The sequence below is a fragment of the Citrus clementina genome, unplaced genomic scaffold (genome assembly GCF_000493195.1).
Source record: "Citrus clementina cultivar Clemenules unplaced genomic scaffold, Citrus_clementina_v1.0 scaffold_9, whole genome shotgun sequence".
Taxonomy (NCBI): domain Eukaryota; kingdom Viridiplantae; phylum Streptophyta; class Magnoliopsida; order Sapindales; family Rutaceae; genus Citrus; species Citrus x clementina.
In genome coordinates this window covers 13,417,110-13,489,198 of record NW_006261964.1, presented here as the reverse complement: position 1 = coordinate 13,489,198, position 72,089 = coordinate 13,417,110, and the positions used below count along the sequence as shown (strand labels likewise).

Here is a 72,089-nt window from a genome sequence, read left to right as displayed (position 1 = left end):
CCTCATGTCCTTTTTCTACTGCTAAATCTTCTTCATATAAAATGAGAGAACCAATTAAATCATCAATAGATAATACATTTAAATCTTTAGCTTTCTCAATGGCAGTCTTTTTTTGTCTCCATTCCTTAAGTAGTGACCTAATGATTTTCTTAACTTTTTCGCTATTTAAAAAGGTCTTTCCTAGGGCTCCTAGAGTGTTCACTATGTCCGTAAATCTAGTATACATAGAGTACACATTCTCATTTTGTTCCATTTAGAACAATTCATATTGTCGAGTGTACCTACTTATTTTAGATTCTTTCACTTGGTTCGTGCCTTCATAAACAACTTCAAGTTTGTGCCAAATCACATTAGCACTTTCGCAACTAGATACTCTATGAAACTCTTTCTTATCTAGTGCACAAAACAAAGCATTCATAGCCTTGGAATTTACAGAAGCTTTTTTCTTTTCGAATTCATTCCATTCCCGTGAAGGTTTTGGAATATCTTCCCCGACTTCACTTTTAGTTAAAGGCATGAAAGGACCATAATTAACGATTTCCCAAATTTTGTAATCTAAGGCTTGCAAGTAAATTCTCATCCTAGTTTTCCAATACAGGTAATCGTTTCCATCAAAGTAAGGTGGTCTAGTGGTGGACTGTCCTTCCCTAAATGTGGAATTATTTTGAGTTACCATTGATCTTTAGCTCTAGACAATTAAGTCTAAATAAGAGCACCTTGCTCTGATACCAAATGAAATATAAGTGTGCAACCCAAGAGTGAATTGGTATTTTAAAAATTATCCTAGTAAATCCACACAACAAACAATCTAACGTCTTAATAAAATTGAAAGCAATAAGTTCAATAAAAGCACAATAACAAATGAGTAAGGGAGAAGAGAAACAAACACACGAATTTTTACGTGGTTCGGCAATCCCCACCTACGTCCACGCCTCCAAGCGATCCAAGCTTGAGGATTTCACTATCCGAGCCTTTTCAATACTTCAACCGTTTACAATTGACTTCAAGGTGTCAATGAACCTTTACAACAAAGAGATTATCTCCCAATCTCTTCACTTAAGTGTCTCACACACTCAAACACTTACAATTAAGATGAAGAAATGAAAGTTACAACAAAACTTACTCAAAGAGTAGATATTCAAAAATGAAGAACAAGAGATGATTCAATGTTTTTGTGATTTGCGAATTGAGAGCTTAAGATATCTCGTGTGCTTTTTGTTTATGCTGGAGAGCTTGAAAATAAATTGGATTTGAGTTTATATAGTTTGAGCTCAAAAACTAGCCGTTATGCACATTTTGGTCATAACCGGCTTACCGTTTATGGAATTCGGTTAGCCGCTTTTATGTTACCGTTAAGGCAAAAATTTGAATTTCAAATTATCCGGTATGTCGTTTTTCATATCCGGTTAGCCGCTGTTGAAATCCAGATTGCCGCTTGCGAAATCCGGATAGCCGTTTATGCTCCAGAAGCTTATTGCCCAGAATTCAGATTGCCGTTTATCATATCCGGTTAGCCGCTTGCTATAGTAACTGCTACAGTGAAATATTTTCTAAATTTACAGTTTAACCCCAAAACTTTATAAAACTGTATTGTGGCCCAAAATGTTATGAAAGCTTTCAAATAGCTCCAATTTTAGAATTTTTAAATAATGCTTTGTCAATCCCAAAACTTTCTAAAATTATGATTTCACCCAAACTAGGTGAAATTATCGAATGACCCAAAATATTTAAATGGTTTCAAATAGGTCCAAATCTGAAATTTTAAAACAATATCAAATATTTTAAAATACTTTCATTTTAGTCCAAAACACTTTAATTCCATAACATCATTTTCTTAAAAAGCACAATTCATAAATCTTTGTTTAATCAATACATGTGGTTTGTTATCATCAAAATCAATATCTATAGCCATATAAGCTAACAGAATGAAGTACTTAAACTATTAGATATAGGAATCATCTATCTTATCTCTGATAGTAAATAGGTAAGTCCAACACAAGTAGTACCAAAGAAATCTAGAATAACCGTTGTAAAAAATGAAAAAGGTGAACCAATCCTAACACGAATTCCATCTAGTTGGCGCATGTGCATTGATTATAAAAAATTAAATGATGCCACTAGAAATGATTATTTTGCCCTTCCATTTCTAGACCAAATTCTCGAAAGAGTAGCTGAACATCCTTACTACTGCTTTCTTGATGGCTACTCTGGCTATTATCAAATCCCTATTGCCTTAGAAGACTAGGAAAAGACCACATTCACATGCCCATTTGGAACATTTGCATTTAGGAGAATGCCCTTTGGACTTTGTAATGCTCCTGCAACATTTCAAAGGTGCATGCTAAGCATTTTTAGTGACATGGTTGAAAATTGTCTAGAGGTTTTTATGGATGATTTAACTGTATTCGGTAATTCTTTTGATATATGTCTTGATAATCTAGAAAAAGTTTTGGAAAGGTGCAAAGAAAAATGACTAGTTTTAATTTGGGAGAAATGTCATTTCATGACCACTTCTGGAATTGTCTTGGGCCATGTTGTGTCTTTAAAAGAAATTGAAGTTGACAAAACCAAAGTTGAAGTCATTTCAAAATTACCCTCACCAAAGACAATTAGAGAAGTTCATTTCTTTTTAGGACACACAGGATTTTATAGGAGGTTTATAAAAGATTTTAGTGCCATATCTAGACCACTTTGTAACCTCCTAATAAAAGACACACCTTTTGAATGGACTAAAGATTGTCAACAAGCTTTTGAAAAAATAATTGTTCTTTTGACATCAGCCTCAATAATGCAACCCCCTGATTGGTCTTTACCTTTTAAGCTAATGTGTGATGCTAGTGATTATGCCATTGGCGCTGTTCTGGGTCAAAGAAAGAAAGATAAGCCCTTTGTCATCTATTATGCAAGTAGTGTTAGCCTATATGGCTACAAATGTTGATTTTGATGATAACAAACTACATGTTTTTGGTTGAACAAAAATTTATGTATTGTGCTTTTACAATAAGAAAATGATTTTATGGAGTTAAGTTGTTTTTCAAGTTGTTGACTAAAATAAAAGAATTTTACAATCTTTGATTTTAATAAATATTGTTTTCAATTTCGGATTTAGACCTATTTGAAAATATTTAAATATTTTGGGCCATTCTATAATTTCACATAGTTTGGGCGATATCATAATTTCAAAAAGTTTTGGGATTAACAAAGTATTACTTAGAAATTTCAAAATTGGACTTATCTAAAAAGATTCATAACATTTTGGGTCATAATACAGTTATATAAAGTTTTGGGGTCAAATTATAATTTTAGAAAAATAGTTTATTGTAGCAGTTACTGTAGCAAGCGGCTAACCGGATATGACAACCCGCTAACCAAATTTTGGGTAGTAAGCTTCTAGAGCATAAAAGGCTATCCGAATTTCGTAAGTGGCATATCGGATGTTCTGAAATTCAAATTTTTGCTGTAACGGTAACATAAAAGCGGCTAACTGGATTCCATAAACAGTAAGCCAATTATCAACAAAATGTGCATAATGGCTAGTTTTGAGCTCAAACTATATAAACTCAATCCAATTCATTTTCAATCTCTCTAGCAAGCAAAATCAAATAGGACACAACATATATTGAGCTCTCATATTCGCAAATAAAAAACATTGAATCATCTTTTGTTCTTCAATTTGTATATCTACTCTTTAAGAGAGTTTTTATTGTAATTTTCATTTCCTCATAACATTTGTGAGTGTTTAAGTGTGAGAGACACTTGAGTAAAGAGATTGTGAGATAATCTCTTTGTTGTAAAGGTTAATTGACACATTGGAAGTCAATTGTAAGCTTTTGAAGCCTTGGAAGGCTTGGATAGTGAAATCCTCAAGCTTGGATCACTTGGAGGTGTGGACGTAGGCTGTGATTGCCGAACCACATAAAAATTCGTGTTTATTTTTCTATTCCCTTACTCATTTATTATTATACTTTTATCAAACTTATTGATTTCGAATTTACTAAGGCATTAGATTGGATAGTTGTGTAGTTTTGTTAGGACAAGTTTTAAAATACCAATTCACCCCCCCTCTTGGGTTGCACAACTTATATTTCAATTAGTGTCAGAGCAAGGTGCTCTTGTTTAGACATAACCGTCTAGAGCTAAAGATCAATGGCAACTTAAAATGTTTCCACATTTAGGGAAGGACAGTCCACCATTAGACCAGCATATTTTGATGGGAACGATTACTCGTATTGGAAAACTAGGATGAGAATTTACTTGCAATATTTAGATTATGAAATTTAGGAAATCATTAATGATGGTCCTTTCATGCCTTTGACTAAAAATGAAGTTGGTATAGATATTCCAAAACCTTCACAAGAATGGAATGAATTGGAAAAGAGAAAAACTTCTCTAAATTCCAAAGCTATGAATGCCTTGTTTTGTGCACTAGATAAGAAAGAGTTTCATAAAGTGTCTAGTTGTGAAAGTACTAATGAAATTTGGCACAAACTTAAAGTTGTTTATGAAGGCATGAATCAAGTGAAATAGTCTAAAATAAGTAGGTACACTCAACAATATGAATTATTCCAAATGGAACAAAATAAGAGTGTGTATTCTGTTTACTAGATTTACGAACATAGTGAACACTCTAGGAGCCCTAGGAAAGACATTTTCAAATAGCGAGAAAGTTAAGAAAATCATTAGATCGCTACCTAAGGAATGGAGACAAAAAAGGATTGCCATTAAGGAAACCAAATATTTAAATATCCTACCTATTGATGATTTAATTGGCTCTTTCATTTCATATGAAGAAGATTTGGCAGCAGAAAAAAGGCAAGAGGAAAAGAAGAAAATCATTGCTCTCAAAGCTTCGAAACATGAGAGTGATGAAGAAAGCGACCTAGATAATATGGAGTTGGCAATGCTGGCTATAAGATTCAGAAAATTCTACAAGAAGACTAATGAAAAGGGAAAGTTCAGAAGTTACAAAAATAAAAATGAGAAGAAAGAGTCAATTACTTACTATGAATGCAAGAAGCCCGGACACATACGACCGGAATGTCCTCTCCTCAACAAACTCAAGAAGAAAGCTATGGTGGCCACGTGGGATGATAGTGATGAGGAAACAAGCGATGATAAAAAGTAACAAGAGATGACTAATTTATCTTTCATGGCTTTTGGGGAAGAATCACATGATGAACTTGATGAGCTAAATGATCTTCCTACATATGATGAGTTACATGATGCTTTCAAAGAATTGCATGATGAATGGATAAGAATTGGTAAAAAAAAATGTATGTCTTAAAAAAAATGGTAGAGTTTAAAGATGAAAATGAATCCCTAAGTGCAAAGATTATATGTCTAGAATTAGAGAATAAATCATTGCATAATAGAGTTCCTTTATCAAATGAGAAACCTAGCACTTCACATGAGCATCTAGAATCACACATAAATGACTTGAAAAATGAAAATGAAATGCTTAAGAAGAAGAGCAATGAGTTAAATGATATTTTTTAAAATTTACAAATGGGCAAAAGATGTTAGATAACTTGTTTAATTCACAAAAGTGTGTGTTTGACAGAGGTCTTGGCTATAAGCCTAATTTGAAGCAAAAGTATTATAAGAACTACTTTGTGAATAATACATCTATAAACAATCAAGTTGTATGTCATTATTGTAATCAAGATGGCCAAATAAAAAATAGATTTCCAGTGAAGAGAAATGCATATTATAGTGTGAAATGTGTTTGGGTTCCGAAAGGAACCATTGTTAACTCTCAAGGACCCAAAAAGGTTTGGGTACCTAAAACTTGAGATTTTCTCTACAGGGCTTGAAGAATAAGAAGAGTAAGTAGTACTTAGACAGTGGTTGTTCAAGACACATGACAGGGAATTATTCTTGGTTTTCAAGTTTTACCAAGATCGAAAATGGTGGAGATGTATCGTTTGGAGATAATTCAAAAGGAACAATCATTGGCATTGGCAATGTCGGTAATGTATCCTCTATTCTTATTGAAAATGTGTGCTTGGTTGAAAACTTAAAACGCAACTTGCTTAGCATTAGTCAATTATGCGATAAATGATATATAGTTATCCTTAATAAATCAAAAAGTGTTAATGAATCAAAAGGTTTTGTTTGTAGGAAATAGATGTGTTAATGTCTATACCATTAATATACATTGTGCATCTACAAATGATAAATGTTTCTCTACATTGCTTGATGATGGTTGGTTATGGCATAGAAGATTAGGTCATGCAAGTATGGATTTGATCTCAAAAATCTCAAAAAATGATTTGGTTAAAGGTCTTCCAAAAATCAGTTTTCAAAAAGATAAAATTTGTAAAGCTTGCTAATTTGGAAAACAAATCAATACTTCTTTTAAAAAAAAATCATATCTCTATTTTAAAATCACTTCAAATTCTTCACATAGATTTATTTGGACCTTCTAGATATGCTAGTTTAAGTGACAAATATTATGCATTTGTGATTGTGGATGATTACTCTAGATACACATGGGTATTGTTCTTAGCTAATAAGGATGATGCCTTTGATGCATTCAAAATTTTCTGTAAAAAGGTTCAAAATGAAAAAAATGTTATTCTATTACTTGTATTAGAAGTGACCGTGGTGGAGAATTTGAAAATCATGCATTTGAGAATTTTTGTAATGATTTTGGCATTGAGCATCAATATTCATCACCTAGGACTCCACAGCAAAATGGAGTTGTTAAAAGAAAGAATAGGTCTATTCAAGAAATGGCTAGGATCACGTTGAGAATGAAAATGCTTGAGCAAAATATTTTTAGGCCGAAGCCATCAACACCGTATGTTATGTTTTAAATTGGGTGTTGATTAGACCTCATCTCAATAAAACTCCCTATGAGCTTTGTTTTGGATACAAAAGATAATCTAGGTAAATTTGATCCAAAATCCTATGTTGGTATTTTTCTTGGTTATTCAAACACAAGCAAGGCTAATAGAGTGTATAATAAAAGAACATTGGTTGTGGAAGAATCTATGCATGTTACATTTGATGAGTCTAACCCTTCCTCTGCGGAGAAAGGAGTTGTTAATGATGATGCAGATGAAGAGTTACAAGAAGAACCATCAAAAGATAAACAAAAGAATGCTCCACAAGAAAATCAAGAGGATGGACAAGAAGAGCAAACAAATATGGAACAACAAGAAGATATTTCTCAAACACGCCCAAAGGAGTGGAGGTATGTTTTTTCTCATCCTAAAGATGTAATTTTAGGAGATCCCTCACGACGTGTTACAACTAGATCATCTCTTAGGAACCCATGTGAGCATGCTGCATTTATTTCTCAAATTGAACCACAATCCTTTGCGGATGTGGAAAATGATGAATCTTGGATTATGGCAATGCAAGAGGAATTGAATCAATTTGAGAGAAACAATGTATGTGAATTAGTTCTTAATCCAGAATATTAATCCATCATAGGCACTAAATGGGTATTTAGAAACAAAATGGATGAATCCGGTGTGGTTCTAAAAAATAAAGCTAGACTAGTGGCTCAAGGTTACAACCAATAAGAGGGAATTGATTTTAATGAAACATTTGCACTTGTAGCTAGACTAAAATCCATTAGAATGCTCTTAGTTTTTTGCATGTCATAAAGATTTTATTTTATATCAAATGGATGTCAAGAGTTCTTTCTTAAACGATTATATTATGGACGAAGTGTATGTAAAACAACCCCCTGGTTTTGAAAATGAATATTTTCCAGATCATGTGTATACGTTATCTAAGGCATTGTATGGACTAAAAAGAGCACCTAGAGCATGGTATGATAGGCTTAAAAATTTCTTGTTAGATAACGATTTTTCGATGGGAAAAGCGAACACAACTCTCTTTGTTAAGCATAAGAACCAAGATATACTTAGTGTTCAAATCTATGTTAATGACATTATCTTTGGTTCTACTAATGGTTGTTAATGATGATGCAGATGGAGAGTTACAAGAAGAATCATCAAAAGATAAATAAGAGAATGCTCCACAAGAAAATCAAGAGGATGGACAAGAAGAGCAAACACATGTGAGCATGCTGCATTTATTTCTCAAATTGAACCAAAATCCTTTGCGGATGCAGAAAATGATGAATCTTGGATTATGGCAATGCAAGAGGAATTGAATCAATTTGAGAGAAACAATGTATGTGAATTAGTTTCTAATCCAGAACATCAATCCATCATAGGCACTAAATGGGTATTTAGAAACAAAATGGATGAATCCAGTGTGGTTGTAAGAAATAAAGCTAGACTAGTGGCTCAATGTTACAACCAAGAAGAGGGAATTAATTTTGATGAAACATTTGCACCTGTTGCTAGACTAGAATTCATTATGCTCTTAGCTTTTTACATGTCATAATGATTTTATTTTATATCAAATGGATGTCAAGAGTTCTTTCTTAAACGGTTGTATTATGGATGAAGTGTATGTGAAACAACCCCCTGATTTTTAAAATGAAAATTTTCCAGATCATGTGTATAAGTTATCTAAGGCATTGTATGGACTAAAAAAAGCACCTAGAGCATGGTATGATAGGCTTAAAAACTTCTTGTTAGATAACAATTTTTTGATAGGAAAAGCGGACACAACTCTCTTTGTTAAGCATAAGAACCAAGATATACTTATTATTCAAATCTATGTTAATGACATTATCTTTGGTTCTACTAATGAATTGTTGTGTAAAGAATTTTCATCTTGTATGAGCAAAGAATTTGAGATGAGTATGATGAGAGAGTTAAAGTACTTCCTTGGACTCCAAATCAAACAAAACGAGGAAGGAATCTTCATAAATCAAGCCAAGTATGTGAGAGATCTACTAAAATGATTTGGCTATGATAATAGAACAGCAAAAAGCACTCCAATGAATACTACCATCAAGCTGGACAAAGATGAGAAAGATAAGGAAATTGATATCAAAACATATCGAGGTATGATCGGATCTTTACTCTACTTGATTGCTAGTAGGCCTGATATTATGTTTAGTGTATGCTTGTGTGCTAGATTTCAATCTTGTCCTAAAGAGTCACACTTGCTTGCCGTTAAACGAATTTTTTGATATTTGATTGGCACTATCAATCTTGGCCTTTGGTATCCTGAGGGAACTTATATTGACTTAAGTTGTTATTCGGATGCCGATTTTTTCAAATATAAGGTTAATAGAAAAAGTACTAGTGGGACGTGTCACTTCTTAGGTCATTCACTTGTCGTTTGGTTTAGAAGAAGCAAAACTCGGTTGCTCTTTCAACCACCGAGGTTGAATATATAGTTGCTGGTAGTTGTTGTGCACAAATCCTTTAGATGAAACAAACTCTTAGAGACTATGGTATTAATCTTGATCAAATACTTATCTTGTGCGACAACACTAGTACTATTAATCTATCCAAGAATCCCATTCAACATTTTAGAACTAAGCATATAGCAATTAGGCATCACTTCCTTAGAGATCATGTTCAAAAAGGAGATGTTGTAATTAAATTTGTTTCTACTGAAAATCAACTTACGGATATCTTTACAAAACCTCTTAGTGAAGAGCATTTTATAAAGATAAGACATGAGCTTAAAATGATGAATGTTGCATCTTGAATTATGATTTGTTGATTAAGTTAATATGTTTGTTCTTGTATGCATTTACGTTTCATTTAATTTTAAATGGCTTATTGAAAAGTTTTAAATCAAAAAATGATTTAAAATTGATCGCTTTTTAAGCCAAAAATAAAATGGTGTATAATACAAGTATAAGAGCTTGCCAAAATTCAATAAGAGGTAAAAAGATTTCCAAGTTTAAACCGGTATACCGCTTCCTCTCAACCGGAAAATCATTTTCTCATTGATTACTCTCAGGTCAAATTTCGAATAATCGGATTTATCAAACCGGAAAGCCAGATGTGTTTTGGAGCTTACTGGACAAAAACCGGTCATCCGGTTATGCAATTCGGAAAGTCAGATTTGCAAAGCTCATTTTCTGCCTCAAAATCGGATAGCCGGTTCTTCAAATCGGTAAGCTGGTTGCCGTTTGGAAACTCTCTAAAAATAATTCGGCCAACCAATTAGCGAAACCGGTAAGCCGGAGGCGTTTTTGTGCTCACTGTCCACTAACCGGCTAACTAGTTAGCCGGATTCACTTTATTCATCTTCTTTCTCTTCTTTGACAAACCGGTTGTTCTCTCTCTCTAAAAATCATTTATTCCTCTCCCTTTCTCCCTCGAAAATCCATCATCTTTCTTCTTTTCCCATCAAATTGAGTTATCAAACTCTTTCTCCATGACTTTGTATGCTTAAAATCATCCTTAAAATTCATTTTCTTCGCTTAACTCTCTAGATCCAAAATCCACCCTAGGTTTTCAAACAAATTTTCCCTCTCTAGATTTATTCATCTTAAGTCGTTTTTGAACCAAATTGCTATGAAAAATCCCTTTCAATCCTCATCATCTTCCTTCTCATTACTTCATTCAACCTCAAATCAAACAAAATCACCATGTCAAGCTCACGGCTGGTTCGTGGAAAATATTTAAATATTTTGGGTCATTCTATAATTTCACATAGTTTGGGTGATATCATAATTTCAGAAAATTTTGGGATTAACAAAGTATTACTTAGAAATTCTGAAATTGGACTTATCTGAAAAGATTCATAACGTTTTGGGCCATAATACAGTTATATAAAGTTTTAGGGCCAAACTATAATTTTAGAAAAATAGTTCACTGTAGCAGTTACTGTAACAAACGGCTAACCGGATTTTGGACAGTAAGCTTGTGGAACATAAATGGCTATCCGGATTTCATAAGCGGCATACCGGATGTTCTAAAATTCAAATTTTTACTGTAACGATAACATAAAAGCGACTAACTGGATTCCATAAACGGTAAGCCGGTTATCAATAAAATGTGCATAACAACTAGGTTTTGAGCTCAAACTATATAAACTCAAATCCAATTCATTTTCAATCTCGTTAGCAAGCAAAATCAAATAGCACACAACATATATTGAGCTCTCATATTCGCAAATCAAAAACATTGAATCATCTTTTGTTCTTCAATTTGTATATCTACTCTTTAAGAGAGTTTTTATTGTAATTTTCATTTCCTCATAAAATTTATGAGTGTTTAAGTGTGAGAGACACTTGAATGAAGAGATTATGAGATAATCTCTTTGTTGTAAAGGTTCATTGACACCTTGGAAGTCAATTGTAAGCTTTTGAAGCCTTGGAAGACTTGGATAGTGAAAACCTCAAGCTTGGATCACTTGGAGGCATGGACGTAGGTTGTGATTGCCGAACCACGTAAAATTTTGTGTGTTTTTTTTTCTATTCCCTTACTCATTTATTATTGTGCTTTTATCAAAATTATTACTTTCGAATTTACTAAGGCATTAAATTGGATAGTTGTGTGGTTTTATTAGGATAAGTTTCAAAATACCAATTCACCCCCCCTCTTGGGTTGCACAACTTATATTTCAAGTATAACTTTGAACAGTGCTCAAATGAATTACACTACAACTGAGAAAGAACTACTTGCTGTAATATTTGCATTGGATAAAGTTTGTTTGTATTTAATTGGTTCATCCACTATTGTTTATTTTGATCATGCTGTTGTGAGATATTTAATGCCAAAACAGGATGTCAGACCAAGGTTGATACGATGGATTTTGCTACTTCAAGAATTTAACTTGACAATCAAGGACAAAAAGGGCGCTAAAAATGTTGTTGCAGGATCATCTTTCAAGACTTACGAATGAGTCCTCAATTGAAACAACACCCATCAATGATTCTTTCCCTGATGAATTGTTATTTTTTATAAACAAAATACCTTGGTATGCTAATATTTTTAATTATCTTGCAACATGTGAAATGTCATGTGACTGGAGTTCCCAGGACAAGAAGAAATTCTTAACAGAAGTGAGAAGTTTTTACTGGGATGATCCATACCTATTCAAGTATTGCTCTGATCAAATTTTTCGAAGATGCATACCAGACGACGAGGTAAGTGTTTTGCAAATTTTAATGTACTCACAAGCGCACGAATCTATTGTAGTATAGACTAATGGTGACGAGTGTCGATCCCACGAGGAGGTGGATTTTAATTATGTGTAGAATTAGTTTTGTAAATGGGTGGTTGGATTTGTGGTGGAAATGATTTGGAATATGCTAAAACTTAAATTAAAATGGCGAGAATAAATTATAAAATTGGAATTGAAATGACAAGAATAAATTGAAGAGAATTCTATTCAGATGACGTACTTGGGTATCTGGATTCGTATCAACATGCATCATTGGCTAAATAATCCGTATTAATGCTAATTAAATCATGAGGGAGGAATCCACACCTCATGAACCACACTCTAATCAATATGGTGCTAAGGACATATCGTGCCAAATAATAATAACCATGTACTAGAGGGCCGGTGAAACCAAGGCGGTACTAGACAAGATTAGTATTATTTATCGACGAGAAGTCAAAACATCCACAAAAACTAAAGGGAAAGAGAAAATAAATTTACCAAATTAAGCCCATGACACATGTTGAGACTTCACCTTCAACCCAAGCTTGAAAGAAAATTAGCCACTCATAATTGAACTAGGGGCAAAATAGAAATTTATTAAAATACGAAGAAAATACAATATGGAGAAGGAATTACAGAAAATGAATCCCAAAAATGGATTCAGAGATATCAAATTAGAGGGGAGAGGCCCCCTTTTTATAGATACATGGAGTAAATCATGGCCATCGAATTAAAAACAGTTTGGACGCTCAGGATTGCGCCACGTTATCAGTCAACAGTACATAAGAATTTCAAACCAACAGGATCGTGACACCTCATCAGTCAATGCCACATCATCGGTCAATGTCACGTAACATCGTTCGTCTATGTGAACAATGTCGTGAACAGTAACGTATACAGTACCGTACACGTGAATAGTACCGTACATGTGAACAGTGCCATTTTTCCTTTTATGCTCCTCTTAAGGTTTTCGACCGTTCTGAGTTTAAAAGTGATGTCCGTTTTGCCATCTGATCTCTCGTTTATTGTGAAATGACTATGATGCCCCTAAAATACATAAAATACTTAATTAAAATAAAACAAACGGAATTAAATCAAAAGAAGGTTAAATTCATAAAAGTAAAGGTGTTAGTAAGACTTGAAATGTAAAATGACGGTTTTCTCCTTTATAAATATGCATTTTCTAACACTCAACACACCCCCCAACCAGCTTATTGTTAGTCCCTAGCAAATGAAGCGAAAATAAAATTTAAATTCAAAATGATTTTTTTTTTTAAATTTAGAAACACTCTTGTTTATTCAATCAGATTAATGATAGTAATCAAATAAAAGTATAAGCATTATCTCTAGTCTAAAGCAACATCACACTCACATCAACCATCCACATGAATTAGCCCAGTAGACTTTATTATATTTACTTTCAAGAATGACATGTCAAACCCCAAAATCTCACTGGAAGTAGTGACACTCTCACAAATAAATTAAACCCACTAAAAATAGTCACTCCAATGAATGGTAATTAAGAGAGAAAATAATAAAGAAGTGATATCACATGCTCTCACCAAGATGAAATAAATATGCCCTCAGTTTAGAAATAATACGATCTCAAGTCAAACAAAAATGCTAGTCAACCCACTTTATTTATCTTTTTTTTTATTATGCATCACTACATCTTTTTAGCCCATATAACTAGCTTCTACTTCAAACTATAGTTCCCTAAAATCAAGGACTTTTATTAGGACGTAACGTAGGCTAGGGACATGGCTAACAAAGAAGAGAAATAAGAAAAACAAAGTGTATGTTTGAGAAAAATACAGAGAATTTTTTTTTTTGGAAGTTGCAAGGTGGATTTCACTTATTATTTTTATTTTTATTCTTTTGAAACAACAACTTTTGTTTTTTTTTCTCTTTTTTTTTGGCATAACTTCACTAAAAAAAATAATTATTTACATTTTTCTCAAACATAAATAGGTGATGGAACTTATAAGACATCGGGTAATACTCCAAATCGGAGTGGGTCAAGATGATAAGTTGACAAAGAAAAGATTTTTTTTTTTAAAGGCTCAAAAGGGTTAACTATGGATATTTAATAAAAGGGATGGCTAGAAAGGTTCAAACGGATCAAAGATGGCCTTTCCATCGTCTTTTAGGGCTCTAAATAATCATCCATATCTCCTAGTTAGATGGGCCTCCCAATGTAACAACACACATTTTTTTATTTTCATTTTTTTTTATTTTACAATTTTTTTAAGGGTTAACTCAAAAGCAATTTAGAGATTGTGTGTAAAATAATAAACTGCTAAGCTGTATAAAGAGTGGGCAAATGAGTTATTCTCTAAGAAAAATAATAGGCTCAAAAACTCACTTGGTACTTATTATGACATGTTCATTCCTTCAAGCAACTCACATTTGTCTCCGACATCAACATGTAGAGTAGCAAACATAACGTAACATCACTTAAGACCAAAGATAATACAAATACTAAAATTTAAAATTAATCATGTCATCCAATGTTAAAACAAATCACACAATTTTTTTTTTCAAACAACATTCTACCCCCAACCTATTCTAAGCATGAAAGGAAAATATGCATACAGAAATGTGAAAATGATGCATAAAAACTAATTAGAAAAGTTACACGTAAAATGATAGAAAACGAAAATGGTTTTTTTTTTTTTAAGAAGATGCGTTTCTAGAGGCACTACACTCTATATTCAGCCATCTTCGACTCAAAAGTTGGAAAATGTATATTTATAAGGAGAAATTAAAAAGAAGAAGAAAAATGAACATCAAAACATAATAAAGAAAAAGAAAATGTCTGAATTTTTTTCTTAATTTTTTTTTTAACGATGAAGATGCGTTTCTAGAGTTACTACACTCTATATTCAGCCATCTTCAATACAAAGAGTTAGCAACAGTTAGTTTCTACAACAAAAAATTAGTAAAAACTTAACCAAGATTTCACAATTGTCGACTATTCCCTCCCCCCAACCAGAACGAAACATTGTCCTCAATGTTTGAAAGGAAAGAAGTAGAGTTTAGAAGACATCACCTGGGTAGTGCAACACAAAAAATAATATTTACAAGCGGAGAGTTAAATCTAATTTGTACTTCTTACTGCGACTACTATTACCATCATTATTTGGATGCTCCAACACAAAGGTCCAAGGGTCTGGCTCCGGTTTATAAGCTTGTAACATATCAAGTAGCTCATTAGCAGTGTGAGCACAAATAAAGAGTTTTTTCTCATTAGAGGGAATAAAATAGTTTTTTATTGCATGGTTAAGAAATGTGATAAAGCCATCATAAAAGTTATTGACATTTAACAAACCGATCGGTTTCTGGTGGATGTGCAGATGGGCCCAAGATGCTAGTGTGATAAGTGCCTCTAGTGATGCAAGATCTCCTAGAAGGAAAATAAAAGCATCAGCATGATTAAGCATTTCAGTTATTCTTTTTTATATACCTGAGACGACTAACTCTTCTCCAGTTGATGAGTCAGACGAACTGCCCAATGGTTTTAAGACTCTTGGAATGATGCCTAACACTTGACTTCCTCTGACAAAAGCTACTTCAGAGACCATTTTTGATAACCCTCGGTTACCTCCTCCATACACCAAGTGTAATTTTCTCTCTGCTATACTTCGATCAAGATCGATAGCTGCCTCAACGAACTCTTTATGTTTGCCATAGGTAAATCCAGAAAGCACACAAATGTTCTTGAATTGTCTATTTGGAGTAGCTGCCATTGTGATACTTCTCAAAAAATAATTTGTGAGCGCTTGACAAAAAAAATCACATTTAAGAGTCTTGGTGACAGTGGGACACAGTTGTATATGAGGTAACATGTCAGTGTCAAATAACGCGTAAAGCACGTGGCTCGCGAGTCAAAAAGAAAATAGTAAAAAGGAAAAAGCAAACAGTAATAAAATTATTAAAGACAATAATGCACACAATAAAACAATAGTGAAATAAAATAAAAGTAAAGTGAAAGGATATTTACAGGTAGTTGCGACTGTGGCTCACATCTTTCTCTAGTTTTACATCCAGAAACGGCTTGAACGCCCTCTATGGGTCGAGGATAGGCTTCCCATCCAGTTTTCTTATAAACTGGCAAACAGGGTCGTTTATAGTCAGATTCCCGAGACTATATCGTGCATGCTCTTTCTGAAATAATGGCTATAACTGGAGAATCGCTCCTTGCACATATCCACTGGGATGCGTTTCAAGAGACAAAAGGATATCATCCAATGACTCCTTATTCAAGCCATCCCTACTGAATTGAATCTTATCTTCCCTGTTATCAGACACCATTCCTAAAGAACATGGGTTTTTATTGCAACTCATTCTGGCACACTTATGACAAGCAACCGAAATTCTTCGAGCTCGTCGTTTTCTTGCATAATTTCCTTTACCACAACCAGGCATGTATGCAATAAATTTTGGAGGTAACTCACTTGCCGATCGTACTTTCGCCTCAATTAACCAATGAATATCAGCTGGTATGTTATTCCTCATGAGCAATCGCATGCGTTCGGACCGAGCTTTATAGATCGTAAAGAGGGCATTCTGAGGAAGTGAAGGGAATCGCTTGTGAAGCTTCGCTAGAATCTCGTTTCTGTCCATACTTTCGCCTCAGAATATCAGTTATTATGAGAAACTGAAGTAACCGACTTGATTGTCACGGAGTACCGTTATCCGCCACTTCACCGGGGTAACAAACTAAAGTACACAAACAGAAAAACAAATTAAAACACACAAAGAAAATTAAAATCGTCCTCTTATTGAATTTACCTCAAGCTCCAACTGGATGTCGTAAACACTTCTCTCAATATCTCTGAGTTGGCTTTCTAGACCCTCAACATAGGATACTAACTCTGGTGGTTGTAGAGCCCAAATGCGATGTGTTTTACAAAATTGAATCTGCCTTTTGAGATGAGTTTTGACACGTTGAAGTGGTTTAAGAATGTTTAGGAGGAACGGTCTAAGTAAGGTACTCATGATTAAAAATGATAAGAGAAAACTTAATAGTTAAACAAACACACTTATGCAAAAATAATTTCAATTAGCAAAAGAATAATATAAAGAAAGAAAAAAAAATCAAATCACCGAAAAGAAAAAAATCAATTCAAATTTGGTGGGTCACTCAAATTTATTTCGATGTCTTCTCCATGTGGTTGGTATTCTAGATATGGCTTTAATCTTTGACCATTAACTTTAAACGTGACACCATTCTTTGGGTCCTTAATTTCAATTGCCCTATATGGAAAAACAGTATGAACAATAAATGGGCCAGACCAACGAGAGCGTAACTTACCTGGGAATAGGTGCAAGCGAGAATTGAATAAAAGCACTTTCTGACCTGGAGTGAACGATTTTCTCATAATTTGCTTATCATGGAAGACTTTCATTCGTTGCTTGTAAATCTTGGCATTTTCGTATACATCATTGCGAATTTCTTCAAGTTCTGCCAGTTGTAATCTTCTTTCTGAGCTGGCTTGCTACATGTCAAAGTTGAATTTCTTGATGGCCCAATACGCACGATGCTCGAGTTCCACAAATAGGTGGCAAGCTTTTCCATACACTAGCCTATAGGGTGACATCCCAATTGGGGTCTTGAAAGCCGTTCTGTATGCCCATAATGCATCATCAAGTCTTAATGACCAATCTTTCTTGTCTGGCCTCAACGTTTTTTCTAATATGTGCTTTATTTCTCGATTGGATATCTCAACTTGGCCACTGGTTTGTGGATGATACGAAGTCGCCACTTTGTGTGTGATTGAATACTTTGTCAAAAGAGCTTTGAATGCTTTGTTACAAAAGTGGGCACCACCATCACTGATTATTGCTCGAGGGAATCCAAAGCGTGAAACAATGTTGCTTTTCAAAAATCCTATCACCACCTTGTGATCATTGGTTCTACATGAAATTGCTTTTACCCATTTCAATACATAGTCAACAGCAACCAATATGTATTGATGGCCAAAAGAAGGGGGAAAGGGTCCCATGAAGTCGATACCCCATACATCAAAAATCTCAACCACTAAAATTGGATTTAGTGGCATCATGTTCCTTCGTGTAATGCTCCCCATTCGTTGACACCTATCACATGAAGAACAAAAAGTGTAAGCATCTCAAAATATAGTTGGCTAATAAAAACCACATTGTAAAACTTTAGTTGCTGTTTTCTTAGCACTGAAATGGCCTCCACAAGCTTGTTCATGGCAGAATGAAATAATATTCTGAATTTCATTTTCTAGGACACATCGTCTAACAATTTGATCAGCACAATACTTGAACAAATATGGGTCATTCCAAAAGAAATTCTTTATCTCTGCAAAGAATTTAGCCTTGTCTTGCTTGGTCCAATGCTCTGGAAGTTGACCTGTAACAAGATAATTAACTATATCAGCATACCATGGTAATACTTCCAGTCTCATTAATTGTTCATCTGGAAATGACTCATTCAATATTAATGGCTCTATAATTGTGTCAAAATGGAGACGAGAGAGGTGGTCCGCCACAACATTTTCTGTTCCTTTCTTATCTTTAATTCCAAGTCAAATTCCTGCAAAAGTAACACCCAATGAATTAGTCTAGCTTTTGCATCTTTCTTTGTGAGAAGATATTTAAGAGCAGTATGATCTGTGAATATAATTATTTTACAACCAATGAGATAAGATCGAAATTTCTTAATGCAAACACTACTACCAACATTTCTTTTTCAGTAGTTGAATAATTCAATTGTGCATCATTCAATGTCATACTAGCATAGTAAATAACGTGGGGAATTCGATCAACTCTTTGTCCTAATACTGCTCCTACTGCATAATCAGATGCATCACACATGAGCTCAAATGGTAAGCTCCAGTTTGGGGGCTGAATGATGGGTGATGATGTCAACAACTGCTTTAGTTTTTCAAATGCCACAAGACATGAATCATCAAAGATAAAAGGTACATCCTTAGCAAGTAAATTGCATAAGGGTCTAGAAACTTTGCTAAAATCTTTAATGAAACGTCTATAAAAACCAGCATGCCCAAGGAAAGATCTTACTTCTCTGACTATTTTGGGTGGAGGAAAATTAGAAATAAGATCCACCTTGGCTTTGTCAACCTCAATACCTTTGCTCGAAATGATGTAACCGAGAACAATACCTTGTTTTACCATGAAATGGCATTTCTCCCAATTTAAGACCAAGTTCTTCTCGATACATCTCTGCAGAACTAGTGTTAGATGATGTAAACATTGATCAAACGAGTCACCAAAGACAGAAAAAAGATCCATAAAGACTTCAAGAAATTGTTCCACCATATCAGAAAAAATGCTCAACATGCATCGTTGAAATGTAGCAGGTGCATTACATAATCTAAATGGCATTCTCCTATATGCAAATGTACCAAAAGGGCAAGTGAAAGTAGTTTTCTCTTGATCTTTTGGTGCTATAGGAATCTGATTATATCCTGAGTAGCCATCTAGAAAGTAATAAAATTCATGGCCTGCTAATCTATCAAGCATTTGATCAATAAATGGTAAAGGAAAATGGTCTTTACGTGTGACAGAATTCAATTTCCTATAATCAATGCATACACGCCATCCTGTAGTCACTCTAGTGGGTATCAATTCATTATCGGCATTGGTAACTACAGTGACTCCTGACTTTTTGGGGACAACTTGCACAGGACTGACCCATGAATTATCAGAAATGGAGTAAATGATACATGTGTCTAATAGCTTAAGGACTTCTGTTCTAACAACTTCTTTCATGTTAGGATTTAACCAACGTTGCATCTCCCTAGTAGTTTTAGCATTTTCATCAAGGTGAATGTAATGCATGCAGTCTACTGGGTTTATACCTTTAATGTTTGCTATGGTTCATCCTAATGCCCCTTTGTGCTCTTTCAAAACATCCAACAACTTACCTTTTTGTTCGTCATTGAGGGATGCTGAGATGATTACCGGTAGAGTCTTTCTTCTCCCAAAAATGCATATTCCAATGTGTTAGGTAATGGTTTGAGCTCGAGTTTCGGTGGTGATTCTAATGATGTGATGAGTTTCTTCTCTGATGGTGCTAGTTGTTCAACTCTTGACTTCCATTTATTAGTATCCATGGATGGTGCTGAGTCAAGCAGGGCGTTGACCTCATCAACCGATCTGTCAATATCAAAATCCAAACCAAAGTGAGTTAAACATGTTTGTAAAGGATCATCACTAAGGTTTGAAAGAAAAGTGTTATCAACTATTATTTCTATTAAATCCACATCAACAATTCCATCATCTGCATTGTGAGGTTGTTTGGCAATGTTGAAGATGTTCAGCTCAATAGTCATGTTGCCGAAGGACAACTGCATATTTTCGGTCCTGCATTGAATGTGAGCATCCGCAGTTGCCAAGAAAGGTCGGCCTAGAATAATGGGGATGTGCTTCCTCGAAACCTGTATTGGTTGAGTGTCAATTACAATGAAATCAACAGGAAAATCAAACTTGTCTACCTGGATAAGCACGTCCTCCACAATACCACGAGGTATTTTCGTGGACCGATCTGCAAGCTGTAACACCACTGGAGTTGGGTGTAATTCTCTCAATCCAAGTTTCACAAATACTGAATAAGGCAACAAATTTACACTAGCTCCTAAATCCAACAAAGCATTCTCAATTGTGTGGTTCCCTATACTACATGAGATAGTGGGGGAACCTAGGTCTTTGCATTTTAAAGGAATTTTATGTTGGAGTATAGAACTAACGTTTTCTGTTAAAAATGCCTTATTTTGAATATGCATATTTCTCTTTTTAGTACAAAGGTCTTTAAGAAACTTGGCATAAGATGGAACTTGTTTAATAGCATCAAGCAAAGGAATGTTAATACTTACTTGTTTGAAGATTTCAAGAATCTCACCTGTGGATTTTCCCTTCTTTCCTTTAGCTAACCTTTGGGGAAATGGAGCTTTGGGAACATATTCTTGTGGGTTGGTTTCTTCTTTCTCCTCCGGTGATGAGTCCTCAACACTCATAGGTACAGATTGATTTTCTTTTGTCACCGGCATCTCCACTTTGTTGTCGACTTCTTTTCTTTTTCGCAAGGTCATGACGGCTTTGACTTCTCCATACTGCTGTGGTGAACTGGTACTTGCTTCATGCACTCCTTTAGGGTTAGGCACTGGTTGACTTGGAAATTTACCTTTCTCAACGGTCATTGCCAAGGTCTGAACTGAAGAAGCAAGTTGTCCCACCATCTTCTCGAGGCTTGAAACTGATTGGGCTTGTGAATTGAAGCCTGCTCTCAACTCATTTCGTAGTCCATCAATTGTGCGGTTCTGTTGCTCAATCGTGGAGTAAGTAACATTCTTGAAATTCTGGAATGCATCCTCCCATGGTCTGGGCTGAGAGGCTTGAGGAATTTGAGAAATTGGTTGCATTGGTGGAGCTGGAGCTGCTAGTCCATTCTGTTGGAGTCCTTGAGACCATTAAAAATTGGGGTGGTCTCTCCATCCAGGGTTATATGTGTTGGAGTATGGGTTGTAATTTGATGGCTTTCTCATTACACCTATGGCATTGGCTTGATCTGAGTATGAGTCATGGTCATGTGGTTCTGTTGATTTAGCAGTCGATAACGATGCTATTTGTCGAGCAAGACCTTCAACCATCTCTTTGACTTCTTTGATTCCCGAAGTTGACTTGCCAATGTGAACCTCATTCACTCCTTTAATTCTTCTAGTATTCCTGAGTGATCGACTCCGTTGTTGGGAATTATCCGCTTGTCACTGGAAGAATTCCCAAATCTCTGATGCACTTTTTGACATTAGCTCTCCTCCACTTGTTGCCATTAGCCATTCTTGCACATTCGGCAGTAATCTCTCTAAAAAGTATTGGCATTGGTGCCATTTCTCATACCCATGATGTGGACACTTCAAGAGTAGCCCATTGAATCGCTCCCATGTTTCGAAAAACTACTCGTCTTCTCTCTGAGTAAACTCTAAGATTTCCCTGCGAATAACATTGATTTTATGCACTGGGAAATATTTATTCAAAAATTTTGTTACAATTTGTTCCCATGATGAAATGCTATTAGCAGGTAAAGTATTTAACCATGAACGAGCTCTATCTTTTAAAGATTGACAAATGGCATGAAAATCATTCAGATGATTATATGGATCCTCATTTTCTAGGCCATAGAATGTTGGGAGACAATTTAGCACACTAGGTTTTAGGTCAAAACTCCTAGTAGCTAGATTTGGGTATCTTATGCATGATGTGCTCAAATTGGCTAAAGGACTGAAATAATCCTTAAATGGCCTCTCCTGTGGTGCTTGTAAATCCATTCCAAATTTATTTTTAATGTGCCTGTGTGTTGAAGTGTTTTTTTCTAATTCAAGGTCTATAGGTTCAAGATTAGGTAATAATGACCTACGACCATGCATGCAAAACAAATAAAATTAAATTAAAGATGGGAACAAAACAAATAAAAATAAAGAAGAGGGAGAAATTACGATACTAACCTTATTGCTCTATTAAAACCTTTCTATAAAAATACACAAAAACAAATACGTGAAATTAAATTAACTAAAAATAAATTAATAAGATAAACAAAAAAAATCAATTGAAAATTAAATTACAGAATTTTTAAGAAGAGAAAAAGAAAAGAAATACTAACCTTTAAATGTAGATTCACTTTTTTTTTCTTTTTTTTCTTTTTTTTTAATAAAAAAATACAAGAAAACAAATAAAAGAAATTATTCACAAAAATTAATTCTATGAATTAAAATTACTTACCTCCCCGGCAACGGCGCCAAAAACTTGTTGTGCAAATTTTAATGTACTCGCAAGCGCACGAATCAATTGTAGTATAGATTAATGGTGACGAGTGTCGATCCCACGAGGAGGTGGATTTTAATTATGTGTAGAATTAGTTTTATAAATGGGTGGTTGGATTTGTGGTGGAAATGATTTGGAATATGCTAAAACTTAAATTAAAATGGCGAGAATAAATTCTAAAATTGAAATTGAAATGACAAGAATAAATTGAAGAGAATTCTATTGAGATGACGTACTTGGGTATCTGGATCCGTATCAAGATGCATCATGGGCTAAATAATCTGTATTAATGCCAATTAAATCATGAGGGAGGAATCTACACCTCATGAACCACGCTCTAATCAATATGGTGCTAAGGGCTTATCGTGCCAAATAATAATAACCTTGTACTAGAGGGCCGGTGAAACCAAGGCGGTACTAAACAAGATTAGTATTATTTGTCGACGAGAAGTCAAAATATCCACAAAAACTAGAGGGGAAGAGAAAATAAATTTACCAAATTAAGCCCATGACACATGTTGAGACTTCAACTTCAACCCAAGCTTGAAAGAGAATTAGCCACTCATAATTGAACTAGGAGCAAAATAAGAATTTATTAAAATACGAAGAAAATATAATATGGAGAAGGAATTACAAAAAATGAATCCCAAAAATGGATTCAGAGATATCAAATTAGGGGGGAGAGGCCCCCTTTTTATAAATACATGGAGTAAATCATGGCTATCGGATTAAAAACAGTTTGGACGCTCAGGATTGCGCCACGTCATCAGTCAACAGTACATAAGAATTTTAGCCCAACAGGATCGTGACACCTCATCAGTCAATGCCACATCATCGGTCAATGCCACGTCATCGTCCGTCTATGTGAACAATGTCGTGAACAGTAACGTATACAGTACCGTGCACGTGAATAGTACCGTACATGTGAACAGTACCATTTTTCCTTTTATGCCACGTCATTTTTCCTTAGTTCAAAAGTGATGTCCGTTTTGCCATCTGATCTCTCGTTTATTGTGAAATGACTATGATGCCCCTAAAATACATAAAATACTTAATTAAAATAAAACAAACGGAATTAAATCAAAAGAAGGTTAAATTCATAAAAGTAAAGGTGTTAGTAAGACTTGAAATGTAAAATGACGGTTTTCTCCTTTATAAATATACATTTTCTAACACTCAACAGTAAGTAGGGTTATTCAATTTTGTCATTCTGAAGCATGAAGTGGCCATTTTTCTTAAAAAAAGACAGCTGCAAAAATATTGCAGTGTGAATCTTATTGGCCTACATTATTTAAAGATTCATATGCATTCTGTAAAGTATGTAAGAATTGTCAAATGGTAGGGTCTATTTCAAAGCGAAACATGATACCTTTAAACCCCATCCTTGTCATTGAAATATTTGATTGTTGGGGAATTGATTTTATGGGCCCTTTTCCATCATCATTTGGATTTGTATACATTTTGGTTGCTGTTGATTATGTTTCAAAATGGATCGAGGCGATTCCTTGTCGGCACAATGATCACAAGATTGTGATCTGCTTTTTAAAAGAAAATCTTTTGAGCAGATTTGGAATACCTCGAGCCATTATCAGTGATGGAGGTAAGTATTTTTGTAATAAGTCATTTGAGTCCTTAATGAAGAAATATGGAATTACACATAAAGTTGTTACCCCTTATCACCCTCAAACAAGTAGTCAAGTTGAATTAGCAAATAGGGAGATAAAACAAATTTTAGAAAAGACAGTTAATCCAAATCGTAAAAATTTGTCTCTTCGACTTACTGATGCACTTTGGGCATATCGTACTGCTTTTAAAACATCTTTAGAAATGTCGCCCTATCGGCTTGTTTATGGAAAATCTTGCCACTTACCAGTTGAACTTGAAAATAAATCGTTTTGGGCCATTAAAGCTTTTAATTCAAATATTGATGATGTTGGCAATGTGCGTAAATTATAATTAAATGAACTTGAGGAATTAAGGAATGATGCATATGAGAATTCCAGAATTATTAAGGCAAGAACCAAATTTTTTCATTACAAAAGAATTTTTCGGAAAACATTTGAAATTCGTCAAAAAGTGTTGCTTTATAATTCTCGTCTTCATTTATTTCTAGGGAAGTTAAAGTCAAAGTGGAATAGTCCATTTTTTGTAAAAAATGTGTATCTATATGGAGCCGTAGAAATTGAGAATCCAAAGGATGGTGTCATGTTTAAAGTTAATGGTCAAAGATTGAAACCATATCTGAAATACCAACCACTTGAAGCAGATATCGAAATCAATTTGAGTGACCCACCAAATTTTAATTAAGCCTTTTCATTTTAACTTTTTGTGAATTTGATTTACTGTTATTTTATCGTTTGAATTGTTTGATTATTTTTTCCTTTTCCCTATGTCTTTAATGGAGTGCATTGTATTGTTTTTAATTGTGAGTTGTTTGACAATTGTTCTTTAGCTCACCAAATTTTTATACTTGTCATGAGTACCTCCATGAGAAGTATCATTTTCGAACATCTTAAAGAACTTTTACATGTAAAATTTCACTTGAGGAAATTGCTCAGATTTTGTAAATCACATCCCATTTGGGATCTACAACCACCAGAGTTAGTATTCCATGTGAAAGATCTAGAAAGACAACTCAAGGAAATAGAGGATGGTATTTATAATCTGCAATTGAAACTTGAGGTAAATTCAATAAAAGGACTAAGCTGAGTTATATTCCTTGTGTGTTTTTATTTTATTTTGTTCTTCTTCTTCACTTTTGGATTTGATTTTGCAGATTTGATTCGTTTTGTTTTGATTCACTCTCCTGTATAAATGGCAGATAACGATACTCTGTAACTTTTTAAGTCGGTATTCTCAGTTTCCCACCATAGCTTAAACATCAATGTCAAGCATGGAAAAAATACAACGAAAATTGCCTCAATGTTTTCCTTCTCTCCCTCAAAATGCTCTTAAGAAGATTTACAAAGCTCGTTGTAAACGACTGTGTTTGTTAATGATCAATGGGATTCCTGCTGACATTCGCTGGTTAATTGAAGCAAAGGTCCGACTGGCAGGTGAGTTATCTGATCCATTCATTTCCTACATGCTTGGTTTTGGTAAAAGTACATTTGTTAAGAAAAGAAAAGCTAAGCGACTTGGCTCTAAATGCCCTAACTGTGTAAGACTTGTTTGTAGAAAACCACGTTGTAAAACTTTAGGAATGGTTTCTGTAAATCGTGAAGATAAAATCAAATTTGTTAAGGATGGCATGAGTAAAGAATCGTTGGATGATATCTTACGATCTCTTGAGACGCATCCGAGCGGATATGTTCAATGTAAAATTCAAATTTTGTGGAACCTGTTACAAAAGGAAAGTGCACAGTTTAGTCTTGAGAATCTGACTCTAAAAGACCATGTTTGCCAGTTTATAAGAAATTGGATGGGAAGCCTATCCTCGACCCATAAAGGGCGTTCAAGCCATTACTGGACATAAAAGGAAGATGTGAGCCACAATCACAACTACCAGTAAATATCCTTTTATTTTACTGTTCTTTTATCTTTTGCATTATTATTATTATTGTGTGTTTTTTTTATGTCTAATTACTATTCGCTTTTTCTTTTCACTGTTTGCCTTTAAATTATTAAGGTAAAAGCTTCATGCGTCATTTGACAAACACATCACCCCATTTACAGATGTATATCATTATGTCTATCACTAAGATCCTTAAATAGGAGCTCATTTTCAAGCATTCACAAATTGTTTCTTTTTAGAATTGTTCTAATGGCAAGCATAAACTTCAAGTAAACCACTAAAGAACATTTGTGTGTTTTCTAGATTTCGCTATGGAAAGTATAAGGAGTTCGTTCAGGCAGCCATAGATCTTGGTCGTACTATAACAGAGAGGAAACTACATCTTGTATATGAAGGAGGTGACTGAGGGCTATCAAAGCTTGTCTCTAAAGCTGCTTTCGTTCGAGGAAGCCAAGTGCTAGGCATCATTCCAAAAGCCTTAAAACCTTTAGGATGTCTACCAGACCCATAAACTGGAGAAGAGTTAGTTGTCTCAGGTATGCAAGAAAGAATATCTAAAATGTTAAATCATGCTGACGTTTTTATTTTCTTGCCTGGAGATCTTCAACTTTAGAGGCGCTAATTACATTTGCTTTTTGGGCCCATTTGAATATCCATAAAAAACTCATCGATTTGTTAAATGCAGTAACTCTCATAAAAAGTGTAAATTAGATTTAACTCTCCGTTTGTAAATATTTTCTACAGTGGTCAGGTGATATATTCTAAACTCTACTCCTTTCTGTAGACATTGAGGACAATGTCTCCTTCAGGTTGGGGGGAGGGAATAGTTGATAATTATGGAATGTCTCAATCCTGTTAATGTTTTTACTAATTTTTATTGTAAAGACTAACTTTGGATAAAAATTTGAGTCGAAGATGGCAGAATATAGAATATAGTGTCTCTAGAAACGCATCTTGTTAATTTTAGTGTTTTGTTCTTAAAAAAAATTGTTTTCTAACTTTTTATTTTTTGTCTTTTTCTCTTAATCATCTCCTTTAAGTTTCTGCAATCAGTCCCAATTTTTAATATTTCTTTAAAAAAAAAAGAGTTTTCTTTTTCGGTGTGATCTTTTAACATTGGATAACATAATGATTTTCAAATTTTGGTATTTGAATTATCTTTGGCCTTGAGTTATGTTACACTATGCTTTCCCTTTTGCATGTTGAAACGTAAATTGAGAAATTTGATGAGTAAAATTGATTAAGTCATTTGGAGGAATGTACATGATTTGAAAAGTCCAAGTGAGTTTTTGAGCCTATTATCCTTGGAGAGTAACCTTGTTTGCCTATACAGCTTTACAATTTATTGTACAAGATCTCAAATTTTCTTTAAAAAAAGAAAAAAAAAGTTTGCGCAGCCGCATCTAAAAATCTATTGAACTAGTGGATATGAAATATTATTTAGAGCCCTAAAAGATGACAGAAGGTCATCTTTGATCCGTTTGAACCTTTCTAGCAAACCCTATTATAAAGAATCCATAGTTAACCCCTTTGAGCCTTTGAAAAAAAAAAAACTTTTCCTTTGATAACCTATTATCTTATCCCACTCCAATGTGGATTATCACCTTATATTTTATGTTTTCCACCACCCAATTATGTTTGAAAATAGGGATGATTATGTATTCCTAATAATGGTGTTATGAAAAAAAGAAAAGGATATGTATATAAAAAAAAAAGAGAAAACAATTCCAAGAAAAAAAAGCACCTTGTAATCTCTAAAAAGTCTCCTATTTTTCAAACATATATTTTTGTTTTCCATATTACCTTTTTTATTAGTCGTGACCCTAACCTACGTTACGTCCTAATAAAAGTCCTTTTTATTTTTGGGAACTATAGTCTAAAGTAAAAGCTGGTAATATGGACTAAAATATGTGGTGATGCATAAAAATAAAAATAAATTTTGCCAGTAATTCCTTGGACTTGAGATCATTTTATTTATAAGCTGTGGGCATTATTTTTTTTTTATCTTGGTGAGAATGTGTAATATTGTTTTATTATTCTCTCAAATCTACTATTTTTAGAGTGACAATTTGATTTGGGGTATATTTTCTTTTGAGAGAGTCACTCTTAATCGTGAGGTTTTGAGGTTTGATGTGTCATTTTTAAAAGTGACTTGATTAATGTAGCTCTGATAATTGATCATTTTACATGATTTTACATAATTGTTTTGTGCGGGTGTGATTTTCTTTAGGCTGAAAATAATGTTTATACTTTTATTTGATTGTTATCATTAATGTGATGAAAGAAGTAAACACAATTTTTCAAAAAAAAAAAAAAGATTTTCAATTTGAGTTTGAAATTTTACTAAACTTTTATCGCTTAAATTGCTAGGGCCTAGTAATAAGCTCGTTGGGAGGTGTGATTGACACAAAAAAGTGTATATTTAATAAGGTTAAAATTATTAATTTTTCACTTATTGTGTCGATTAATGTGCTCATTATTTCTAAATTATTTTAATACTCCACAAATATATTTTATGTTAAATTAATTCCTATTATGTTAATTTTTAACTTGTAAATATTTTTCAGGAATAAAGATGGAATTGGAGTTGAAAGCGAGAACAAAGAAGAACAACTGGAGCAATTTAGAATTCATCAATCAAGGAGATGTTATTAAAAAAAGAAAAAAAGAAAAACAAAGATTGGCAAGCATGTTGGTGACGCCTCCTGACCATCACACATTTCAATTAATATATATATAATATAAAAATAAAATAAAATATTAATATTAATATTAATAAAAGAAAAAAAAGAAGATGCTTCCCTTGCCTATAAAAGGCAAGAGGATGCAAGTCATTGAGGAGGGAGCCAAGTTCTGAGAGAGAGTGATAGCCAAGGGTGTAGCTGAAGAATTTCTTTCTTTGTTTATTTCTTTTCTTTTCTTGTTTCCGTCTGTATCAATTTTCTTTGTAACATATTTCAAAAGTTTATCAAATAAAAAAAGTGTTGTGTTTTCTTTCAATATGAGTAGCTAATTTTATTAAGCTGAAGTGAAGGGTGAAGCTCAATGTTTCAAACTATTAAATTTATTATTTTCTCAAACGAGTTTTTAAGTTTATTATTATTTTCTAGTTATTTTTATGTCATGTTAATTTATAAATTTCTTTGGATCTGTATGGTATTTTGACATAATATCGACACATTAATATAGTATGGCACATTAGGTATTTTATTCTATATTTATCCACACACATAGAATTAAATGATATAATAATTAACTGGTAAAAGTGAGGCAAAATATAAATGAGAGTATTAAAATTATAGTTTAAATACTGAGAGTAGATCCCGTAACCTTAGCATATTTTTAAATTGTTTTGAAATAATTTATTTTCTCCATAATTAATTTTCTTTGTTTAACAAATTACCAACTAGATTTTAAAATTCCTTGTGGTTCGACCCCAGACTCACCGAGTTATATTATAACTAGACACTCTTATACTTGGGAGTAATACACTTTTGAGTTGTGTCAATGCATCAAGTGAAGTAACAAAATCTCTAAGTTGTAAAGAGTGAAAAATAGGAGTTGTAGTTGGTGAAGAGTGTTGTTGAAGAAATAAAATAGTGTGTTTTTTAAGTGTTTAATTTGTTAATTCTCCAACACAATGAGGTCCTAATTCTTTCCTTAACAACTGCTGCACCTGAAGTGCGTTAACTAGAGTCTCTCCAGTGCAATTATATAATTACTCATTACCTTTTTGTTCTTGATTTTCTAGTTCATTTTTTCTTAGCTAACTGGCTTATGTTATTCTAATATTTACTTAGTAATTTGGTAAAAGGAATTGAAAGGCACATCATCCTTGCCTACAACTTCTTTGATGGAGTAAAGGGGAAGAAGAATTTCAGAACCATCACTGTCCATGGCAAATGTATTAGAAAAGTAGTTTATTAAGAATAATGGAGCTTTCCAATACTCAGAAGGCTTTTTACTCGATTTTACTTTTTCTTTATTTTCTAGCTTTTATCTACACTAGGGATCGAAATTCGTACTATCCTTCTTATTAATGTCATGTCAAATTTAAGTAAATACAGATGCGATCCATTTATTAATCATGCTAACCAACTTAACACATTTAATAAAAAATAAAAAATTAGTTTAAAATAACAAGTCATATCAATCTATTTATTAATCATGCAATTTATACCAAAACGAATTTAAAAAATTGTGCCCTATCCATGTCGTATTATCGTGTTATGATCTATATTGCTACCTCTACTCTAGTTCTATTTGAATACTATTGCAGTGATGTTGGATTTAATTCGTGAGTTTAAGGAACTTTGGTACTTTACCACTTGGTTGGTGTCCAATAAGCTTTAAAATTTTCCCTCAACTGCTGCTGCACTTGAAGTGCATTAATTGGATTCCTTTAATGCAATTATGTAATTATTCATTACTTTTTTATTCTTGATTTTCTGTTCATTTTTTCTTGGCTGGCTGGCTTATTTTATTCTAATATTTACTATGATTTAGCAAAAGGAATCATCCTTGCCTAAAACTTCTTTGATGGAGTAAAGGCGAGGAGGAATTTCAGAACCATCACTGTCATTGGCAAATGTGTTGGAAAAGTACTCTCTTAAGAATATCGAAGCCTTCAAATACTCAGGGTTTTTTTTTTTTTACTGGACTTTACATTTTTATCTATTTTCTAGTTTTTATCTACACTAGAATTCGTAATTCTTAGTATCCTTCTTGTTAATGTCATGTTAAATTTAAGCAAATATGAATACGATCTATTTATTAATCGTGTTAATCCATTTATCATATTTAATAAAAAATTTAAAATTAATCTAAAATATAACAAGTCATATCAATCCAATAATGCAATTTATATCAACAAATATTTAAAAAGATTGTGTCATATCTATGTTGTGTAATCCCGTCATGATCTACATTACCACCTCTAATCTATTTGAATACTGTTGGCATCTCTGTTTTTAATATTTTTTGCAGTGACGTGGATTTAATTCGTGATTTTAAGAAACTTTGGTACTTTACGACTTGGTTGGTGTCCAATGAGGTTATAAATTTTTCCTCAACTGCTACTGCGCCTGAAATTGGAGTCCTCTAGTGCAATTACATAATTATTCATTACTTTTTTGTTCTTGATTTTCTAGTTCATTTTTTCTTGTTAGTTTGTTTATTTTCACTATTAGAAAGATAGCTTTTACTGATACATGTCTTGTGACACTTTTTTAAAAAGTATCAATAATTACATATGTTTGGGCCATTTTCCGTGTTTAACAACCAAGTGTCACTAATTACTGATTATGTGGTGTTTGTAGATTAAACATCAGAGATCGTCGACACTAAGGTATCAGAAACAACAAAAGAAAATCTATTTTTGTTTTAGTTGCGACTCAAACCTAGGACCCAAAACTAAAGTGTTTTATGTTCAACCAACAAACCACCAGGCCAAATTCATAAATTAGTTTGTGTTGAACATGTTGAAATTATCAAATTAAATTAATATAGAAAACAACAATATAAAAGCAAAAGCAAAACACCCGAAATCAACATAAACATAAAATTTCCTAACTCCTAAATCCATGGCCAGCCGCCTCATCTCTCTGGCGATATCCTTCTTCTTCTTCATACCTCTAAAAATTCTCTTCTTCGAGCCCTAAAATTCAAGGGTCCATGCCATAAGAAATCCTAACACCACTGCTCATATTCTAAGACCCATACCATACGAAACCCTAACGATCTACATTATGTAAAACATCCACCATGCCGCTATGCCACAAGCTCACAAGACCCACTTTAGATCTCCACATTTTGTTCACCCTACTCGAGTGCACACCGCCCCTCTCGCTTCGACTTCTCGGGATTTCTTGTTAGATGAAGTTTTGTTTTCTTCCGCTAATTCAATCTTCGACTGCCGTAAATTCACCAAATAAAAGAGATTATGGTTAGATCAGTTCGTGTGAACTCCATCACGATGGACAAATCATGTGCGAGGTCCAGATGCTATCGTTAAAGGTCAAATCGCTATTTTAGCCTCAACTGAGATTTTAATTTTGTTTTTTGAATTGGAAAATTAATGCTTTGAATTGTATTGTGTTAATCTCCTTGGATTCGCTTAACTGAATTATTACGTAAACTAAATGAAAGGTCAGATCATCATTTCTTAGTAAAATCTGTAGTTTTATTTATTAAGTTTTGGGTGGTAGTCTGTCGATGTGTTAACTTTATACTTGGATGAAGGTAAACAGAGTTACAGTGGCTAGGACTCACAGCACATGTAATGAATCATTGTAAATTGATTCTTAAGTTTCCTAAAGGCACTAACAATGGGTAAAGGTTTTTCATGTTTAGATAATTTCGTTCTAATTGGATTAACATACCTTAGCGTAGCTAATTCCTATGTGACTTATTGACACAAATGGACACTTTTAATTTGAAGTGAACTAATTAAGCAAGCTTTTCTTTTTCATTTAGGTTAATACGATCAAGTTGAGGTTATCATCTATTTATGAATATCATTTCTTCCAGATGATTATTTCCTTATTCCTCTAAAATGTTCAGTTGGTTACTACTTCTTTCACAATGAATTATAAAAGATTGCTTTGAAAGCGAAGACTCTGGTAGTGTGATTGTTGTCAATATTAGGAAAATCGATTATGCCTTTGTGAAACTTGTGGAGCTTTGATTACAGCTTCTGTTGTTTCTCTTGTCTTGTAGGAACTATGATCATGCAATCTCATCTTTACAAACTCTTTCCATTTGCTATTGTACCATTGAGGCTTATATAAAGGTATAGAAGCCACTTGACACAGCTTAAAAACTTTTAAAATAGTGGAGAAGATCAACTTTTTGTTTTATAATAACATAATTTTTCATTTGCTCTCATCAGAGGTGAGAAACGTTGCAGATGATGCTTCAATGGCTCCAAGTTTCATTATGACATTATTTCATTTCAGTTATTTATTTTCTTTACATTATGTCATTGCAAGCTGCTGGTCTAATAAATAAAAAATGAGAAATTCCCTTCTTTCTTCAATGCCTTCCCAGCTTTACTACTTTGGCAATGGTACTTTCCATTAGTTTTCTATGAAGCTTGAGTATAGCCTAATACAAAATATTTATTTTTGCTTGGAGTTAATTTTTTACTGGGTTTTTAATTTAATGGATAGACACATTGTGTGTTGTGATGATATTTAATTTTGTTCTTTTTTTATTTTTTCTTTTTAAATTTTCAGGAAACGATGGAGTTCAGATGCCATATTTGGCCAATTCCATGCAAGCTGATAGCCCAGTGTATGCTTTCTTTCTATCCTTCAAACATTAATACACCATTTTAAGTACTTAAAATGAATACAAGATATTTAAAGATGCTGCAGAGTGCAGGGAAATGGCAAAAGCAAATTTTTTTTTTTTTTTAGTGATTATGGACTATGGTGTTTGCTGGAATAATCAAAAGCTTTTTTTTTTTTCAAAGATTAGAGAAGTACTTGCTCGTTTGATCAAATTCAACCAGCCATTTATCAACATCAACACTTAAAAAGAAGGAAAAAAAAATTATCGTGCCCTCTACTTTTGTCTTGGCTTTTTATCAAACATCACAGCATGTCTTGTTTGCGGTGGTCTTGGCTTGCATTTTATGTTCTTTTCTAACTTTATTGGTTGTCTCTTATGGACACGTGTGTAGTAGTGTGTGTGTGTGTGAGTGAGTGAGTGAGTGTATATATGATCATCAATTTCAATAAAACATGCATGATATATGATAATTTTTCAGCTTATTGAATAATTATTTCTTAGTCTTGACTTCCTTTCCCTATTTTTTGTTCCTTTTTCTTCTCAAGAAAACATACACATTATCGTAGATTCCTCTGCCATGTGAAAACTAAGACAGCCCAACATGAGGTTAAAGCGTTAACTTGTGATTTTTATTTATGAATATAGTGATTTTTTGGTAAAAAGGTATTAAGATTAATGATATAAAGCCTTTGTTTGTAAAGTCTTGGTTTGTGAATTCAAAGGGGGTGGAACTATATGAATTAAAGATTGCCTTAGAAACATAGAGAATATGCATAGCTTTAAGAGGTACATCTCTTAATTGCCTTGAACTCTATATTTATTATGAATATTCTGGACTAGTAGCTCCATCAATACAATGGCTGAAATGTTTCATTATTCTAGTAGAGTAATTTGGAATGAGTTGACACTAATTGCATTATGTTGTATTAGATATTAAATTTTATTATGAATTTTTTTAGCTGGAAAATCATTGTCTTTTATATAATGAGAAATAAACACACTTTCTTGATACTAGATGTTATACTGAAAACTTGAATGCTATAATTTGCTATCTCACTCTCTCTTATTCATATATATATAAGAGAATGAATTCATCATCACTTTTTTAAAAAAATTTATATCAATAGTTAAATATATTCTACCTTATTTCTAATCAAATGAGTTACAACATTCTTATTCTCTAATTTTCCTTTAAGATAATTGAGTTGATCTATTCACAGCTTATGAATTTTTTTTTTCGACCAAAATATGTTTATTTCTATTAAATTTTGTCTTTGTATTGCTTGTTAATTTATTTTGCAACTGTTGGAATTTGGCAACCAATTTCTTTTCCTTTTTCTTTTATTTGTTTGCAGATATGATTAATATGTTTAAAGTGTTTCTTCTTCAACTTATATCCCTAACCCATCAAATTCATTGAATGAAGAAGCTGTCCGTGATAATGCATGATCGTAGTACTTATGTTCATGGAGTGAAAAATAATAATCCTTCTAAATTTGGTAAATTTAGCTCTTAAATTCAGCTACGAGTAGAAGGAATTTGATTGGATAATAGCAGTTAAGATTATTCAATTATAAGAATAAAATATCTTGTAATAAGACGTCTTTGTGTATTGAAGTATTTGGATTGTGTAATATATATTGATAATATTTAAATGTTATGAAAGGTTTTGATATATAAATTGATTTTTGTTCTTATTTCTCACAGCCTTTTAATTCTATCAACAAATCAATGGGCAACATGTCATTTTATATAATTATTTTTTTAAATAATAAATAAAGTAGTGATACTATAGTAATAGTAATAACAAATACTAATATAGTATTGTAATATTTTGATACCATGGTGTTATGATTTTAGTGATACTATAGTAATAGTAATCACTGACACCACTTACAAGTGTCACTATTTTTCTTACTCCCAGATTACTGACACAATTAACAAGTGTCAGTGAAAGTAATTTCTGACACTATTCTAAAGTCAATAAAGACCATTTTTCTAGTAATGTTTATTGTAATGTTTACTTATGATTTAGTAAAAGGAATTAATAGGTATATTATCCTTGCCTACAAACTTCTTTGATGGAGTAAAGGGGAGGAGGAATTTCAGAACCATCGCCGTCCATGGCAAATGTATTAGGAAAAGTATCAAATTGTTGCATAAAAGGAAATAAGTTTGCCATTTTATGAGCAAATTAGATGTTATACCATTACACTGGGTTAGTCTTATATTCTTCTTCATTTTTTTTTTTAGCTCCTAAATGTAACTTTTAACTTTGTATTTTTTCTTCTCTTACAAAAATAGAAGGAAAAAAATGTGAGGATTGGCTGGGCTGATGCAGTGATGATCTTTTGAAGCTTTATTGTTGTAATATCCCATATCGCTAGCGAGTGAATTTTAAAACTAGTTCATAAACCTTAAGTTATCCTAACTAACACATTTTGCTTGCAAAATCCAAAAACAAATCTACGATGAGCTGTGTTCCCTAAACAAACAATGTCTATTTTGTTGTTGGTCCCAAACTTTTACAATTAGTATAAGAGCCAACTAGTGACCCAATGTGTGGATGGATATATTATGTTATTGATCGCTATACACTTAGCTGAGCTTTGTTGATTGCTTCTTCAATAGAACCGGCAGAGGTGAAAAAAAATTAATGAAATAAGATTTAAGCACCATCTCAATCTCATCAAGGTCTTCTACCCAATGGTTGTTATCATTTAAAATGCCATTTATAAAATTTCTTCCTTGTTGTGGCTTAGGCATGGAAAAATTTGTGCTTTTATCCGTAATTCTTAGCTGACTTTAGACCTCTAATGCCAATATTTTTTCAAAAAATATTTGTATAACAGCTGCTTCACCTGCTTCATCTCACAAGGATTGATGTTTTCGATAGGGCCTCTTTTGAGATCTTCCAATTTGCCTAGAAGTCTTTTAATTTCTTTCTTCGGTTACCAAAACAATTACAACTCCAGGCTTTCAAATTCACTTGGACGCCAGAATTTTTGACAAGAATGTAGAAGCTGGATCAGTGGAGATGTAAGCATTGTTAGCACTCATATGTCTTGGATTATGTTCCTGCACTCATCGTATTGACTCTAAAACTCTTCATAGTGAAATCTTATTGACCTATGCATACTTCTCCTTCCCGAATGATGCTTTATTCTATAGTTCACATTAATTATTATTGGGCAGTGATCAGATCCTATTGTGTTTATGTGAGTGACAAAAGAGCCTTTGAAGAGATTATTCAATTGGTAAGTGTATACAAGTTGTTCCAGCCTTTCTTCCATCAGGGCCATAAAGTCCATTACAGTCTGCATCAATCAGCACACAATCCTCTATAGTTCCCTTAAAATCATTAACTGCTTCTGCACTCTAGACAATCCTTCTCTTTTTTCCTGTGACTTTAAAATTTCATTAAAATCACCACCATATCACCAAGGGATGAAAAACTAGAATAGAGGCTTCTTCTAAATTGCCATATAAACAAACAAAAAAAATTCCATGTTAAACCATCATCGTTCACAAAAAATGTGTCAATATGGTGTATACTAAAAGGTGAAGCTTGTCTTTCAACAACAAAATAATTGGAAAATTATGACTTCACTTGAACTTTCTATATTTGTTGCTTTATCATTTTAGTTTCACATAAGAAAATTATTTCTGGCTTCTGTGAATGGAGAACATTATACAAAGCATTGAATGTTCGAGTATTCCCCAGGCTCTAGATGTTCCAACAAAGCGGCTTCATTTTTCTCAGTGACACGCTGTCGTTGAGACAAGTTTGTGAGATTCCTCAACAAAGGAGCCATAAAAAAAATCTAAACAAGAAAAAGTATTACCAACGAAACATTCTACTATTGAAGTTTCAGAGAATGGGTCCGTGAGTTTACACATTTTTTAACTGAACTGATCTGCTTTTATTGTGTTTATAAGACGTTTGCGGCTTGCAGCATTATGTAAAGAACAAACATTTGAAAGCCCTTAAATTCTCGCCATTTTTTCCGCCTTTTTTTACTGCAAGCTGCTGTGTCTAAATTAGGCTAGTAATTTAGCAGGGGCTCTCCTGGCTAAGTTGGTTGATCTGATAGCCTATGTGAAAAGGAGATATTCTCTATAGTAGATGGCCGGGCTGCTCCCCTCCCGATGAGTAAACAAGCGTCCACCAGAAAGCAATAAGAAAGACACCAATAAGGCCCACAAATCGCTTAGAACGGGTTATGAAGGCGCAATAATGTTTGCATTTGAAATGATGACATCTGGTGCTGCCAACTCAATGAAGAGCGAGGCTACGTTTGTTATTCTCGTGGATTGCCCTATTTCTTTACCCCAATTAATACTAATGGTTTTTACTTTGTTTCCGCCGTTCCTTCACCTTTGCTTTCAAGCTATTTATTTACCCCAATTTGTCGCTGTCCTTCATTAAATGTAGTCTCTGAAATACCTCTCACTTGCGTTGCTTGTTGTGCATCAATCGGCATGTTATCATCATTTCTTCCAGAGACATCTTCCATATTTCTAGAACAAAATTTTTCATCAGTTGAGGATTTTTAAGTGTTGCCTTTTGCTCAAAAGTTGGAATAAAGATAGGCCTTGAATTTTTCTTTTTGCTTCTTACTTGTTTTAATTTTTTCGCTGGTGTGATGATCCTCAACCATGGCCCGTATTTATCATTATGTGTTGGATGGGGGATATTTTGAGTAACAAGGACAAACGCATTCTCTCTACACATGACCAATTCTGCCACTGAGAAAACAGAAAATTAGTACTCTTTCAAAAGATAGTAGTATTTGGATACTTTATCATGATCTTCTAATCACACTTTTAGGCCTCTTTTTAAAGGCTTAATAATGTCTAATTTCACCCAGTTGCGCATGAACCTCTTCAAACATAAGTCTGACATTCCCATATTTATTTCTTCAACATCACCTCATCATTTGCCCTAGAAATAACCACATCTTTATTTATACAGTACACAAGCTAATTATGGATCTCAACCCAGATGGATGCATGCGTGAAATCCTGCTGAGTTAAATACGCAATACCTAATGGTTCTATTAAAATAATGAGAGAATGATCAAAGCTCTAGGGGCCAGTACAATACACCTTTCTACAATCAACCTCTGATGAAAATTCAAAAATGAACTTATTACTGCCCAAACTCTCAACTCTACGACTACCGATTGGTGTCAACTCACCTGTAGTATAGAGTGAAGTGCTTCTTTATATACCGTCTTAGTAGATAAGACTTTTCTAAGCAAGCATTTTTCTACTTCTCTCTTTCATTTCTCTTTGAGATCTCCACTGATGGTTATAATCTCACCATCTTCGTTTGTTAGAGTGTGGGAGAACAGAGTTTTGTAATTTCATCTTTTGCCATTATATTATTGTGTGGTGAAAGATAATGTAACACTTGAAATTTTGTTTAATTTTTGTTTTTGAAAAAAAAATTATGAGAGGAGAAGAATTCTTGCGTGTAGACACTTTCTTTCCTTATTAATAAGGATTGTTACACTTAATTAGGGCTCATGAGATCATTTTGGAAAATATTTAATTTTTTTCCAAAGTTAATATGTTTCTTATGGCTCCCTATAAATTCATACTTATTGTTACCTCTTTTATAATCTTAAACTTACAGCGGCATTTTTTTTCTCTCAACTGCTCATCACTCTTTTGTCATACCCTAAAATTTGAACTCTTTATGAGGAGAGAGTCTTAACGGTTGGTAAGTCTTACGTTTCCTATACTCTACTAGATTACCTATAGTTGTGTTCTACTAAGAGTCTTATCTTGTATGATTTTAGATTGTTATAGACAAAGCATGATTTAGGATGTGTTTAAGTTGTGTTTAGTGTGTTAATTTATTGTTGAGTCATGTTAGTTAATCTTTAATGCAATAAACACACTGAACAATTTTGGACAGTATGAACATCTCAAAATAAAACATAATTGTATGAATGATCCTTTGGAAGAACCGTATCTTTTTGCAAACTAGACATATAGACTTATCAAATGAATTTTATTTAGTAAGATTTGACATTGTTTTCGATTTTATATGGATTTTTGAAACCGACACTATTGCATTGGAAAACTGTGATTTTGGCAAATCAACCAAATTTACAAAATTATTTGTAGTGCTAAACAAACTCAAAAAATTCTGAAACTTTAAATAGAGACTAATATATGTGTCTAGTATTTCCAGTTTTAGTTTCATAATTTTTTATTAATATATAATTTTATAAAAATATTGGAACCCAAACTATTTTGTTAAGGCACTGTGAGACAATTTTTAACTTGTTAAGAAACAAATAATTTTGAAAATATGCTTGGTTTCATATGGGAGATACCCATGGATGTTCAGAATAGTTCTGTATAATATTATGTCGTTCTAATTATTATATTAAGAGTTAAAAGTCAGATAATCAGACTTGTACAGGCATGAATTAGAAAATCAGATTCTTGGAATAAATTTTTAATAGTTATATCTTGCATTTGTTTAAAGTATTTGAGGTGCTTGAGCCTGTTAGAAGTTTAGAGATATGTTAAAATCATTGCTTTTATCGAGGTAAGTAACTTCATTCCTAATATACTAGATATATTTGATTATTTTGATATTATTATAAGTACGTGCGTTATTATAGTTCTTAAAAAATTAATTGATTTTCATAACAAAATTAGTTTATGTAAATGTTTTCAAATCTAAATTTTTTTTGTGATTTTAAAAAATATTATAAATGCCTTTAAATGTATAATTTATTTTAATAAATGATTATCTGTTATGAAATTATCCATAAAATGCTTGCAAACCTAAATACTTGTTATGATCTTTTACGAATCCGATATGAATATTTTGTTCACATATTCGATTAAGATTATCTACGAAAATTTATATGGGGGCCACCTCTTGAGGTTGTATGAGGGCCACCTCTCGAAGGCTAAAGTGACACGAAGTGCCACATGAAATTTGCTACACATGAAAAATGAATTTAAATATTTTGACTCATTGTCCGTAATCATTCTGATTTTGATTCTAATCGTATTATACAACACATATGTTCTGTACCAGTACTGAGTTTTTGTTCTAAGTGTGCACATGATATTATGATTATGATTCTACTTATGGCCTTGTCATTGGGAGTATAAGTGACATTATGTGACATGAGCCAACTTTGCTTTTTGTATATATGCTATATTATTTGCTCCCATGATTAATTATGCTTTTGATATTCTGCATTACTATGAATTTATGTCATCTTGTTGTAATATGTCATTTTATGAAATTTATAATATCCAATAAACCTAGTGTGTTGTAAATGGTTTTACTTACCGAGTTGATAGATTGCCCTAAGTTATTACTTTTTGTAAATTGAGTAGCTTCTTGAGAATTGTTCTTATCTTTGAAGTTAGATATTCATTTACTTTTACTAGTTGAATAAGAGAATGATGAACTTATGTTTCCCTTAAGTTTGTCTTTTTATGACTTTATATTTAGAGAGTTTGAGACTTTGGTTATATTTCTATCTTTAGGAGAAAATATTTAGTATTAGGTTTGTAGATTTGTCAATTTGATTATTAAAATCTGAGGTATTTCAGTTTGAGGTTTTTGGTGTAAGAATTACAATTTATAAGTATGTGCTTCGCACGTTAGATTTAGGGTGTTACAGATAAGGAGAGAGATACTTTAATGAGTAGATGTGAGAAAGAAGACTAAGTTAACGAAATTGTTGGCAAGTGACGGTGAAAAGAGAAAATCCAACTATGAAAGGAAGAACCTAAAAGAGGACAAGAGAGAACCCAAGCGGTGGTTGGATATTGCTTCTACGAGAGAAGAGTTCAATTTTTTAGCTCATATTAACCATTAATAAAATGAAAAAAAAGTATCCTTTTGCACCAAACCCATCCCAAAAAATAATAATAATAAATAAACACTAACTTTTAACTTCTCGTTGCTCTTTACATTATTAATTGATTTTGTCCTTAATTCTTGGATAAAATTTTTATTTGATGAATGTGGGTTGAGTGATACTTGAATAATAGTTTTGTTAGATGAATGCGAGATGGGAGAAATGCAAAATGTTTTGTTGGAGTGTGAAGTTGTGGTTTGGCCATTGCTTCTAGTTTTGAGTTTCATTTGTTCTAAATTTTGGAGACATTATGGTACAAAAAAAAATTGTAAATAGTTGATATTATAAAAGAAAGAAAAGTGAAGTCTTTCTTTGAAGTAAAAGTTAGAAAGTGATTTAGATGGCTAAAATTCCCTAAACTTTTTGGATGTGCCACTACTTGTACGTATCTCAAATAGGGAATCTCAAACAATAGGGCAGTCGTATTTTGTCGGGCTATTTTTAGGGACCTCCTTTAAGATTTAGAGTATTGACAATCTGATAGAAAATATTCACATAATTACAAGGACCTCCTCTGATGTTAATACAAAAATATGTATGAGGTTAATATAAGGGGCAAACACGTAAAAGTAAATTTAAAATTTAACAAAAGTAAAATTCAAACAAAACTTGCTTGGATGTACGAGAATTAGAGACATAAACTCACTATTCCACTATTACCCAATTACTATCGTTACCCAACAGACAAATGAAAATGAATTTTTTCAAAAAATGCACTCGACTTCGAAAACACAGCTTACACAACAAAACCCAATTTCATTTTCATTGTTGGAGAAGAAGCAATCACTCATCTATTTTCATCTAATGCATGAGATGACATCATGTGTTGGTCCAAAGCTTCCACAAAGTGAGTATCACCGACGGCCAGTGTCTGTCGCAATTAGAATTAGATCACAAAAGAGGTTAGTCTTCGAAATACAGCTTGCTTCCTTGAATCAGTGGCTTACGACTTTTGTTGATTAAAAATAACAATGGGTATGTTTCAATTAATGAATATATTGCTGGATGTTGTTTTTATTTGGGGTTGTTGGTGTTGAGTTGAAAAAATAGTTGGGTAATGACTGATAATAGCTATTGCGTAATGACCTAAGAGCTTCGTAAGTAGTACAGAAGTGTATAAATAATGAGTTTTGACTTCCTTTGTAATGTGATTGCTCAGTTTGGGGCCAACTGCAGCTTCTTTTGAGGCTCAAGTCTTGTTTCCTTTTCAAACACGAGTTCCAATGATCTGATTTGTTCATCACTAAACCTCTTCTTGTTCTTGCACTTTTTCTTTCTTGTTGTCGTTGTTGTTGGTGTTGAGTTGAAAAAATAGTTGGGTAATGACTGATAATAGCTATTGCGTAATGACCTAAGAGCTTCATAAGTAGTACAGAAGTGTATAAATGATGAGTTTTGGCTTCCTTTGTAATGTGATTGCTCAGTTTGGGGCCAACTGCAGCTTCTTTTGAGGCTCAAGTCTTGTTTCGTTTTCAAACATGAGTTCCAATGATCTGATCTGTTCATCACTAAACCTCTTCTTGTTCTTGCACTTTTTCTTTCTTGTTGTCGTTGTTGTTGTGATCTCGTTCATGTAGTTGTATGGCTCAGCGGTCGGAGAATATTTACCCCTATCTAACATCTTTAGTTGGAATTTGGGCTGGTGACTAGATAATTTTGTATATTCTAATTTCAAAACAAATTCATTCAAATAGGGGGTTGTGTTCTGGGGGATGTTTAAGCTGTGTCAAGTGCTCTGTGTCATGTATTAATTTTATTTGCTTATTGTCTGCACAAGTGCACATCACGGTTTTGTTTCCAAGACTGACATGGGTTGGGTTTATCACTTCTCCATTTATATCCAACCTGGCCCATTCTTCACAATTTTTTTATTAATTAATTATGCATATAATTTTTTTATCCATTGAGTATTTTGGTGTGAATTCTATTATCCATCAATTTATCATGTAAATAAAAATATATTTTAGTGGTAAGGGTATTTTTAAAATTTCAATAGTCAAATAACGATTCACTTAACAGAATATTAACATCGGGAAAGGTCTTTATAATTACGTGAATATTTTCTATCAAACTGTTAATAATCTAAACTTTAAGGGAGGTCCCTAAAAATTATCCTCTTTTTTTTTGTCCTTCTGTGTTAGGCTGCTACTTGCGGGCCCAATTTACCACGTGCGCAAGGTGCTTCCTCAATCCGAATGCCACGTGACCAACAAAAACCACGCCCACACCGCAGCAGACAAGCATACCCACTGTTTTTTTTCCATTCCAGATCATCAAACCAGCAAATTCTCGACTTTTGCTCATTAAAAAAAAAAAAAAAAACCAATTTTATGGAGTAAATACGAATAGGTCCTTAAACCCTTGTACAATTTAATGAGTGCCTTATTTTTCTATTTATATAAATAAGTCCTTAGTTAATCTCTTAATAAAATAATTCAGTATCATTATTCATGTGTTTGATTAGCTAAAAAGAGGGACTTCAAGTCACTAGGATTTCAGTTTACTCTTAAATCATGTAATGTTTATTGTTATTCTTTAATTAAAATATCTTTAAATAGATGTGATTCGATTGTATATTTAGTTTGAATGTTTTTTAAAATCTCGTATACTTTTTTATTTTTTTGAAAAAATATTTAATTAGCTATTTTCTTTACATAAAACTTAATAAAAGCATTAACCTAATAGTCCTTCTATATACCCATGCTTTCTCTGTACTCAAATTTTGAAATTTTTATTTTATATACTTATTTATAAACAATGAAAAGTAGATGAATTGAATAAGACTAGATAAAGTCTTCAGATAAAATTTTATGAACCGTTAATTAAAAATATGAAGCAAATAAAACTAAAGCCTAAAAATCAAAATTTATCAGCCTGCTAAAGCTTAATCAACAAAGATATATTTGGCCATTCTAGCTTAGGGAGAGTTTGGTATAAATAAATAAGTTAGAGACTCTGAAGTTTTTCAGAAAATACAAGAACCTATATGATAATTTAGAAACGACAGTCAAATCACACTCGCATGGCTGCAAATCTCAAAACGACAACGACAGACATGCACATGTCACATGTATACACCTTAGTTAATTTCTTAAGGGAAACCATCCCTTATCCCCCTGGTATTTGCTCTATTACCCATTTTACCACCATATTTTTCAAAAAAGTATTATTACCCCTACCATGCTATTGTTACAACTATTCCGTTAAAAGTTATTATTTTCTATTCTTTCTTCCTTTAAAAACCAAAAAAAAATTATCGGTTAACTGTTTTCAGTTTATTCTCTTATGAAAAATACTATAAAAATTTTTAATTTATTGAATTTCTCACCATAAATTTGTAATTTATATCAATTGTCCATCAAAAGATTATCTACGGTTCATAATTGATGATGTCCTAAGAATAATATTTAACATGCTAAATATTAAGAAATTATCAATTGTCTACCTTAAGTTTTACCCTATTATAAAAAATATTACAAAATTTAAATTTCTTCAATTTTCCTTTCTAAATTTGCAATTTGTATTAACCGCTCACCGAAATGTTAATTGCCATTTATAATTGATGACATCACAAGGGTAGTTTAGACGTTTAATATACTAAAAAATAAAATAATAATTTGAAATAAAAAATTATTTTTATAACCAATATTCAATTAAATATACTTAATTCTCTAAGTTCTTTCTTTATTAAAAATCTAATTTATCTTCCCAAATTTACATAATCAAACTAAATCTAAAAAGTACCTAAAAACCTAATTCGTTACCACCCAATCAATCCAATTCTTAATTTCAATTCCATAAACACCCAATCAAACCTAATTTCAATGTTATAACCACCATTGTCATTGATCATCGCTACCACTACTATTTCTACCAACTTCAGGCATAGTTGCAATCACAACAAGACTCCTTAATGGCTGGTCTTCTTAACCCTATTCATATTTTTGTTAAATATTGCATATGATTGAAGGATTTAGTAATGAAGTATGTTGATGAAGAAGGATTTGATACAAATTCTGTGTTGATTTTATGAATACTAAAAATTTATAGAGAGAGAAGATAAGGAAGAAGATAGTGAGATGTATTTTATTTTATTTTTTGGTTTTATAAGATTGATGGAAGATTTCATACAAATTGTGGTTATGGATAAAAATCATTGGTGGATTTTATTTTAAAAAAAAAAGAGTTGTTGGGTTATGATATTTTATTTTTAATTTTATTTTATTATTTATAGTGCCAAGTCAAAAATGCCCTTACGAGGATAAAATGATCATTTCACTTAAAATCTAAACATTCTAACTATGTCAATGTTTTGGTGGATGATTGATATAAATTGTAAACTTAAGATGGAAAATTGAATAAATTTAAAATTTTGTAATACTTTTTAAGAGGATAATCTTAAGATGGATAAATGATCGTACTCCTTGAATTTAGGGATAAAATAGTCATTTTACTTAAATTTTATTAAATATTTTAACAATGTTAATGTTTTGATAGATGGTTGATACAAATTACAAACTTAAAATAAAAATTAAATTAAAATTGTTATAATATTTTTTAATTAATAGATAAACTTAAGGTGAATAACTGATAATTTTCCAAAACAAAAGATTGGCATCCTAACCCATCACATATAACGGCAGGGGGTATGGAGACATTTCTAACAAATTAATTGGTAGCCTGTGTAATATCCTAAATATTAGGGGTAAAATGAAGCTTTCTCTTACTTCTATATAACACTGACGACACTCCTACTTGAACCGTGTGTGTCCTCGCAATCTCGGCCATCATTCTCGCATTCACAATCGCTAATCAGGTATTAACCGAAAATCTATTCCTTTAACTTTCAATTACTCGACTTAATCTCTTTAATTTATCCAATTCTCTTATTCATCAGCTTTAAAATTTCTGAGACTCTTTTGATCTGAACTAAACTGTTATAATATAAAATTTGAGTAACGGGTTTTGTGTTTTTTCTGATTTGGATTTTGTTTTTCAGTTGAATATGGATGCAACCAACAAATTTTACAATCTGGGTTTGCTCATTGTGGCCACAATTGTGGTGGCCAAGCTTATTTCTTCCCTTGTAATGCCTAGATCTAGTAAGCGTTTGCCTCCAATTGTTAAGGGTTACCCTCTGATTGGTGGCCTTGTCAAGTTCTTGAAAGGACCGATTGTGATGATCCGTGAGGAGTATTCAAAACTCGGGAGTGTCTTCACTGTCAACTTGTGTAATCGAAAGATTACTTTCTTGATTGGTCCTGAGGTGTCAGCACACTTCTTTAAGGCCCCTGAGTCTGACTTGAGTCAGCAGGAAGTGTATCAGTTCAATGTGCCCACTTTTGGGCCTGGAGTCGTGTTTGATGTTGATTACTCGATTAGGCAGGAGCAGTTCCGGTTCTTCACTGAGGCACTTCGTGTGACCAAGTTGAAGGGATATGTGGATCAGATGGTTGTGGAAGCCGAGGTAAGCAGTTTCAACAAAGTTGTTGACTTATTGGACTTTTGATGGAATTATTTTCTTGACATACATTTTGGTTGATTTATATGTATATGTATGTCAACTTAAAAGATTCTACTTTCTGAGTGTAAATGTTCTGCCATATATTTTCTCAAAATAATTATTAAGTTTAGAGAAATGGAAGTTTCAACTAACATGTTAAATTGCTGAATGTTGAACACCACTTTAATAAGCAGTATTATAGTTTGATCGATCCAGGGAAGTAAAGGATAATATTGTATGGAAATACTGAAGTTGATAAGTTGTGTGGACTTGATTTAGTTGCGGTAATTTTCTTGTTCATCAAAATAAAATACCTTTCTGTTTCCCTCTCATCAAAATAATAATAATCTTAATTTTACTTTTATCTACTCTCTGAGATCAGGCCTGGCTAAAAGGCTGACTTTGGCCTTAAGTCAGCCTTTTGCACTTGATTGGTATCTTTGCGCTGATTTTTCTTGTTTGATATGATGCATGCTATTATTTAGATTTGAGATAATTTGGATAATGAAGTTCTTTATTGCCTAACTATCTATATCCTAGTTTAATAGCTCCTAATATTTGTATATTCATCTTGGAACTTGGCAGGATTACTTCTCAAAATGGGGAGACAGTGGCGAGGTGGATCTGAAGTTTGAGCTGGAACATCTGATCATTTTGACTGCCAGTAGATGTCTCCTTGGTCGGGAAGTTCGTGATAAGCTTTTTGATGACGTGTCTTCCCTGTTCCATGACCTTGACAATGGGATGCTCCCTATCAGTGTTCTTTTCCCATACCTGCCCATCCCAGCTCACAGCCGTCGTGACCAGGCTCGCAAGAAGCTTGCAGACATCTTTGCTAACATCATCACTTCCCGTAAATGTGCTGCAAAGTCAGAGAATGACATGTTGCAGTCCTTCATTGACTCAAAGTACAAAGATGGCCGGCCCACAACTGAGTCTGAGGTCACTGGTTTACTCATTGCCGCTCTTTTTGCTGGGCAGCACACCAGCTCAATCACCTCCACTTGGACTGGGGCCTATCTCCTCAAATACAAGGAGTGTCTATCTGCTGTGCAGGAGGAACAAAAAAGCCTGATGAAAAAACACGGGAAAAGGGTTGATCATGATATCTTAGCTGAGATGGATGTCCTCTATCGATGCATTAAGGAAGCCCTGAGACTACACCCTCCACTGATCATGCTTTTGCGAAGCTCACACAGTGATTTTACTGTGCAGACCCGTGAAGGTAAAGAATACGACATACCAAAGGGACACATAGTTGGAACATCACCAGCATTTGCAAACCGGCTTCCTCATATTTACAAGAATCCAGACAGTTACGATCCTGATAGGTTTGCTCCTGGAAGAGAAGAAGATAAGGCTGCTGGGGCATTCTCATATATTTCGTTTGGTGGGGGTAGGCATGGATGTCTTGGTGAGCCTTTTGCATATCTGCAGATAAAGGCAATATGGAGCCATTTGTTAAGAAATTTTGAATTTGAGCTGATATCTCCTTTCCCTGAGATTGATTGGAATGCAATGGTTGTTGGTGTCAAAGGAAAGGTGATGGTGCGTTACAAGCGCAGGGAACTTTCTGTTGACTAGATGGAACTACTTAGAGCAAGTATGTTGTCTGGGATGTTATAGACTAAGTTTTGTTTGAACTGCTGCTGCCATAGTCTTATTATGTGTTATCGGAGAGGTTCTTGGCTTTTTTCTTCTCTCTCTCTCTCTCTCTTTTTTTTTTTAAATTTATTTAACGGCGTTGTAACCTTTGCTTTCCTGATTCCCGTACTTGTGACAAATTATGTAGATTAGCTTTTGCGTCAAGCGTAAATTTCTTTGGCATCATGAAACAATTGAAACCGGATTACATTGTTAGTGCGAATTTTTGGTCATTTTCAAACTAGTGACATTATAATTGCCAAAAGTACACATATAATGCGACCTCTCGGCTTTCATATTGTGTTTATCCTGGAATGGGAATCAAAATGAAGGGATTAGAATGAATAAATTATTTATATGTTAAATTCAAGATGGGAATGGAATGAGTTGCGTGGGATCTATACAAATTTTGTGTTTATTAAATTGGAATGGGAAACAGAATGAATAAATTGTTTACATGTTAAATTGAAGTTGGCAATGGGAATGAGTTGCATGGGATCTATACAAATTTTGAATTGATTATGGGGTTTGTGATTTTGGGAGGGGGGTTGGGAATCAAAACCCTATTTTTCGGAACGACAAAATTGTCCCTACTATATTTTCAATATTCCCAAAACACACTCTTTGCAATTAAAAAAATGTAAATGAAAAAACAAAAGAAAAATGAAAACCAGTCGATCTCTGTCTCCATTTGCAATAGCTGATCTCTCTCTAGAGAACCAAAGGAAAATGATTGGCTTGAGCAGCTTGCCACTGATCATCTTTGTCGGTTGTCACGCTGCAGCCCATCATCGTTGTTGTTGTCTTTCTCGCGCTTGTTGTCAGCTGCCTCCCATCGTCGTCAATTGCCTTGTGTCTTCAGTTGACTCTGTCACGCAACACTCCTTGAGAACTCGCATCTTAATAATTTTGAGGGTGCGTTTGGAATTGAGATTGAGCAGCTACACACTAAAATATTTTGTAAATAATAATTAATATAAGTTGAAAGTTATGTTGGTATGATTTTTCACTTATATGGTAGAAAATTTATTATATCTTTAATAATTTTATCAAAATTATTATTTAAAATTTATATTTACTACATATTATTAACTTTTATTTCATAACTATAGCTTTTTTTTCGCAGTAGCTGTAACTTAAAAACTACAGAACCTCCATCTCAAACAAGACCCGATTCCGATTTGCACCTCTGATTTTGATTTATTATTTATTGATGCATTTATTTTATTATTATTATTATTATTAAAATTTTCTAATGTTATTATTATTTTCCTTCTTCTTTATTGTTACTATTTTTGTTATTTATCGTCATTATTAATATTAATATTAATATTATTATTTATTTATTTATTCATAATGTTATTTTTAAATTTATCATTATTATTATTGTTGTTGTTGTTATTAGTTATTGATATCACTATTATCATTAATTGTCACAATTATTTATTTATTTATAATGTTATCACTAATTTTTTTAATTATTATTATTATTAATACCAAAGGACAATAATTAATTAAGGGCATTTGAGTAAATAACAATAGTTTGTTCCGATTCTTAATCTTACATCTCAAGTAAATAATTTATTCTGATTTATATTCTTGATTCTGATTCCAATTCATTCCAATTTTAGCATATTCTAATTACTGATCAGTAAAGACACCATAAAATAAAACCAATCGTGACAACTAATAATTTTCTTTTTAATTGTTACAGTCTACATATATATATATATATATATATATAATTGTCGCTAGATTCTAGTAATTTTTAGATTAGTTATAATTGTCAGTTGTCACTACTACTTAAAGCATGACTATCAATACAGATTTGAAAATGAAGATAAAAGTTAAGGCAATTATATATGTGTATATAAAACTATTGAGACTTTCTCAGTAGCCTACTCTTGTTAATAAGATTGGGGAGTCTATTCCACAATTTTTTTTCATCCCGAACAGAAAGCATGCCTTTCAATAGATAAATTTGAAAACAAATGCAAATGTCTATTGGAACTTCATCCAACTATATAACAATTTCCATCATTTGCAGTGCAAACTTAGCTATTGAGTGAGCTATGCCATTGTATAATCTAGGAGTATGCTGAGCTTTGAAGTTATAAAAATTCTTCTTGTTTTCCAAAATTTTAGAGATCACCCAGAAAATTTCATACATACTATTTTTCCTATTGTTAACTAAGCTTACTACCTCCTAGGAATCGGATTCTAAGACCATAGAAGTTCCACCAACTTTTAAAGCAACTTGCAAAACCCATTCCACGGCTACAGCTTTAGCCATTGCCACATTGCCAAAGTACTTTGTTGTTTTAACAATAGTAGCTAAGCAATTTCTATCAACATCTCTAACCACAACCCCCAAACCTACCACTTGCTTTTCGGCACTCACAGTAGCATCCATATTAACTTTTAGTCGGGGGGGGGGGGCACAATTGTTTTAGTTTCCCAACTATTCTGCTTGCAGTGTATAGCCATTTGCATTCCAAATTACCCATAGTAAAGCTGTAATTTACCCCCCCATCAATATTTTTTTGCTGTTGAGGTAAGAATTGCAGCAACCTGGCTATGTCTTGAATGCGCTCCCTTTGGAACACATCTGCTAGCTGAGAATTTTCCAAGACTTTCCTTGCAATTTTGTAACTTAACAAAGCATGAGAAATGGATTCCAACTTACAGCAACAAGTTTGGCATATTGGCTCTTGCAGTATTCTTTTCTTCTATAAGTTTTATGTAGTGGGAAAAAGTCATGAGAAGCTCTCCATAAAACAAATTTCATCTTATCGGGTAATGCAAGCTTTTAAATAAAACTCCATTGATTTGGATTCTGAGTGGACCAACTTGGATAATAAGGAAGCTTTTTCTTCATAGCCACCTGATATCCACTCTTCACTGAGTATTGCCCTCTTTTGTCGTAGTGCCATATCAACTGATCCTCTTTTGGTCTTCTTAGGAGTGGAATTTGTGTGATAACTTCTACATCTTCTAATCTAAAGCGGTCATGAATCAATGCTTCCTTCTAGTGTTGCTCATCATTAATTAATTCTACAACTGCACGGTCAATCCTCATTGTTGGAGTTAAAATTGGCTTATAGGTTGAAGGCCTAGGCATCCAATTGCTCTTATACACTTGCATATTTTACCCATTCCCAATCCTCCACCTAGACTTTTTTTGGATCACTTGCCTTCCCTATAAAAGTACTTCTCCAAAAAAAAGAAGGTTTTGATCCCATACCTACATCCATAAACCTAAGTGTTTCAAATATCTAGCTTTCGTAACTCTAGCTACCAGAAGTTTGGAAAATGTATGATTCGCCATTTTTTGCAACCAGAGCTTGATTGAAGCTTGAGGAATCTCTTAATCCAATTCCACCTCTAACTTTGGCTTCACTCGTCGTTTTCCTATCCCACCCAATGAATACTCTTTTTCTCTTGTTTTGTTCCCCACCAAAACCTAGCCATTACTTTTGAATATCCTTACACAATCCAATAAGAATTTTAAACACACTCATTGCGTATGCTTGGATAGCTTGTGCTATTGCTTTAATAAGCACCTCTTTACCCTCACTTGAAAAAAACTTATATTGCTAGCTTGAGATTTTATTCAAAGCTTTGAGCTTTACTCCATTAAAAAAACTATTAATATTTTTTCTTCCTATCATTGATGACAAGCCTAGGTATTTTTCAAGTCAAGAAATCACCTTTCACTGATGGATATCTTTTATAGTTATAACTTGATCATTTTTTGTACTGCCATTAAAGAACATGGATGATTTTTTGAAGTTGAAAATCTGCCCAGATGTTGTACCATAACATTCAAATTGGCCTTTAAGTGTTTATAGTCCTCCATTACTACGCTGGTGAAGAGTAGGCTGTCATCTGTAAATAGCATAAGGGAAACAATTGCATCTTTACTAAAATGAAGCCCATAAATGAGCCTTTAATGCTTTTCCTGTAAAAGAAGATTGGAAAAAGCCTCTACGCATATTACAAAGAGGTAAGAAGATAACAGACAACGCCTATAATTATTCCATTGATAACAACAGAAAATGAAGTTGTGGTAATACAATTCATAACTAAGTCCACCCATTTGCTAGAAAAGCCTAGTTTTAACATTGTGTGCTTCAAAACATTTCTACTCCAATCTATCATAAACTTTACTGATGTTTAATTTTAGTGTCACTAGTGCTTTTTCCCCTTGCTATGTTTAATTTTATGCAAAAATTCATAACTAACAATGAGACCGTTACTAATCAATCTAATAGGGATTAGTGCACTTTGAATTGAGGACATAACTTAGTGAAGAATATGTTCTAACCTATTTACAATTATTTTGGTTACAATCCTATAAATGACATTACACACGCTTATTGGTTTAAAATCTATCAACTTCTGTGGTTTATGAATTTTTTGGATCAAAATAACGCGAGTGTAATTGAGTGGACCAATTGTACCTCTGTCATTCAGGATATGGACGCAAGTAGAAATGACACCAGGCTTTATTGAGTCCCAGTACTTTTAGAGAAAAGCTGCTGGTAGTCCATTAGGTCTAGGGGCTTTGGTTGGGCACATTTGGGAAAGGGATGTTGATATTTCCTCTTCAATGAAAGGCATGTCTAGTTGGCCATTCATCTCTAAATTCACCTTTGGCACCAAACTTGCAAGTGCTGTCCCAATTTGCACATCTTTGGGGCTGGATTTGCAAAAACATTTTCAAAGTATTCATAAAACTCCATTTAAATCTCCTCTTTATCTTCAGTCCAATCATCCTGCTGGTTCATGACTCTCCATATCTAATCCTTTCGTTTCCTTGAAGAGGCTTTTAAATGAAAAAAAATGGTATTCTCATCCCCTTTGCTTAGCAAATCAGCTCGAGATCTTTGCTTCCAGTACACTTCCTTATCTAACAACAATCTTTCAATCTAGTTTTCAGTGCTTTTAATTTCATTTATTTCTTCGTGTTGCTGGAAATTGTACTTTATATTAGAGAAATTATTCTTTAAAAGTCTCAACTTTCTTTTTCGTGGTCAAAATCTTTCTTACTCCACATCTGCAGTTATGCCACTAAGGTTTTAGCTGCCTTTTTAAAGGTTTTAACAAGATCCTCCTAGTCCAATTACCACATTTCATCCATTCCTTCTTTATTATGGATCTACAACAACATAAGGGTTCCAAATATCCTTATAGTGAATTCTTGGGCAAGATTTCCTTTTTATCTCACACCAATTTTTTCCTGTCTTGCATTTCTAACATAATAGGGACATCATGTATTCAAATTTGAAACAATTACTCATAAGGGCTATTCTTCCAATCTTTAATCCCTAGGAATCTATCAAATCTTTCTTCAACAAAATGAAGTCAAAATCTTTTATTAGAACAGGTAAAAAGGATAATCTTTACATCCTAAGTCCACTAGATTATAGTAATTTTCAATCTCTCTAAATTCAGTCACCACACTTAGATTTCTATCTTTGCCACCTAGTTTTTCATTCAATTTCAGAATTTCATTGAAAATCTCCAAAACACAGTCATGGAAGAGAAAACAGACTTGCAAGTTTCCTTAGCAGCATCCAAGTATGCCATTTTTGCATAACTTCTAAACGACCATATATTCTGGTAAATCTCCAATTCTTCATATTCGTTCCTTGAATCACGACATCTATATTATGATTACTGTAAGAAACAATATTTACATCTACTTTACTATTCTATAACATTGCTAACCACCCCCATACTATTTCTGTTTATGTTAAAGCAATTATCAAATCCTATATTTTTACTTATATTTGTCATCTACACAGACTTCATCTTTATTTCACAAACAAAAAGAATCTAAGGCTTGTGTTCTTAGAGAATATCTTTTAAAGTTAGGGACATTTGGGTATTCTCCAAACCTAAGACTCTCCAACTTATGATTTTCATTGCTGCTCCACAGATGTCTCATTCACTGCTAAATTTGTCACCTTTGCTACCTCCATAACTATTATATCTCAGCTTAATTTGAACTTAGTTACGAGGGAATTACATACTACTAAATTTGGTACACATTAGCCATCTTTGGTTTCTTGCTTTTTGGACTTGGCTGTTTTTGTGTCACAACTGGCTCGCTTAGAAGTATTTGGTATCACTTTTGTGCTTGCCATTTTGATTAAGTTTCGGGCTTGATTCTTCTATCTCTTCCATTTATCTACCACTTCTTCATCAGAGCTCATTTGGACTATATTGGGCTAGTCTAATCCGTGGCCTATTGAAAACATTCTTCCCTCCACATTTTCACTTTCATTCATGATTATCGCCATTTGACTTAAGTTTTTAGATGCCTCTTCATTTTCAGTTACACAAAGTAGGTTTTTGCTATCAACTTAATCCCATATCGATTCTTTCCCTTGGATCCTTAATGTTTCCTCCATTGCCTCCTCTACATGTCTTAACACCATTTGTGGACTGCTTGCTTCTTCTTGGTATTGGGTTGACCCTAACTCATTTTCTATAATTGGGTTTGATGGTTTTTTATTGGGGAACTTTGTACTCATTGAATTTGTTGACTTTCTTTGTTCCCTATTTTCTCTTTCCTTGCTCTTTTGAAATTTCATACGATCAACTAGAGGTATTGCCTTTAACCATGCCTTACATGCCAAATCTTTTGTGATTTGGCCTTTATATTTTGCACATTCCCTGTATTGATGCCTAATATATCCACAACAAAAGCAATAATCTAACATCATTTTATAGACCATATCCACTGGAATTTCTTTCTTGTCTTTTTGTTGTATTCTTAATATCTTCTTCAAACGCTTGTAATGTCTATTAAGATTCTGACTCGCACATATTTTCCAAAACAATCCTTTGCTGCGTTCGTAGCTACATCTTTCATTTTTCTAATCTTGGATCCCAATTCACGAATTGTACTTATATCCATACATTTCAAAGGCACATTATGCAATTGTACCCAAAATGGGACATGTGAAAATAGTTACTCTGCGACTTTGCCTATACCACTTGGTTCTTGTAGTACTATAAAGGCTCGATCAAAGTGCCAGGGTCCTCTGGTTAACATTCTTCACTTATCTTCTTCTGAAGAGAAATTGAACATGAAAACTTTATTTCGCAGGTTTTTTACTTTTACTACCCCCACTGGACGCCATGCTTATTGTAGAGTTGTTCTAACATCCTCATGACTAATGCCTCTCACAGTAAGAATTTTATCTACCTGTCTCAACCTTTGCTCTTTTTTCCTTTATACTCTCCCCAAACATTACTTTGTCTTCTTTCTCTTCTTTTAGCATTATAGCATCGTACTTTCTTATTAATTTATCTGCTTCCGCGGTGTTAACAAGACACTATTTTCCTTAATTAGCCTTAAAACACTTACCAACCTCACCACTATTCTGTGTTTTAAGTTTCCCCTCTGTTTACACTTTCTTTCACCTTTTCTTTTTAATACGCACACCTACCCTTTAGACCCAACTTAAAGACTGAAATCTTTTTAATAAATTGAAAAATAAAGAGAAAAAGAACTGGAAGAAAATACACTCAACTAGTGAGCATCACTCTGGATCATAAAGATCCAATTTAGCTTCCATTCAATATTCCTTCAGAGACGAAACACTCTTGAAGGAGGAAAAAACCCTGCCAAATTATTCCTCTTTGAATATATAAAGAGTGGCTCAAATAGTTATTCCACAATTTTTTTAAAAAATCAGGAAAAAGTATTCTATGGGATTTGAACTAATATCCTCAATATTGTTAAGAGCACTAACTAGTATGAAAAGTAATTAAATTTAAAATAAGATTTCTTAATATTAGTGTTGAGAACACCTGCATAAAAAATGATTGAACTTAAAATGAAAAGTTTTAAATCTAAATATTTTGTGTTAGGTAGCAGTAGTTATTAAGAAAAGCCATTAACAAAAAAACTCAATTGAATTTGAAATGCAAATTTTTTAACATTGGATCAAGATTCTTTGAGGAGAACTTAGATGAGAGGAGAACTCTAATCCTTTAATACTGGTATCGAGAGCACGCGTGAAAAGTCTATGATATTGAAATGAAGAGTTTTAATATTAAGACCTTACTAAGTTACAATTAATGTAATTTACCACTTACTTTAAACATACATAAATGAATAACACGATAATAAAAATAACCTATTTTTATATTATTTTAAATGAACTATAAGTTATATTAATTATAAGATAGTAAGACCCTATTAATATTATTAATGGGAGCAACAGCCCTTGCGAAAAGGCATTGAATTTAAAATGAGAAGTTGATATTAGCAGTGAGAGCATAGTGGAAATTCATTGAAGTTTGTAATATTAGTGTCGATAGTACAACCAGCGTGGAAAGTAATTTAATTTCAAATGGGAAATTTTTAATATTAATGTTAAGAGCACCAGGAGGCCCGGAAAGTCATTAAATTTTGGAATGGGAAGTTTCAAAATATTAGGACCCATATAAATGTGATGCAAAGTCGGAGAAAGCCGAGGCAATTTTTTCTGTGGTTTTGTAAGGAAAATGTTACATCACTTACACAAAATTTGACTTGGGATCATATTTTCTAAATTTATGCTGTCAATTTGTTATTGGGCAGCGGCAAAATTAAGATATAAGTAACTTACATCAACTTCTAAATAGTTTTTAATGATCTCTTAGAATAATTGACTATTAAGAAAATTACGGATGGATTGATATTGCAGTGTTAACTTCATCATGTATCTCAATCATTCTTGGTTCTCTAACTGTTGATCAAACAGTAATAACTTATTTTGTATGGTCATTTTTACACATGATTGCTATTTCATCTTAATGATGCAGTTGATGCCTTACCCACCCACAGCCATCATAACCTGCCATGGACACGGCTTCTCTGCTCAAGTTCTTGAATGGCAGATGCGATCATGCCCTTTTGTTTTACATCAGACTCAGAATCGCTGAACAACTAAATCGAAACTTTCTCCTTTATACTATGTGCCTTCATTTGCTGCCATACCGGCCTTTCTTTCTCTCTTAGAAGCTTACCGTCATATCGCAAGTGTTGGCGAAAGCGGCCATCCCATCAACGTTGTTGCCATTGCATTCATCTTGGCCATTAGAATCCCATTTTCTTCGAAGCTCAGAAAACCTTGTGAGATTCACAGTTTCTTCTATGAAAATTGCAGATGAAGATGGTAAGCAAGGAATCAAGGATATGGCCCAGGTTGCTTACTTGAGTTTTGTAGAAAATGGGATAGTCGAGGCCAAGGCCAAAGCAGTGGCAACAATGATGATGGCACCCTTCTCCAACTCTTCGCAATGTGATGGTAAGCTTGCAGCCAGTAAGTTCTAAAATAAAGAGATAAAGATATGCCTGTAAGAGGGCAAAAGAAAGCGCATGAGGATAAAGGAGAAAATTTTGATTTAGTTTTAGTAAACAGTTTAGTGTTTCCGAAGTTGCTGTAAAACAAAAGGCCATGATCACATTCAAGATCTTGAACAGTTGCGTCCATGGCGGGTTATGGCTTCTGGTTCGAAAAACGCAATATCTCCATGAAATGTTGATTGCCTTGCTGCTGCTATCATAAGGTCTCCACTGGAATCCCAGACAACCACACTTACACCTGATGCTTTTCTTGCTGCATCTATATTCATCTTCAACCCTTCCATCAGGTGATAGGAGTCCATGAATTTCCACTTCTTGCACTAGTATGAGAATCCATAGCAATAACCCCGGCCTGCATTTTTTTGTATGATTCAATTGCCTCAGCTTTTGTAAATGTTTTCTGATGCTACTAGCAGTGGCCTAAATTGCTTGCTGCAAACCCAGTGTTTGTGACCAACGCTAATTTGTATTGCTTGAATATGCTTTTTTCCAAACAAAGAAGACATGATATAAAATTTACATGAAAGAGCCAATCTTTTCTTAGTAGCAGCTAAGATCCAATGCGAAGCACTTGAAGTTCAAAAAAAGATATCTTATCAACGAAAAGACTGAGGAAAAGACAAACTAGAATATTCTGTTGAAATGTTTGATTGATCAGTCATTTACCATGAGTAATAAAATAAGAACCAATCTTTAACCACACATCTTCAGTTACATTAACCTGAGTACTAACATCTGGTCGGATGAGTGCATGCATCAAAATTTTTGCACCAAAGAATAGAGAAAGAAAAAACTAAATCAGAACAGCTCTTGGAGTTAAAATATTCCAAATGATAGTGTTTTACAAAATGACTCACTTGTACATAATTATCACCATGTTCCCTGGATTGAATTAACGAAGTGTTAGTACAAGGAGAATCACACACTTCAGCCAAGTAAGGAGACACAAACAGAAAAGAAAATAAAAAAGAAAGGCAAAAAACACAGGCTTGTGCACAACCAACCTTTTATGTTCAGATGGGGCTAATGAAGCATAATAAGGTCACAAATGATCAGTTTGGTATAATTTTGAGGAGCTCAATATCAAACAGCAGAGTCTTGTCTATCAGTCCTTGGTTCCTCAGCACAAAATCCAAGGCTCGCTGGCCCTGTGAACACAATAATATTGCTCCTCACATAAATGATACATAACCATAAATACAAAAGTGAAGTAAGACCTGATTCATACCGAAAATGTAGTTGGCCTTGGGCCACTTTTGTTGTAGTCATTCTCAGGATATCCAATTTCAGGGGGCACTATGATCCTGCATCACTGTGAAGTAAAATGCGAAATTTGCAGAGTATCGGCCACTATAATCCTATTATGTGTATGTATATACATTTTTATCAATATAAGGAGAAAGCATAAAATATCATGCAAAAGAAAACCTTCAGAACATGCGCCAAAGAATAGAAATGCTGTATAAAAGTAATGAGACAAGCTATGACTAGAAAATGGTAATAACATTCAAAAAAAATTGTCAAGCATCCACTTTCAAGGCTTTCTACAGGGTTTAGTCCACATGACACATTTTTGACTCACTTCTATTAACTAGTAAGTGAAATTGATTACATAGAGAAGCATGGCATGTGCAAATGCATTTAAACTAAAGGTTAGATGCACTTCATTTATATGTGATCCGCATAAATGCACATTAATGTTAAGTTGACATGCTTGGATGTCTATCTTTGCCAGTAGATAACTGCTTGAGAATTTGCATATATCACTTGATAATGACAAAGGCTAGATGCTTAAGAGAAGCTCATGCAGCACCTTCTAACACCACCCAGAGCCATGCCTGAGACAGCTTCCTCAAAAGCTGGAATTACCTGAAATTCAAAAACCAGGCAGGACGATTAGAAGACTCTATATCAAGTATTCATAACTATCCAATTATGGCACCTATCTGTCTGGTTTATCCATTCAGAATCTCAAGCCCTGCAGTTGCAGTATGCAACTTGTAGCTCACATTATCTTAGGACATTAATTTCCTAAAATGAAAAGGATAGCATTTAGAAGCATTAAATTTTTATAATCTACCTGATCGAAAACAGGCGTGATTTTGAACCAGGAAGAAAGTCACAAACAGCTAAAAGTTGAACAACAAAGGTCTAAAAGAGGATTCTCCATCCATCCTATCTGGGGTACTAGAAAGATAAATCTTTAAAAAGCAGAATATTTTCTTACATCTTGAGATCCGAGTCGAAATTTAAAATAGTCCTTGTCATCACCCTGCAAATTGCAAAAACACAGAAAAATTATTTTTGGCTAGTATTGTAGAATAATATCCAGAATAAAAATAAGAAGCTCTCTCTACCTCAAAGGAACCGCCCTTTGTCTTGTTTCGAGCCTCAAATATGCGACCATAGTATCCTATGGTGTAACCATCCCAGTCAACCTAAAATGCGTCCGCAGTTCATAAATCGCTTGCATAACACCAACTTAGGATAAGATAATTGCAGATTGAAGCGGTCATGATTATCCAAAAAGAACTGGACTTTAAAGTTTTCATCATTCAGTTATTTTGAAACCTGAACTTGTTCAAACTAACAAATCCATAGAGCAAACTTTAGTTTGTTTTATAATAATTCTCTCTCTCTACTATTCTATAAAGTGCACAAAGAGGCAGGTTGGCTATCCAAAAATCTGATTTAGCTTGTTCAATGCACCAGACTCTTTCTGGTTATTTCTTCTGAGAATCTAATTAAGTGAAAATATTTAATTACCAAAGTTTCACTTGAATTGGGAAGAATACAGGAACCCATCCATAAAAATAAAGAAAGAAATTTTTTTCTCCAAAATTATCCTTATGTCAACTCTGTACCTTCTTCAACAAACAACATTGGGCTGTTTATAATATATTTTCAACAACTTGCAAAGCATTTTTACAGACAGATCATCTCCTTACCACAACTGTCTCTCCCATCTTTGGTTTAGGACCACTTCCTTGTCGCAAGTCCTGCACTCTTGAATTTCGAAATTAAACCAACTAACTAAACCCTGAGTGCTAATGCTATAAATATGCAAGGAGGTTTTAAGATGTAGTTTCTAATGGTTGACCTTATACTGAAGACCAGATTCCGTTTCTATGTAGTCTGGATACCGCATTTTCGTCTTGCCATAATCCTTCCCTCGAAGTGCTGGCACTAAATGTCCAAGCAATTATGTCAACAAATGTCCTCAACTAATTGGCACCAAGCCACAATGGTAGCACAAATAAGAAAATGAAACAAGAGGATGCCATAGTCAATTCCCTTGAATCAATAAATCAATGACATACACAATGCTGACAGTGAATGATGAAAAAAAAAAAAATTAAGGTTCAAGAATATAGAAAATCTAATCCGATTAAGATTTAAGACTTGCGCCACTGATTATATTATCACATTTACTACTGTCTTAAAAAACCTTGACGTTAATTGAACCAATAGAAATTTGAGCATCTAAAATTCCAGAGCAGTTGTGCATTTCTGAAAGTAATAAATAAAAGGGATAATAAAAAGTTACTATCAGCAAATTCAGCTGCTAAAACTACTCCATCCTTTGAAGCATTGAACAAGGCCACAGCTAATAATCCAATGGATGATATTAGCACTCTCCTTCGCTCAACGACTTGTCGGTTACTTGTATGACTAATTTCACCTAAAAAAAAAAAAAGTATCTGCATTCAAAGGACATAAATTTTTCAAGAAAGTTAAAAAAAAAGGAAAAAAAAAAGAGTATTTGGAGCTAACCGTAGGAAGATGAACCGTTGAATTGATGTGGGTGGTGGAGAGATTGAGGAGCTAATTGTCTGTGAAACAACAAAGGGGTATTATTTTTGGAATGAAAACGATGACGTACCGAAGAGGAAGGTTTAATAGCAGAGGAAGATGAAGAAGATCCAAGAGCTGAAATTGAAATGGAAGCCATTTGATTAATTAATTAACTTATCCAAGAAAAACTGTTTCGCGGAAAGATAACGGCCTCAGATTTTGTAGAGACCTCTGGCACTTCGATTATAATTTATAATATACCGCTACGTAACCGTTGGTGATAGGGATGGCAAAATTCGGACTCGGATATGGATGTAGGTGCATCCGGAGTCGGATTAAACTTTTGACATTCGAATTCGTAAATAAATATGCGGATTTGGATGCAGATAATATCTGTATAGATTGTGAGCGGATATTTCAGATATTCGGATCCGTATAATAATAATTTTAAATTTAATAATTTACATAATAATATTAAATAAAATTCAATTATAATCTAAGAATCAACAATTTAACATCAATTCAATATAAATAACATACAATAATACCACAAATTCACAAATAATAATTTCACAATATAAATCAAACATAAAAAAAATCTAAGGTAAACCGATTTATTACAATATTTTCTAATTATTATTATTAGTTTTTTAACATATTTTTTAAAGTTAATGAAGATTATAGAGTTAATTATGCTTATACATTTAAATAAATAATTTAATTTATATATTTTTCAACTGAAATTTAATTAAATAAATAATTTAATTAAAAAATCTAAGGTAAACCAATTCATTACAATATTCTGTAATTATTATTATTATTATTAGTTTTTTTAACATATTTTTTAAAGTTAATGAAAAGAGTTAATTATGCTTATACATTTAAATAAATAATTTAATTTATATATTTTTCAATTGAAAATTAATTAAATAAATAGTTTAATTATAAAAAATACGGATCCGAATATCTGATTTTTCGGATGCACTTGCATCCGGATCCGCACGGATTGTGATTTTTAAGATTCTTATATGCATTTTTTAACATGCGGATCCGGATTTTTCTGGATCCGGATCTTCTGGATCTTTACAGATCCGGAGTTTATTGCCAACCCTAGTTGGTGGGGTCCATCCATAACTCAAAACTAATTATCGATCTTGGACATGTCTGAAAGCATTAAGATGCTCTCTACTAGGGGTGGGCAGATAACTCGACCCGATCCGATCTAAAAATTTGGGTTCTGATTGGATTCGAATGAAGGTTTTAACCCGATTGGGTTATATTTTGTCCATTCCGAAAACCCGATTCGATCCGAAAATTCGAGAAAAATCAAAGCCAAAACAAGCATAAATCTTTGATCCGATTCGATCCGATCGGAATATTTTCGGTCGGATCTGATCGGATCACATGTTCGGGTTGAGTTCGGATTATATTTTTCCCAACTCAATTCACCCGAAATTTAATCGGGTTGGTTTGAACCCGATTCAAACCCAAATTTGCCCATCCCTACTCTCTACATCTAAGCTCTCTTGAGTTTTTAACCATCTTATATTACATGTTATGTAGTAATGATACACACACACACACACACACGCGCGCACACCATATTTAACTTCTTTATTTTTTAAATTTATTAGCTATCAATCAACTCGTAAATTTATGTTTGGGAAAGTTTAGATCAAGAGAAAATTTTCATTCGTAAATAGTGCAAAATTTGACGTGTGGCATGTCGTATTAATCTAAGCTAACTCAAATTTTGACTGTTTACCAATTGTGACATACCTCTTCTAATTGTGTTTATATGGTGTGATATTGTTCTCATCCATTTAATGTAATTTTAATATTATTTATTAAAAAGTATATTTTTTTTTACTTTTTTTTTAATATGTTTTTTAGTTTCAAATTATTTTGTTTTAAATATAACTAAATGATTTCTAAAGCGTTAAAATATAACACAAGCTTATTGAATAAAAAATAAGTCAATCTAATATTGAATCACTAATGGTTTGTTTACTAAACTAGAACTGGCTGGAATCAAAATAAATTGGAATTAAAATAAGCTAGAATCAGAACGAAAAATTAGAATAAGAATCAATTGTTTACTTAAGCTATAGGAATCAAAATTAGAATGGATTGCACTCTCATTTATATGTTTACTTGATCTAGGAGTCAGCATAAACTACATTAAATTACTAAAATGTCCTTGGTTTATTATTGTAATTATGATTATTTATTATAATATTTGTCATATTATTCAAAAACAATAAAAAAAAAGACAATAATAATTGTCTGAAGTCCGAAATTTTATTAATTTCAGACCCTTCTTAAAATTTATCTATTTATTTTTTGTAATTTCTGTATGATTTTAAGACATTTATCTCTAAATAGAAAATATCAGAATAATAAATAAATATTATATTTAGAAATTATCTGTATAAAATATATTTATTTCCTAAACTATAAAACTTAGTCCCTTTTTTGTTTTGATTTATAAGGACCTTTTGTTTTTAATTTGTAAGGACATAGATGTCAAATAGTTATGTTTAAGATATTTTTCATTTATAAAAATAAACAAGATACCATTTGTATTCAAATCTTAAAAGAAACAAACATATCATTCAAATATTCATATTCGGAATCATTAAAATTTCAAAAAAAAAATCAAAATCATTCAAATTTTAGGAAAAAAATAAAAAAGAGATGCTACCTAATCTAAACTTAACTTATCACGATTGTTAATAGATGATTAAAACCCGACCTACTCTGTGAAATTCACAAAAAAGCCCAAAAAATTATTTTTTTAAATTAATAATCCTAACTTTTCTAGTATATCTAGCGAAACATCTAGTTTTCAGACCTAAATACTCTCAACCCTATCAACAAAAGCCAAACAAATCACATTATCAACAAAGTATCACCAAAACTCACCGCCCTCTATTCACCAAATTTATGAAACAAATATAATTATATAGATAAAATCATCAATTCGAAAACAAGAATTCAAGGTTGGTATTTGTTTGTGCATAATGTGTGTGTGTGTGTGTGTGTGTTTTTTTTTTTTTTTTTTTTTTTGGACTCTTTGAAATTTATGTGGGTGCTTTAAGTAAATATGGGTAAGGAGATGAACCCAAAAAATGTACTACAAGTACCTATTGCAGATGAGGTTGAGCAACAGGCTTATGTACGACAAACACCTGTCTCATAAACTCATGCACGACAAGCATATGTTGCATATAACCTAGCTGAACATTTCTTGTATAATGGGTGCTTGTAGCACATTTTGATAGTTTTTTAACTATTTAATAATTTTTTTATCATTTCTTAATTTTCAGGCTTAATGGAGTCAGCTATTGTTCAAATGTGTTTTGACAAATCATAGGAGAAATTGGCAGATGGTCATTTTGAATATATAAATAGCAAAAATAGAGCTTTTTCTTGTTCTGAAAGATTGTATGTGTGATAAATTTCTTGCAAGAATGTATGAGCTTTTGTAAATAAATCTGAATGATTTTAGCATCACCATTAAACACAAGTTTATGGTCGAGATGTTCTACCCAACCTATATGTTCCTTACCTATGGATGTACTTGATAATGAAATGGTAAGGGTTCTATTAATGGGTGCTTCCCTATTTTTAGTACCATATCCTTTAAAGCACCGAATCAAGAGTTTGTGATACGGGAAACTCAAATTTCATATAGAACAAACGTCCTTGTCCCTGATAGTGAACTAGGGATGTTACCAATAACAACATCATTATAGCAACATTACTCTCCAATCTGCTATGATAATGATCCCGTTGATGAAAACAGCATTACACTGGCGACTATTGAAACAGAGATGTTACCATTGACTTCATCATAGCAACGAGGTTACTCTATTTTCTTATATAATGATAGTGAACTAGGGATGTTACCAATACCAACAACATTACATCAGCATTACTCTCCAATCTGCTATAATAATGATCCCGTTGATAAAAACAACATTACACTAGTGACTATTGAAAAAGAGATGTTACCATTGACGTCATTATTGCAACAAGGTTACTCTCTTTTCTTATATAATGATGATCCCATGGATGAGATGAATAGTACACCAACTAAAGTTAATTAAATAAAGATTCACAACAGTTACCTCGTCCTTTGGCCATGCCATATTCTTATTGACTTTCTCCCTAAAAGTATTCAAAAAAATTCTTCACATGTCAGATGTCATGATTCACAGTGATGTTATTAGCAAACCACAACTCGAACTCATTAGATAATTTTAGATCCTCCATTCCTCTAAGAGGATTTATATCTTTGCAAAATGGCCAAATATATCTTTCTTGAACAATCTTAATTGTCATCTTATTAACTTGCTTTTGATAGCTTCCATCACATTTTAAAATTCTGAAGTATTTGTAATATGCTCGGGAAAATATTCGAATGCCAGAATCGTCATTGTGCCTAGTTCCTTCGTTGGACAGAGTAGATTATGCTTTGCCCATGGCTTCTTGGCCATTGTCTCTGGGGTAAAATGCAAAATTTATTCATTAATCACATTGATTAAATTCAAAATAGGAATAAACATGCATAGATTGTTGTGTTTTGATGTGATAACATGTTATTTTCCATTTGGGACAAGGGCCCTTTGGTGCAACATGGTAAACTTCGCACCAATGCACCATCAACCTACAATGCCTTAATCTATCAAAAAATTTATGGAAATAGCCACAAAACTTTGGGATTTTTCAAATATGACCCAACAAAATTATTTATATCTTAATTAGCCAAATATATATTTTTAGACCAAGTTACCCTGCTCATTTGCAAAATTAAAACTCTCTCTTCCTTAGGAAATTGAAGCTAGTTTTTCTCTCTTAAATCATCAATGTCAATTGCGACAGTAATGAAAGACGATGAACGGCCCCGATGCCACCAAACTCAAATCCACTCGAGCCGAATCCCTAGGTAAGCTAATTCATTATTTTTTAATGATTTGAATGAATATGAATGGGATTATAGATGATTAAAGGTTGTCAAAGGAATTTAATAAAAAAAAAATTGGTTAAAATGGTGATTTACCACTATTGCACATTAGGTGTTTTATGAAATGCCTCTTAGATAGTTTGTGCTTAGTTTTTGTATCAAAAGGTGTGATGGGGTGTTTGTTGAGTTGTGTTGTATGTTTTTGTTACATGAAGTGTGACTGGCACCTTGTCACACCAAATTTTAGCTCTTTTTTTTTTTAATGTTTTTAACTTGTTAATGTTATTAACTTGTTATAGGTGTAATATAACAATTTAATAGTGTAATTTGTATCAGATACATAGCAAAATCCAAAATAACAAAGCATAATCTACCTAGGATGAGGAAAGAAGTGGACATGATGAAGGTAGCTTACGACAATCATTTCCACAGGGGTATCAGGCGTATGTGTAAGTTAGATGTAGTTGTAAAAATTTAACAAAATAGTAGTCACAACTATTCAAGTAAGACATATTTGGGCATTTCACGGTGTTGGGTAGCTTTCAATTTAGTGCCGCAATTATGCACAACGGGTTGCTTAAGCAAGTGGCACATGGAAAATGCAACAATAGAGATCAATTTTGGTTTCAAATTAGTGAGCATTTGAAATGCTTATTAGTGAGAGAGCGGTGCATAGTTATGGGAGTTTCTTATGGTGACATACTGTTGGGTGATTTCTATTGCTATGGGTGTCAATGTGTAAGTGTACACAACAAGTAATATACTGATAAGTATTCAGATCGTCTCCACAGGGATTGATGTTATTAGATTTGTTACAGTAATCCTAATAGTGCAGTTTTGTTCTAATTGAAATAAGACAATGTATGAAACTAATGAACTGATTTAACTGAAAATGCAATAAATAAAATGCAATAAAGAAAATTCTCACATTAAACACAAGGATGTAACCAATGGGAAATGAGTAGTTGAGTGAATAAATTTACTTAATGGTATTGATTATTTTTTTTAATTACAGTACCGTTCCTACAACATCTACTATAACACTGGTTAGAATTCCTCATGCATCCTCAGCTGTTGCCTGTTGGATATCTTATATCTAATGCAACATAACAGTGATCAATTGTTATGCCAACATTAAATATAACATTAAACGTTCTAGGTTCCATTTACCGTAGAAGGTGAATCCTTATGTCTAGTTTTTTCACTAATTTTGGATGGCCACATTCAAATTGAGATTAACTCAACTTGGGAAACCCAATCTAAAACCAATTATTGTCTTAATTTGATCCATTAAGACAGACCTTTTTGAGGTTCTTTCTTAGCTAGTATCCACTAAATGAATGGTCAGCAAAAAATAGAATTGAAATAAATACAATTAAGACAAAATGCGGCAGCGAATACAGAGCAACACACATATATTGGTCAAACATCCATTAAGATCGTTTATCACTCAACTACAATCAAATTCAGTTCATCAGTAAATAGAATTGTTATAGCCATCCAATACATTCCCATAATTAAATAGAAAATAAGAAAATAAGAAGAAGAACTAAAGTTCGCTTGATCATATGGATATCTTCTCTGTTTCCTCCTTGAATTCTCTATTACAGTCTTCAATCTCTTTCTTGATTTCTGTTTTCTAATTGGTTCTATTCGATATTCTCCTTGGGCAACAATTTTCCCTTTTTTGTTTCATGCATGCTCCTTTTATAACTTTGAATTAGGGCAACCGAAAGTCTGTGGCGCATATCCTCCATTTTTGGAAACTTTAGATCGCAATCTTTTAGTTGTTACGCACGAAATTCAGTCTGTCATTGCTCCAAGATTGCTACAGCAATGGCTACAATATCCACATTGTTCCAAACTTGTTTCAATTCCTCTGTAGCCAAGTTCTTTCATTGTCTCTGCAAGTTTGTTACAGTAGCATTCCTTCCTTAAAACTCGAGCTTTCGGTCATCTACAATTGTGCATATAATCTAAGCACAAATTATTCTAAAACAATTCAATTTATTAAAACTAAACTAAAATGGATGCTCAAGAAAATTGTAACTAAAATGCAATAAAAGCACATCATTTACTATCTAAGTATTACTGATTTAAGTTTAAAAATGTCATAATAACTCTCATTTTATAGAGTTATCACACCCTCAAACTTAAACCAATACTTGTGCTCAAGTAATGACAACAACACTAACACTTCAATCACACAATCATGCAACAACAACTCAGCTCTATTATCAAGCTTGTTAGAATTCTTCAACTCTCAGATCACATTCTTAACCATACAAAATTGCCACAGAAGTTTAGTCCTAGACTTAGGCCTTACAATGTCCAAAGTATGTGTGTGTTTACTTTGATCAAGTTCTATAGGTGCTGCAGCATCACACATATATTATATATAACTCAGAGGTAAAACATAAGTACATTCATATATGGGGAAGCAGAAGTCACAAATAAGTTCAAACTGTGCTATAGCAAAATATTCTTTTTTTTTCTTTATTAGTTAAATTCTCTTCAATGTGTCATTGATTTTTCATGTGAATGTCTATCACTTTTAATGTGATAAGTGTATATTTTCCATATATTTTGCTATTAATTTCTCTATCTTTTTCTTGTTTTGGTCTTAAATATTTTAGTTATTTTAGTTAATTTTTAATTTAGTAAATTATATTTTATTGTGTTAATTTTTATCTTAGTTTTATTTATTTTGTTATTTTAGGTATATTCTGGAATTAAAGAGAAATCAAATCGGAGCATTCAGGAAAGAAATTTGATTGAAGATTGAGAGACAAAAGTACACAAGAGACCAAGAATTGGAAAGAATTAGAAAATAAATTTAATTAAAGCTTGTATGGGCCAAAGCAAAAATTAATGTTGCACATGGAGCTAAAATTAGAAAATGGAAGCCAATTAACAAGCCAAGAACAAGCCAAGCCATCACTTGAAAGCAAAATTGGAAAACAAAGATTGCAAACCAAAAGTGGCCATGTGAAAGGAAAGAGAATAAAGCCTTTTGGCTTTAGGAAATCATTATTGGCTTATTAATTGACGCATGAGGTGGCGGTTTTGAGCTTGGAATTTAATTCTCTCCAGGCAAGGATTTAAACAAAGCCAAAGCATTATAAATAGGAAGAATTCGGGCAGCCAAGAGGAGAGGAGAGAAGGCAGCAAAAAGGAGTGCAGACGCAATTCGAGGAAGAGAATTTGACATTGCAGCCGCGAGAAGAAAAAAATCAGCAGCCGGAATTCAATTGAAGAAAAAGGCAGCCACTTGAATTAATCTCCATGACTGGTTTTATCAATTTTTTTATTCCCAATTTAATTATGTTAGGCTAAATTTTTATTTGGTTGAGGGTGAATTCAAAACCCTAAACATGCTATGCAATTAAATTTAAATTCTATCATTCAATTTATTTAATTGAGATTGTTTATGTTCTTCTATAATTAATGTTCATGGTTTATTCTTGTTTTGTTTGAGTGGCCAATTAGATAGGACTTGAATAAATTTTATTGCTAGATTAAAATTCTTGATCCGTAATTGTCTTGATATTTTAATCATTAGTAGCAGGTTGGAATCAGTGATTTCAATTGAAGAACATAACCTAGGTTAAATAATCCGAGCTTGTGTGTTTATTGCCTAGATCAACCTAATATCTTTCTTTGTTTAATGCTTCCATTATCTTAAATTTAAAGAGCTTGTTTTAAATTATTTAATGGTTAGAGATTAGGTGAAGAACTTGTTTTGCCTAACGACACACTAAGGAAAGATTGAGACTAACAGAGCTTATTGTTGTCTACGGTTGATAGTTTCAATATAAATTGATGATAGAATTAATATATTATGTGCATGTTTGGTGGTGGCGAATGATCCTTTAACCAAAGTTTTCATCATTATTATTTCTTTCTCCTTTAATTAGAGTTTTTATTAAATTCTTGTTCGTAATTTTAATTTCTTTATTTCTTACTATTTAGTTAAAAATTCATAAATCCCCCTTTTATTTTTAATTGGCATTTTCTTTAGTTAGATTAATTTATATTATTATTACTATTACTACTATTATTATTATTACTATTATTTTATTTTAAATCTTGCTTTGGAGTTAATAATAAATATAACTAGCATAGTCTCTGTGAGATCGATCCTTACTCGCTCTGTACTAATTATTTATATTAGTGGTAAGGTTTTAAATTTGGTGCACCTTAACGACACTACCATAATGATGACACCCAATTACTCACTAATGAACATATCAAAGTTTCTACAGCAATAACATGTAAAATGTTATAACATAGTCTTATCTATAGACGCCTTTAACTCAAGGCTGAATACGAGGCTTATAAACAGACTTGTCTACTCAATATCCTAGACAAAGGACATTTTTCTCTCTCTTTTCTTTTTTTTTTAATTTTTCAGTTGCTACAGCAATGCTCATAGCTCTTGTTACTTTTCTACTCAAGTTTGCATATGAGGTACATACTTAACCTTGGTTACTCAGTAACTTGAGCCATTGGAGTATAATTTATTTCATAACAAGCACAATTTATGATAAATCTAAAAAAAAAATTCCCCCCCAAACTTGAGATATTTTTTAACCTTTTTTGTCTTCTTGGCTCTGCTGCAGCATACTCATAAATTTCAACCAAAACTACAGTTACAATTACTGGATGACACTCAATTTATCTTCACTAGGTTTTCCAATCCATACACAAATACTAGATAACAGAGCTACAGATAACACACAACACAAACACATGCACTCACAAACACATTCCACTATAGCACAACCCCCAACCTTGAGAGGTGTTGTGTCCTCACAGGCACACAAAATAAAACCAAGACAAATATGCATTCACTAACAATAAGAAATGCAAAATAAACAATCTGAACTAAATAACTAGAAGAAAAGAAAATAAAAGTTTCAGAAGTTGAAAAATTAAATTGGGTTGGCAGGGGATACTCCCCTATTGTTGGATGTTTTGCTGTAGTCGGGGTTGAAAAAGGTTCACTTCTATATAGTTGCACTTCGCAAGCGTTCCTTAAGTGAACCTAGAGATATGACAGTTGGTTGTTTCTTTTTCTGGCTCCGAGTTAGACTGATTGGTGGGTTTCCAATAGGTTCAATAGCTTTTGTCTGAGTTTGCTTTGTTCTCTTGTGTTCTAGCTCTTATGGTGGTATAACACAACCCCTAATTTTGTTGGGGCTTGTTGTGTAGCAGCTTCAGTAGGTTTTACTGCAGCCGGCTCCTCAGCAGTGATACAGGCAATGAGGTCTCTT

At 33.0% G+C, this 72,089-nt stretch overlaps 2 protein-coding genes, 1 long non-coding RNA gene and 1 other non-coding gene across 8 annotated transcripts; 3 read left to right on the top strand and 1 right to left on the bottom strand.

Moving 5' to 3' along the window:
• Positions 1-21,894: 21,894 nt before the first annotated feature.
• LOC112095515 lies at positions 21,895-21,998 on the top strand. Its single transcript, XR_002903891.1, has one exon. It is a non-coding gene; the product is annotated as a small nucleolar RNA R71 (small nucleolar RNA).
• A 9,876-nt stretch (positions 21,999-31,874) lies between these two features.
• On the top strand, positions 31,875-36,771 carry LOC112100768. Of its 3 annotated transcripts, none has more exons than XR_002907054.1 (4): positions 31,875-32,347; positions 33,050-33,122; positions 33,568-33,625; positions 36,522-36,771. It is a non-coding gene; the product is annotated as an uncharacterized LOC112100768 (long non-coding RNA). The 3 variants fall into 3 exon arrangements; XR_002907053.1 differs by lacking the exon at positions 36,522-36,771 and adding an exon at positions 34,981-35,266; XR_002907052.1 differs by lacking the exons at positions 31,875-32,347; positions 36,522-36,771 and adding an exon at positions 34,981-35,301 and having other exon boundaries at positions 32,361-33,122.
• Positions 36,772-46,294: 9,523 nt separating this feature from the next.
• LOC18032820 (obtusifoliol 14-alpha demethylase) lies at positions 46,295-48,847 on the top strand. The gene is made up of 3 exons (XM_006420751.2): positions 46,295-46,348; positions 46,532-46,999; positions 47,621-48,847. The coding sequence occupies exons 2-3, from the start codon at positions 46,538-46,540 to the stop codon at positions 48,617-48,619; spliced, it is 1,461 nt and encodes a 486-aa protein (XP_006420814.1). The 5' UTR covers positions 46,295-46,348; positions 46,532-46,537; the 3' UTR covers positions 48,620-48,847.
• A 9,847-nt stretch (positions 48,848-58,694) lies between these two features.
• On the bottom strand, positions 58,695-62,111 carry LOC18033568 (peptidyl-prolyl cis-trans isomerase FKBP19, chloroplastic). Of its 3 annotated transcripts, XR_002907056.1 has the most exons (11): positions 61,824-62,109; positions 61,597-61,731; positions 61,150-61,235; positions 60,998-61,048; positions 60,407-60,487; positions 60,277-60,321; positions 59,863-59,918; positions 59,278-59,353; positions 59,054-59,197; positions 58,907-58,931; positions 58,695-58,784 (listed from the first exon to the last, which is right to left on the bottom strand). XR_002907056.1 is itself a non-coding variant. In XM_006420746.2 (10 exons), exons 1-9 carry the CDS (start codon positions 61,999-62,001, stop codon positions 59,102-59,104), a joined length of 804 nt encoding a protein of 267 aa, XP_006420809.1. In that variant the 5' UTR covers positions 62,002-62,108; the 3' UTR covers positions 58,725-58,931; positions 59,054-59,101. The 3 variants fall into 3 exon arrangements, 1 of the variants encoding a protein (XP_006420809.1); XM_006420746.2 differs by having other exon boundaries at positions 58,725-58,931; positions 61,824-62,108; XR_002907057.1 differs by lacking the exons at positions 58,695-58,784; positions 58,907-58,931 and having other exon boundaries at positions 59,174-59,197; positions 59,278-59,407; positions 61,824-62,111.
• Positions 62,112-72,089: the final 9,978 nt, after the last annotated feature.

Bases quoted from the DNA above. Each gene is read 5' to 3' on its own strand.
- LOC18033568 (XM_006420746.2), bottom strand. From the start codon at position 62,001: ATGGCTTCCATTTCAATTTCAGCTCTTGGATCTTCTTCATCTTCCTCT. The intron at 61,236-61,596 runs GTAACTTTTTAT...TTGGACATTTAG, and splicing joins AGCAGCTGAATTTGCTGATA to TGCCAGCACTTCGAGGGAAG. The intron at 60,488-60,997 runs GTAAGGAGATGA...GACGCATTTTAG, and splicing joins AGATGGGAGAGACAGTTGTG to GTTGACTGGGATGGTTACAC.
- LOC18032820 (XM_006420751.2), top strand. From the start codon at position 46,538: ATGGATGCAACCAACAAATTTTACAATCTGGGTTTGCTCATTGTGGCC. The intron at 47,000-47,620 runs GTAAGCAGTTTC...GGAACTTGGCAG, and splicing joins AGATGGTTGTGGAAGCCGAG to GATTACTTCTCAAAATGGGG.